Below are 72,089 nucleotides of genomic sequence, written 5' to 3' on the forward strand. Positions count from 1 at the left end.
ACTTCAAATTCAAAGTCTAACTTGACTTTGAAATTCATTTGTATATTCAAGACTCAATTCCTAAATTTCATTTTCCAAATTCAATTCAAATTTGGAAATTTGGATTCATCTTCTAAATTCCAGATTCAAGCTTCAAATTCAAAGTCCAATTTGACTTTGAAATTCATTTGCATATTCAAAATTCAAATTCTCAAATCAATTTTGGAAATTTCAAATCCAAAATCAGGTCAACTTGGATCCAGTTTTCTAAATACAAATTCTACTTTGGATCTCAGACTTCAGATCCAAATTCATTTTAGGATCCAGAATCCAATTCCACTTTGGATCTCAGACTTCAAATCCACTCCATTCTAGGATCCATAACCCAATTCTATATCGGATCTCAGACTTCAGATCCAATTCCACTTTAGGATCTAGAATCCAATTCTACTTTGGATCTCAGACTTCAGATCCAAATCCATCTTAGGATCCAGAACCCAATTCTACATTTGGATCTCAGACTTCAGATCTACTTCATTTTAGGATCCAGAACCCAAGTCCATCTTGATTTCTAAATCTCGGATCCCATTCTGTTTAGGATCCGGAATCCAATTCCAATTCTAGATTTCAATTCCATTTTCGGATCTAATCTGAATCTCTTAAATCCATTTTCTATTCTTAAATACCATTTGATTTTCTCAGTCCATTCCAATTTCAAACTTCAAAATCTAAATTCAATTCCATCTCAAGTATTCATTTCCTTTCCTACATTCAAGTCCAAAATTCAAAGTCCATTTCTGACTTTGAAACTTCATTTCCTCTCATTTCAAAACTTCAAATCATTCTTTCTCAAAATCAAGATTTATTCTCCCAACTCTAAATTACTTCAAAGATTTAGAACTTCTTTGATCTATCTCAAGCTCTAAGTCAAAATCAATCATCTTTTTTTCTTTTACCAAGATCATCTCAGAATACTTGGAAATTTTTAAAACATCTTTTAAAAAGAGCATATATCCTTGCATTGCACAAGTATGATTCTTTGTGCATTTAGAGTTAGAATGAATTCTTAGATAATATTTAGGCAAAGCAAAAGGCATAGATTCGATCCTTGGTTCGATTACCCCTGGTAAAGGCGCCAGGAACGGTCGAACCTCGTACTGACGAGCGAATCCTGTCTCTCCATTTTCCCGCAACATTTTCAAAACAGAGGCGAGTTAAATTTCTAAATATTTTTCAAATCAAGGTCAAGTGAGACCGCGCAAAAGAGTTCATCTTCTCTCTTTTTCTTTCTTTCTTTTCTCTTCTCTTTCTCTTTTCTTTCTTTTATTCATCTCCCTTCAAAAAGGAGGAAAATAGAGGTTAGAAAAGGAAAAGAGAAGGAAGAGAGAGAAACCCCGAAAGAGGAAAAATTTTGTGATGATCACAGCTAGTTACGGTAAACTTCTCTTATCACGTTTGTTAGTCACGGCAAAAGAGGATAACCTATGCCGGTTATGGTAAATCTCTCTTACTACCCTTATAGGTTACGATAAAGGAAGGTAACTGGTATTGATTGCAGTAAATCAATCACTTTAACTCTCAAACATTCACCCATATCGTGACTGATACTCATAAAGTAGGAAGACAATGAGCATGGAGGTGGTTACAAGTACATATGACATCCATCCAGCCAAAACATTATCCATGATGGAATAACTTTCACCATGAGATACTAAACTTAAAAAAAAAAACTCTATAAAAGAGAGAAGCTATGTAAGTTCATGGTGATAGAGAAAAGGAAACAAAAAAAATTGCTAAAGTGATAGTGCATTCAATGGAACCCAAGAAGACATGATGATTCAATCAATTTTCAAGCCCTCATCTTCTTCTCCCTTTATCTCTCTTTCTTTCTCTTCTCAATTGTAATCTGAGCTCTGAGAATCAAAGGCTATTATAAAGGTGAAGAGATCTCAAAATAAAGTTTCAAGTGTTTATATCTCACTTTGAGTGTTAAAAAAAATCAACGCTCTAGTTTGGCACGCCCAGTGAAACCTTCGTTTGCTTCTCATCTCCCTCTAAGAACTGCAACAATGGTGGGAAGAAACAAGTGTCTAAAAACCAAGTTGGTGTTTATGAACCAATTAAATGAAACCAACACTTTATTACATATGCATACAAGGGTCTTTTTACTAGAAGCAAAACCAAAGCCACATCGACATCATTCGATAGCTTAGAAGGCTTAGCCTTAAAATTTGATGTATCACCAAAGAGAAGAATGTTGACAAGTCTCTACTGTAGCAAAAATTAGGAAGCTAAAAGGCTCATCTTTTTCATCAGAAAATGAGATGCTGAAAGACTCTCATGTGCAAAGGATGCTGAAAGGCTGCCATTTTTTACCAAAAAATGAGATGGCAAAAATCTCTCTTATGCAAAAGATGTCAAAATGCGCTCTCTTTTATCAAAAAGTGAGATGTCGAAAGACTCTCCTATAAAGTGGATGCCAAAGGGCTTCTACATGTTTTCAAAGAAAGAGATATCAAAAGTTTTCTCTTATGTTCAAGAAAAGATAAATAAAAGTCCTTTCCTTAACTTAAAAGAAGAAGATGGTTGGACTTTGGTGGTTCAAAAAAATTATGTTCCTTAAGAAAGAGATTTCTAAAAAATACATCTAGTGTTATGTCTCCTACAATGATGCAAGAAGAAAAACCAACATCCACGTTGGTAAAGGTGACATCATCAACCAGCCAAACCTCTTTAAGACTTGTGTCAGCACAACGAGCATCACTGTTTGGAAAGATGATATCACCAATCAACCAGAACTTACCCATATAAAAAAAGATAATATCATGAGCTGGAAAGGTGACATCACCAACCAACCAAACCACTTTCCCAACAAAGGTGACATCACCTATAAGCCAAAGCTTAGAGTCAATGGCAAATGTGACATCACCTACCAAGGAAGGCTCTCCAGTACTTGTGCTAGAAAAAAGTGATATCACCCAAAGCAAATGTGACATCACCAACCAGCCAAGACTAAGGCTCTCTAGAACTTGTCTAGAAAAAGTAACATCACCTAAAGCAAATGTAACATCACATACTAGCCAAAACTCATCAGTACCTGTGCTAACATAAATGATATCATTGATTGAAAAGATGGCATCATCAACCAACCAGAACCTGTGTCAACAAAGGTAATGTCATGGGTAGAAAAGTGATATCACCAACCAACCAAAGCCTAGCAACTCCTATTTGGAGAATGGTGATATCATTAACCAGCTAAAGTGTACCAACACTTACGTACAAAGTTATGACATCACCTACCTGCCAAAGTCTCCCAACGTCTGCACAACTAGAGTTGCCATGCAATGCTGCATTAACTAGCAAAAATTACCATAAGGCAAATCTCATGCCATATTTTACTCCTAAAGTAAAAGAGGATTTTAGAAAAATAGTCTTAGATCTGGATATTCAAACCCAATATTTTAGAAGATTCAATCTCACTTCCAAATAATCCAGTGATTGTCTGTTATAATGGCTGGAGCAAAACAAGTATTGACCCCAGAAGAGCAATTGGCATTACTCAGAAAAAAATTAGAAGAGAAAGAACTTGAATTAAATGCCTTGTTTAGTAAAGTGGTGAAAAAAGAAGGAACATCAAATCTTCCTCATACATCATCATCAATATTACAATCTAGAGGAGGGTCCTTCCTTACAAAGAAAATGTTCTTAAAAGAGCTCAATAAAAAATTTGAGCAATTTAAGGTAATAATGACTTTCAGACCTTCTCGAACTTATTATAAACCGTATCTGGAACATGTGGATAAAATCCATTATCCTCCAAATTATCAACCCACAATCTTTAAGAGATTTAATGGGTTGAGGTGTTCAAGAGAACACTTGGCTCATTTCATATCCCAATGCAGGGACACAAGAAATAACAATGATTATTGCTTAAAGCAATTTGTCTTTTCATTGGAAGGACCTATATTTACTTAGTATAGCCATTTAAATCCACACTCGATAATGCATTGAGAAGAAATGCAGGATAAGTTCTTTACTAGGTTTTATACTCAACAAAAAATCATTATTGTTTCAGACTTAGTGAAAACTAAGCAAAAACCAGATGAACCAGTCATAAACTTTATCTCCAATTGGAGTGATATGGTTGTCTTGTGCTAAAAACAATTGATGGAAGCATGAGTAATAAAGATGTATATGAAAAACTTGAAACCATTTATCTCATGTTACATGATGTCAATAGAACCAAAGACATTCAATTAGCTCTTAGACATTGCTCAGAACGTCGAATGGACCTATGATAGGTCTAAGATAAATTATGATAAAAAGAGAAAAAAACACCTACAATAAGGGTAATGTATATTGCAATGTGGCTTAAACAGTGTCAAGTCCCAAACCAAAGGTTAATAAATCTAAGAATGAAAAAAGTAAAGACACCAAAGATGATGTCAACAAGAAAGGTAGTAAAGAGGGTAAGGCCAAGACTACCTTAGAAGAAAAGTTAAAGAAGAAGTACTCTTTTAGTGATGATGACGTAAAAGAAATTTTTAAATACATGTTAAAAATGAAAAGGTTGAGCTTTCGGAGTGCAAGAGACCAAGGAAAGCGAAACAAATAAACAGTTTTAAGTACTGCAAATATCATTATCTTACCAGTCACAAGACATAAGATTGCTTTGTTCTAAAGAACTTTATTCAAGACAAGATCAATAAAAGGAGCTAAGCTTGGAAAGATGAGCATCATCCAAAGAGAAAGTATCAACAATTATGACCATCATACAATTTGGTTCACTTCCACCAATAGACTTGCCACAAGCTGTATTGGCTCAACCAATTCCTCCTCTTGATGCCCAAATGGCTCCCCTATATGAATCTTAAATAATAATTGAACTAGATTCTTTACTAACACAAGTTCAAATAAACAGAGATTGTTGTTGGAATTTAAACTCATGCTATGAGAGTTCTGGTACTACTTCATATACATAGGATGAGTTGGCTGATGGGTATGGCGACAATCAAAGGTAAATAACATGTGCCCAAAAGTTACAAGACCAAGAGCATGTCCGTGCTTAGATTGAAGAAAGTCAAAAACAAAAATTTGAACCCATCGTGGGTGAAGAGAAGAATTTAAAGTTGAAATAATACCTCACAATATAAAGATTGAAGAAATTCAAACATAAGATGAAGGATCAAAATATGTCATATTATGCAATCATATTAATGTGGTTGAAGTAGGAGCTATGGAACTGAGGTCAGGCAGGCAATTGCTAGAAAGAGAGACACCTCCTCATCAACCAATTCAAAAAAAAAGGCAAAACCGAAGGGGGTGTCCGCCTATAGTTCATGAAAACATTGAAGCAACTGTCAAGTATAATGTAATTGCTCATCTCAAATAGATACCGGCATTATTAAGTGTATATGATGCCTTCATGTTATCTCTTGAGATGCACTTAGCCAACCAGAGTGCTATATAACAGAAATTAAAGAAAATGACAACAAATTTGTTGGAGAGATATTAAGTTGTTTTGCTTGCCTATCATTTTCTAAAAAAGATTTCCAAAATATTAAGAAGCCCCACAACTGACTTTTGTTTGTCACAGAAACAATTGGATCACAAAGGATTTTTGAATCATGATTGATTATGAATCTGGAGTAAACCTCCTCTCTTTAAAAGCCTTATCAGATCTTGGATTTTTTGTGGGGCAGCTAATGAGATCCAAACTCATGATACAAAGGTTTAATCAAGATGGACAAAAATTCTTTTGGGCTATTGAACTTAAATTAACCATTAAAGAGCGCTCATCAATGGTTAAATTTCATATCATTGATGCTACCATATCATATAATGCACTTTTAGGAAGAACGTGGAAAACAGAGAAGGCTAATCTTAACTCATTTTTTGGAATTCAAGCAGAGTTCACTAATACAAAGTTCTATGAAATTTCTTCACTGTTAAAAGAAACAACATTATCTAAAAATACAAGGAGTACAGATTGTCCATTAACTAATATGAATCAAGAAATAGTCCAGTCTCTAACGATAATGATCCCTTCAAAAAGAAAGAAAGATAAGGTCATTTGCTTCTTCAAAGCAAAAAGTATTATAATAAGGGATATACAACACCCTTAAAAGAAAGAGGAGCCTCAACAAGTGAAAATCCCTACTCAAAAATACAATCAAAATGCTAAAAAGATTATGCAAAAGATAGGATATGACTTTGAGAACCCTCAAGGCTTAAAGGCTTGGGGAATAATTAAGCCTGTAGAACCCTACCTTATGCCTAGAGAAAAAGAGATCCTAGCCAAAGATGAGGTCTTTAATAAAAAAGGTAAAGTGGGAATGAGGTACCAAAAAATCATTATGTTGAGAAAAAAATATAGAGTCCATCACGTCTCTGTAGATGATACAAAGAAAGATGAAGAATTTATTCAAGAATAACTAGCACCTCCTAACATTGAAGATAGAACACAAGCAACAATTGATGAATTACAAGGAAATCTTGGCACAAAAGAAGATCCAAAGATTATCTTTTTAAGCGCATCTCTAACATAAAAACTAGAGCAATACCTTGCACTACAAAAAGAATTTCAAGATATATTTGTGTGGTCTTATCAAGATATGCTAGGATTAGATGCAAATATTATAATGCATCAATTATCAATTTTACCAGGTAAAAATCTTATCAAACAAACTCAACAAAGAATGCGACCAAAGCTCGTTGAGCAAGTAGTATGTCATCGACATATAAAACTAGAAAAATATATTTACCCCCACTGAATTTTTGGTATATGCATTCATCAACCACATTTATCTAAAAACCAAATGAAATGACAACTTGATGAAATTTACGATACCATTGACGAGAAGCATGCTTAAGTCCATAAATGGATTTCTTTAATTTGCAAACCATTTCTTTTCATCATGTGAGACAAAATATTTCAGTTATATCATATATATTGTCTCATCAATGTCATCATTAAGGAATGCATTCTTTACATCCATTTCATGTAGTTCTAAATCAAAATGAGCTACAAGTGCCATCATTATTCTAAAAGAGTCTTTCGTAGAAACTAGAGAGAAAGTCTCTGTATAGTCAATGCTTACCCTTTGAATAAACCATTTTGCAACAAGATGTAGCTTATATCTTTCTATATCACCCTTTGAATTCCTCTTAATTTTAAATATCCATTTATAACCAATGTGTTTCACACCTTCAGGTAATGGAATAAGATCTCATACGTCATTATCTTTCATAGATTTAAACTCTGCATGCATGGCATCAATCCACTTTTGAGAATTAAAACTTTGTATAGCTTGATGAAAGTTGATTGGATCATCTTTCTTTAAGCCAATGTCACTCTCATGTTCTTGGAGAAAAATAATATAATCATCTGAAATTGCCCTTCTTCTCTCTCTAGTGAATTTTCTCAATGACACTTGTTCTTGAGTTTCTTGAGGTGTTTCTTAAGGTTGTTGAGTTTGTACTTTAAGAGTAAACTCTTGATTTTGGATAGGAAGATTTTAAACATTGCATTATTTTGGATTTGTTTGAGCAATGTCAGAAATTGAAATATGATCATTATTAACAACAACTACAGGAAGATAAACAAATTCTTCTTTAAAAGTAATATCTTTTACCTTATTACCTCCTCCAAATTCAGCATCCTCAAATAAACTAGTATTTTTTGTCTCAAAAAATGACTTATTCATAAGGTCATAAAATTTATAACCCCTAGATTATTCAAAATATCCAACAAAATAGCAATTAACCGTTCTTGAATCCAGTTTACTTTCATGTGACCTATATAACCTTGTCTTAGCTAGACATCCTCAAATAAGAAAATGTTTCATACTAGGCCTTTTTTCTGTTTACATTTCATATGGGGTTTTGGTTACTGATTTAGTTGGTACTCTCTTCAGTATATAAATTGCAGTCTTTAGTGACTCTTTCTAAAGGGATTCTGGTAAAGTAGAATGATAAATCATACTTCTTACCATATCCTTTAAAGTCTTGTTTCATCTCTCAGCAACACCATTCATGCTAGAACTGTTTGGCGTGGTGTACTGTAGAACGATACTGTATTCCTTTAGAAATTTAGTAAATGGCTCTAGACGTTGTTCACCTGATCCATCATATCTACCATAGTATTCACCACCATGGTCAGACCTGAACCAACCCAGGTCTGGCTCCGCATAAAATGATAAGGGGGGGAGGGGGGTTGAACCTCGCCTCCTTACCCATCGTCGGGTCCAATCTGCTCGATGGTGGATGGAGTGAAAGGCCGACCCTAATCCACTATCGTCGGATGCTGGCACAATGTCCTGTAAGGGCGACTCGGTGAGAGCCATCCAACCCTCCCTGTCATCTGGTTACAAAGAGGAAGGGTCGATCGACCTTCCTCCGCCCGAGCGTTTCCAGACGATGTGGGGAGGATCGTTTGACTCTCCTCTGCCTGTAAGCTGCCATACGACGTGGGGAGGGTCGTTCAGCCCTCCTCGGCTTGCGCACAGCCACCGAACGGAGAAGGGGGCCATCCAACCCTCCTTCTAAATCTTGTGAGAGGTTGGGGAGGATTGTTCAGTCCTCCCTCTCTTCTCCTCCCTGTGTAGGCACCCGACGGTGCCTGCACATAGCTGGACGACGTCCAACAGTTTGTCTGGCGTTGTCCGGTAGCCTGCGGCTACCGAAAGGGTGTGCCATCCCTTTCTAGTTGGTCGCCGGTCCCAGCAGCCCTCCAAAGACACCGTTGATGTGGCATATTTTTTTTATTAACAACCCTTAATACCGACGGTCAAAGGAGAGAAACTGAATCTGATGGAATTCCAATGAGTCAAAAGAAAATATCAAGACAAAATCAAATATTTCAACGATTTAACAAGAATAAGAGGCTCTGATACCAATTATTGGGTTGATATAGGAAAATCATATTTCTTTACCCTTAGATTTGTTTATGCAAAATCATTGAAAAGATAAAAAATAAATAAAGCATAATGCGAAAGCATTCTCGAATCCATCATTGCACCGATAGATCTTGATAGAGTTTGATATTTCAAAACCTCTATTGGTGGCATTTTTTTTTCTCTAAACCTAATGAGAGGGACAATTTCTTTTTTGATGGGGAGGAAAAAAAAAGTCATTATATATGATTTTGGAGACCATAACCTAACTGTAACCACCCTATTATTTTCTTTCCAATTCAGCCCATCATAAAATCAGAAATTAACATATGAAGGCATATAAGTTATCTACACTTTATTATAACCATACTTTATAAGATGTCATATAACCCAACTATATAAGATCATTTTAAATGGGCTTCTACCTTAGATAGTTTATAATGAGTGATTAATTACATATGTAGACCCGCATAAAATATCTAACAAGCGACCCTAAGTACGATAAGCAGAGCTAGCACAATTAGGTCTTTGATTCTGTGTGTACCGTGTAAATATAAAAAAAAGTGGCAACCTCAAATACATCAAAGATGATGCACCGATGAATGTGGGAAACGGATGAAGAAAGGTCTTTGACCTCCAACACTTACACATGATTTACTTCAGTCCCTGCTTTTATTGAAGCATTCTTGACTTTGGAACCTGTAATAGAATCTTGGCCAGTCCACTAGTGCTAATTAGGTTTCTCTTTTAATTATGATGTTTCTTTTCAATTATGGTGTTTCCTTTTCTAGTATCCAAAAGTTTTAATGTTATTGAGGAACTTTGGATGCACTCTCTCCATTGCAATTCTCCCAAAAAAAACAAAAGAGAAAAGGGTATTGCTGTTCCTTTTTCTTTGCATATGAGATGTTTGCCACTTGATGAAAAGGTGACCACAGTATGCTAAGGCAATCCATGAGCAACCTAAAACAGCAAAATGCAATGTTGTTAAAATCGGTTCACTAAGTCAATTGTTTTTTCAGAAAATGATAGAATCGGTCTGAACAATTGAATAAGATAATGCATAAATCGATTCATTTCAAAGACTGTTTATTAGTTAATCTTATTTGTTAATAGATAATAGATTTTTTTGACATGTGAATGAATTGATTCAGTGTGGAATCGGCCCGAGGCCGATTTGGCAAATATCAGCTAATTTTAAAAGTACTTGGTTTTGCCCATGTTTCATTTTGTTAAGGAACGATTTTCCAGTTTCTGCAAGAGTCCAGACAGAGTTGTCAATGGCTCTGGTTAATGTAGAGTACCAATATTCAGGTATGGCCGTTAGGGCTGTACCCAACCCATCAGGGTATACCTGAACCCGCTCAAAGAACAAAGTGTTGGGTTTGAGTTCTGCCCGATAACGAAAATGAAATTCCAAACCCGGATCCGAATTTAGTTTACTTTTTTGCTTAAAATACATGTAACACCCTCAAGTCGGGTTGTTTATCTGGCAAAAAGGTCGGGTCGGATCGGGTAACCGACAAAAATCATAACACAAACCCAACCCACATATTGCTCGAGATAGGCTTGGGTCAACCTGAATATTATTCGGGTCAGTGATTTTTATCCCCTTACCCTGGAATTCAGGTTCGGGTCAGGTACCCAGTACAAACGCGACCCGATGACAGCCCGGCATAAAAATGCTGACATATTATTGGGGTCAACTCGAACCCAACCACGTGGTTCCAGTCTGAGCTATGATTTTGTGTTGGATATATATCTGACCCAGTGCGACTGATCTAAGATTTTTGTATGCATTTTTAAACATAAATATATCTTTAAATACATTTTTTAAATATGTAGGTCAGGTTTGGGATTCATCATCTTCACCAGCCATAATTCAAACCCATCTGCTTTTTTTTTCAGAGAGAAGAGTGAGATTTTATTCATCATGGGTGCTGAGAAGTCACCCAGGGAAGAAAGAGAAAGCACAGAAATACAAAAGTAACTCAAGGAGAAATTCAGGGATTAACGACACCAATGCGCGGGCCCCCAATCCAACGGACATCAGAGTCCGGCAAAGGTAGCAATGTCACTGGTGCAGTAGAGGTGCCAAGAGCGAACGTCTGATTGGCACCCACCGAAAACCCTTCTGTTCCTCTCCAACCAATTGGACCACCAGGTGGAGAACAACCACCATTTCCAAAATGGCATGCCATTTCTTTTCAGGCAGCATGCCTGGGGGGGTCTAGGATAAGAGATCTGATGCAAGTTATAGGAGGGATACCCCTTGGCACAACCTAATCGAGTAAAGCTTCAGCTAGAGAGGAAGCCCAGTGGAGTTTTCAAAGTGGATCTGAGAACGAAAACCGTTCACCAGCTAGGACTTTGCTGCTTAGCCTTGATGCCCAGCTACCGAGCAAAGACTCGGACAAAGAGTAAGCTGAGTACCAAGACTTATAGTGAGCCTGAGTCCAGTTTGAGCAAGTCGAGTACGCAGCAGACCAAATTTTTGGACTACCTGGATCTCACTTATAACAGGACTTCCTGAAAAGGCTTAAAACACTTTTCTTTTTCAAGACCCACCTGATTAAACTGTGAAATCCAAGGATTTCTGGTCTGTGCATCGAAGGTACTCAGATCTCAAATCAGTAGGCATACGAGGCAATCAAACATGCCCAAGACCGTATTATTAAATGGGCATTTGTGAAACGCTGGGCTTTAAACATGTACAATGTCAAAAACAGCATAGCAGTATCAGCAACTGTGCAGTGAGACTCCTATGCAGCTGTCCAAAACTGTCGGACCATGAGTGAGGTGAAGGGCACGCGTTTATGAGAGAGAGAGATGCAAAGGTCAGATATGATCCAATATCTGACCCAAATCTGACAATATTCAGATCCTTACAGCAAGATCTGAATGCGGGTTAAGATAGGATTATTTGTTAAATCAGATTTCTTTCATGTACAGATAAGATTTGAATGAGTATTTCAAGTATTTTAGGTTAGATCCAACTCAGATCCAGATCAAAATCCAATATAATTTCAAATTTTACATGTAAAAATCTTAGATTTCATTATTTCTTACTAGATCCAATATCACACTGTCAATTTTGGATTCAGAATCAGATTTTAACAAGATCCAGACCATATCCGATCTATTGGAAGCAGAGAGAGAGATCATAAAATCCATAAAAAATGTCAGACCACCAAAATCCAGAAGTTTAAAGTCCACGGTTAAGAACTTTCAGATACATGTCAGACCATGAGGAAAAGCGTTTTAACACTTAGAGCGCAAACACCCGTGCACGTGCACATGCACATGCACATACACATACATACGCACACGCACAAATACACAAAGTTTAAGGCTCTGTTTGGGAGATGGTAGCTGGGATGGGAGTTGAAGATTTGGGTTTGAATTTGGTCAAACTACCAAGGTGGTGGTCGTTCGGGAGAATGACGTGCAAAGATAGTTTATGGAAATGACAATTCTGTATTTTGTGGTCAAAACTGGAATTGTCAACTAGTCATAGTGATTGATGGCTTCCACTTTTCCAAATCCATAAACCCCATCCGTCTCCCAGCTCCAAAACAAAGCCCAAGTATACAGTGAACTCGAGAACATTCAGATACATGTACTCATGCCTTACCAGCATGCAATGCAATCTTTCTTTCAAGCTCTCGCTTATCAGCACCCACAACTTTGTCTAGCTCCCCACCATTTCTTAACAAGAAGAAAGTAGGAACACTGCTTATATTATACTGCGCAGCTGCTTCTCGGAGCTGATCGATGTCAACCTTGAGAAAAACCACTTCAGGATATTTCTTGGCTAGCTCAGCATAAACGGGTGATATAACACGGCAAGGACCGCACCATGCAGCAGTAAAGTATAGAACTACCATGCGTGACAAAACTTTGGCAGCACTGAACTTGGTCGCCAATTCATTAACAGAATGGATGCCAATAACACTCCCTGCCGATCACCAAACTATTCAATCAGCATCAAGTAATAAGCGACACTGTTTTCTAACTATATATGCATCCAATATTCACAGGAAACAACTGCGTTATAGAAGTAATATATCTGAATGTCTAATAAAAAATAATCTTCAAATTTAGTTGGTCTGAAATCTATTAATGCCATAATGTGTGTGGCTTAGCTGAGGCACGGAGGAAACATCAAATTTCTCGGGCTTTCACATGTAGAACATGTTGCAGCCATCCATATGGTCTAATTTTAGGGATTCTCTTACAAAGAAGTACTAAGTTTCTGGTTCCAAAGCATGCTTAGTTCCTTCACTATGTGTAAACTTTCAATTGGACAAATTACTCAAGCTAATTGCATTGCCTTCATCTCTGCTGGTCATCGTATGCAGGATCAACCCCCAGGAAATAGAATTGAAACTGATCTATCTACCCAACGGATATGCTGGACTGAGTTTTACATGCTTGTGTTGGATATATTTTGATTTACATTTTGTCATTAAGAGTCCTAGGTTCAATCAGTCATAACATCCTTATACATAATCGTTCAATCTTAAGTTGTAGGTTATCACATGTTTTGCCATGTAGTCATAGTGATACATTTTCACACACAATTTTTTATCTAATACAAATGAGACCAAAACCCCTCCTGGCAAAAGGTGGATCTCAGTATTTTTAACTTTTAGTATGATGATACAATGTATACGTGATTAAAAATCTGACTTTTTATTGGTCTTAAGACATCTATTCAGACATAGTTCACAAAGAACAACAAAGCCATGGTTATACATTTAGTTTCTAGAAGGGAATAAGTAAGTCAAAATTTTAGGATCTTATGGCCCAAAGGCATGGAACATCAAAATTCATCCAAACATACTAAACAAACGTATATCTAAGAGAACAAGCGGCCATTTTCTTGAAACAGCTAGACCAGTTGTTTTGGGGAAAGTTGGTTCCTAAAGAGTTACGGGCAAAATCTGTTAAAACAACAGTATACCAAATATACTTGACTCTTATTTGTGTTATCTAGAAAAACTGCTTATGAAAGGCTATTTGGTAGTCCACTTGATTATTCATCACTTCATGTGTTCGGACATGCCTGCTTTGTTTTCCTTACAAAACATGAACATGCTAATACATCTAAAACAAGTGTTGTTTTCTTGGGTACCAAGATTTTTAGAAAGGACAGTGTTGTTATGAACCTGTTCAATAAGAATCTTACAGCTTTAACTCATGTTGTCTTTACTGAGCATCTTCCCTTCTACAGTATCCTTTCTTGTCCCATATTTTCAGAAAAAATAACACATGGAGATTCAAGTTAAAGATAAACACACTATACAAATGAATGAAAGAAAGAAACAAGGAAAAAGATTTATCCTTTTCATGAACATGCTCAAGAGATTATCAATGAAAATGCAACTCTGCCCAATCCAAAACTTGAGAACATCTAGTGCAATATAAGGACATAGTTTTACAATTTCAATCCTTCATGCTTCACTTCTTATGATAGTTTTACTGCAAAATATTGTGCCTTTCTTGCTCTTGTCCATTCATATGTGGAACCACATAAGTATGAAGAAGCCATGCACAAACCTGAGTGAAAACACGCCATGGTAAAAGAAGATACTTTTGAAAGAATGGATAATGGAATCTTACAGCATTGCCACTTGGAAAAACAACCATGGTGTACAAGGAATGAAAAGGGCCAAATAGCTCAAAAAAGGAAATTTTAAATGAACTTTATGAAATCAAGGATCTAGGCAACCTCAAGTATTTTCTTGGGGTAGAAGTTGCATTACTCAAGAACAGGGCATGGTGGCACCTAATATCCCCACACAAGCATGTTGCCTAGCTTATGACCAAGACAGGATTAACATGTGAGGAAAAGAAATTTCATATACCAACTAACCAAATTTTAATCTCGGGAAGAATGAAAGGAAAAGAATTAGCAGATCTTGTGTGGTATAGACAACTAGGGGGTAGTCTCACACATCTTACCATTTCTCGTCTTGATCTCACATATGCAGTACATCTAGTAAGGCAATTTATGAGAGCACCTTTCTCTCAGCTGGAGCTTCAAGCATATTCAGATGCTGATTATACAGGATCTCCAGGTGTTCTACTAAAGGATTTTGTGCATTCTATAATGATTTTCTTATCTCAAATGCAACAAGATGCAACATAAGGTTTCTAAATCAATTGAAACTGCATACAAGGCAATGCTGCGGAAAATATAAAAACAGTAATGGTTCAAGGATTACTGCTTGATATGGGTGTAGAGTTGAAGAATCCAACTCCACCACCATGTCAATGCAGGTGCTGTCATATTGCAAAGAATACCATGTTTAGTGCATGAGCCAAGCACATAAAAATACAAGTGGATTGTCATTATACAAGACGAGGATACTTGATTGGATTGGTACAATTGCTATATGTGTCATGTCAAAATCAAATAGCTGGTTTCTTCACAAAGGCACATCCATATCCCAAATTCAAGTTCCTATTCTCCAGACTATCCATGTCCTCACCTAATGCATGTAGAGTTCAAAGAGAGGTGTGAAAAAATAAGTTATGGTGCATAGAAGTGTAAAATAGTCAACAAGAGCATTACTTTCCATATAGGTGTGACCAGGGTTATTTTATGCTTTTCACCATAAGGCTTTATGTATATTTAATCATTCATCTTGTGGTTATTTAAACCTTCTTATCAACATATTCTTTACTAATCTCTTATTCTTTTTCAGCAAATAACTTTTCGTAAAAAACAACTAATTAAGTATATAAGTAAAGACCACAAAAAGGTAAGCATGAAACAATTTGGAACTCGCAGACCCATATAGATGCTTTTCAACATTAAAGAGAAAAAAAATTAGCTGAACCACAAAATATATAATTATCGATGCATATCTTGAAGGGAAAGGATAACCATTATTTGAATTGAATGTTGATAACTCCAAACAAAGCCTTATAGATACTGAAGATCTACACAATACAACTAAGTTGGAGATAAAACTGCTTAGGGGAGAGAACCTTTTTCCTTTTTTTCAGTGAAGCTGAAAGAAAAGAATAGAGAAAGGGGTTCAAAGACAAATATGCAGCCATATTTCTGTGGTCAAAACAAATGTTTAAAAGTTACTGGAAGCAGAAAATATGTACCATCTTGTAATGCAGCCAAGGCTTCCTTTCTTGATGCATCTTTCAGGTCCTAAGATGAAAGATAAATAAATAAAAAAAATCAAACATATTGTATGTACCTCACACGGCTGAACTGCAGATAGAATATTATCATTGATTTCAAACATTTTCAAGAGTGTGAGCTAAAGAAGGATAATAACCATAATCTAAAACCAAGTACAAAATTCTCCTTCAAATTCTCAGGAAGTTTGTATTATCCAGACATATTTGAAGCCTGTTTAGCAGTACTTTCCTTAAATAAGCAGATCTCTTGACAACAGAAAGGGAAAAAAAAGTGAATGGAAGGATAAAAGAAAACTGAATGGTAAAAGAACCACAAGGCTTTCTCTGCGAAATCTCCCCAACAAGTACCACAAAAGGTCCAGGTACATGTTTATTGGTGGACACAAATGGCTACACGGGCTTCATTTGGGTCTAATAGTTTGGACCCTGGGCTCAAACCAATTAACATGGGCCTTGGTGTGACCCTAGATATACAATCTAGACTCAAGCTTCGCATGCAAAACCTTTCATAGACATAGCCTGGCCCAGTGTCATTTAGAACCAAGTCTGAGGGCAAACTTTTAGCAAGCCCGGACTTATTTTTTCCACCCCAGTAGGCACATCTTGGTCCTAGGGATCAAAACCAAGCAACCAAGCGCCATGTCAAACCCTACCACTTCAGCTTGTTAAATATTGTATTTTTCATATATATATATATATATATATATACATATTATATGTATATATGTATGTATGAATATACATAACTATAGTAGACTGTACTTAGGGTTGAATGTATTTTTCATTTTCTTTTTGTTCTCATTTTATTTGTTTTTTTTATTATTTTTTGTATTTCAAAGTAGCTAGGATTGACTAGTCGTTAGATTAGTCTAACAGCTAGTCTTTGTTCCCCTTTGTATAAATAATAGGATCTCCCCATTCTATCCTGTAAGCATTCTTCTTGATGCTTTTTCATGTTAATAAAATATTGTTTTTTACATTGTGACTGTGTGCCCTTGTGAGTGCTTTGTTGCACTTGTGCTCTTGCCCATAACTGACATGTGTTCTTTTTTATTAAAAACCACTTCATTACATGGTATCAGAGCCTTGGGCTCTTGATCCTTGAAGACATTGATTGTAGTGCTCAAAGTGCTCGTGTGTTTGTAAGCTCGTTGTGATCGTGTTACTCACCCTCTCCCTCCTTCATATTCTCTTTCTCTCTTTTCTCTCATGGCCATGGATGACAAAGTTCTCAACTTTCTTCCTTATAAAGTCAATTCATCCAGCTATGTGGTGTGATCTAATTCTATGAAACACCATATACATGGAAGAGGTTTGTGGGGATTAGTTGATGGTTTCGAAAAGGAACCTCAACTGATTCTCACAAAAATTGAGAAAGAAAGATAAAACTTCAAATAGATGAGGAGACTACAGCCAATTGATAATGAGAAGATAGTAGAACTCCAAAGAGATGAGAAGACTAGAGTCATTGAGGATTATGAGAAGTGGAAGGAGTGGAAGATGGGCCACCCAAAAGTTATGTTGTGGCTCATTAATAGTGTGGATGTTTTGGTGTGTTCGAATCTTTCTAAATTCGAATATGCCAACCAAGGATGTTCTCCATGAGAAATATTTCCCATATATGTCACCTTCAAAATGAGGTTCGGACTGTTAACATGTGTGTGTATATATATATATATATATATATATAAAGTATGTGCCTATGTCTATGTATAGAGCATACTATATGTACATTTTTGTAAAATATTAAATATTTTTTCTGTATTTTTCTTTTTCTTTTTTGTATTTTCTGCTGGCTGTTAACCAACTTTGACTAGCCATTAGCTAGCTAGGGCTCTTCTTTGTGTATATAAAGGGGATCTCCCCCTATTGTAGTTATAATTTGTTTGTGCATTTGAACATTAATAAAATATTTATTTTTTAAAGTGTTCTTATGTGCTCTCTTTGGCTCTTAGTAGTTCTTGTGTTTGTGCTCATAGTGGCATGTACTTGCGCCCATTGTGGGTTGCGTGGGCTCTTTCTCTACTTTGTTACATGGTATCAGATCCTTGAGTTCTTGATTCTTGGGATACTAGTGATCTAAGTGCTTGTGTGGACGTGGGCTCGTGGATCGTGAGCTCGTGGTGTCTGAGGAGCATTACTGCCCACCATTCATTTTCTCATTCGTACATTCTCTTTTCGTTCTTATATCCTTTACATCACTATGGAGGATCACAATGGGTCTATCACCGCTATTCTTATGAAGCTCAATGACACCAACTACGTGATGTGAGATTCCATTAGAAGCACCACCTTTGGGGCAAAGCACTATGGGGATTAGTTGATGGCATTGAGAAGAAACCAAAGCTAGTCATCACCAATAATGATAATGGAGAGGAGGTTGCACTTCAAGGAGACAACATGAATAAGGTTGTTGCCGACTATGAAAAGAAGTAGAAAGAATGGAAGATGGGTCACTCAAAAATCATGTCATGACTCATAAATAATGTGGATATCAACAAGTGCGCAAGTTTGGTGAAATTTGACTATACAAATGACGTATCAAGCATTTTTAAGACATGTACTCTCTAAAGGATATTTTACATGTGTGCAACTTTCAAAAAAGACTATGACCCAAGGGGATATGAGCATACACAAATACTACAATGCTTTATCGGTCCTTTGGGGTGAGCTAGCCCTACTTGAGCTCAAGTGGTAATATCCTACGGACATTGAGCTTCGTGAGAAACAAGTGAAGGCGAAGCACTTCTACCAATTCATCAATGGACTTAGACCTGAGTTTGAAGGCATAAAGTTCGCTCTTCTCCATAGAGGTGGTATTCTCTCTATTGTACAGACACTAGAAGAGTTGACCATAGAGGATAATAGAATAAAAAACATGCTATTAAAGATGAAGACTCCGTGTTGGCTATGGCTAGGCTCGAAGCCAACACGCGTAGATACAAGCCTCTTCATTTTGGGAGGTTCTCCAATGAAACATGAGACCAAAAGAAGATCATTTTTCATTTTCGCAACAAACCAGGTCATATCAAACTATTTTGCCTAAAGAGAAGAAGAGATGAAAAAAGAAGAAAAGATAGCGGCATCTATGGGATCTTCACTTGAGAAAGGTAATGTTGATGAAGGCTCCAAGAGCATTGGATCAATGTCACTTTCCCAATTAATGGAGGCCCTAAACCACTTCTCAAGAACCAATCATCTTCACTCTCTTGTGTTACAGTGTCTACATGCATTTACCCTGGTAAGTCTTCTTAGAATCTTGATCCTGGCTCGTCATTCCATGACTCCTAATGAGTTCATTCTATCTGAATGTCATGTAAATCCAAATGATTTTTTTGTGTCCACCACCGCTGGAACCTTTTAAAAATAGCCAAAACTTTTATGTACTAAATGTTAGAGTAGTGCCTAATTTGAATTTAAATTGCCTTTCAGTTTTTCAAATCTCCGACCATGGATGTAAGATCACCTTTTTACCTAGTGTTTGTTGGGTGTAGGATCTCTAGTCAGGGAGGCCAATTGGCAAGGCCATAGAAGAGGGAATGTCTACTTCATGGACTACTTATGTTTATCAAATTGAACTTTTTGTAACTATGTTGAAAAGAAAGATTTAGAACATTGACATAGGATATTAAGACACCCTAGTATGTCAAAATTGTATTTATTCCCATTTCTTGAAAAATGTAATCAAAAGGATTTGGTTTGTAAAGATAGAATCGTTGAAAAAAATTAAATTATTACCGTTTGGATCTAGCAATTTTGTCTCTAAGGAACCATTTGAATTGGTACATTCGGATGTATGGGGTCTCACACCAATAATGTATAAATAAGTTTTTTATTATGTTATATTTGTTGATGATTATAGTAGGCATATTTGGATATACTTTCTTAAACTCAAATCCAAAGTATTTACTTGTTTTCAAAAATTTCACAATCTAATTCAAAACCAACATCAAAATTTTTTGATTCAATTCTGGGGCCGGGGGGGGAGATTTTTATATAATGACTTTAAAAACTACCTTGACCATTATGGGATTGTGCATCAAAGATCTTGTTCTAATACCCCTCAATAAAATAGCCAAAAGAAAACATCGATATATTATTGAAATCGCAAGAACCTTGCTCGTTTAAAAAAAAATTCTTAAAAAGTTTTGTGTTGAAGTCACTCTTATAACGGTTTATTTAATCAATAGAATGCCTTCATTTTCGTTAAAAAATATTTAAAATCTCTCACAATTACAAAAGACTAAGAGTTTTTTGTTGTAAATGTTTTGTCATCACTAACAAAAATGAAAACTTTCCCCATAAGCAATCCCATGTGTTTTCTTAGGATATGCCGAAAAATAAAAAAAGATATAGATGTTCTAAAAATGATAAGCTATATGTTTCAAGAAATGTTACTTTTCTTAAAAATGAAAATGGATTTGATAAGATTGAGTCTAAGGAAGAATATGAATATTTTTTTTTTATTTGATTTAGTTAATGAACACAACTTTTGTGATAAAATTAAATGTGATGATGTTATTGTTAATGATATTGATGTGTGATAGTGAATTGCATGATAATGATGTGCATGAAGATGGAGTACATGATAGTGATTCTCCATCTATTAATGAAAATGTTGGTGAATCCCATCAAGACACTCAAGTTTATACACGTCGTACTATTGATCACCATCCATGTGCCCTAGAAAAGTATTCTCAAAATCAAGACTTAGAACATAAAATTAGAAGATCCTCTAGGATTTCTAAAGTACCTAGTAGATTTGTATCCTATGAATCCTTTAGTCCAAACTATATCATGTTTCATGGTCATTCACTTTTACTTTGAACCCACTATATATAGTGAGGCTAAGGATGATCATGAATGGATAAAAGCAATGAAGAACAAATTAGATGCATTAGAAAAGGCTAGAACCTGGGAATCTCAATATTTTCCCTTAGAAAAGAAACCTGCAAGATATAGGTAAGTTTATAAAGTCAAAATTGACTGACGGGTCTTTAGAAAGATACACGACTAGATTAATTGCCAAAGGATATAACTAGGAATATGGTATAGACCATGGTTGCCAGTTGAGGAAGCGGGAGCGGGAAGCGATACGAGAAGCGGGAGAAGGAAGCGAGGCACTTTCAAAATTTTAGGAAGCGGGGAAGCGTGGGACCACTTAGGAGCGATTCGGGAAGTGTCTCGGAAGCGACCTAGGAAGCGTCTCGGAAGCGACCTAGGAAGCGTCTCGGAAGCGAGGGGGAAGTGAAAAAAATAAAAATAAAAAATAAAAAATAAAAAAAAATTGAAAAAAACAAGGGAAGTGTGGGGGAAGCGAGGGGGAAGCGTGATGGGAAGCGTGCTTCCCATTAAAGGGAAGTGTGTCCCCCATTAAAGGGAAACGCGTCCCCCATTAAAGGGAAGCGCACTTCCTAAAAAAGGGGGACGCTTCCCCCCCACGCTTCGGAAGCGCGGCGTTTCGCGCTTCCGAAGCGTGCTTCGGGGAAGCGCACTTCCCCTTTTAGCTAGGCGCTTCCGGTAACCCTGATATAGACTACAATGAAACCTTTACCCATGTTGCTAGAATGAGTACTATTAGGACTCTTATAACAATTGCATCTATTAGAAAATGACTTATTTACCAAATAGACGTAAAAAAATGCTTTTCTTAATAAGAACCTTAATGAAGTTTATATGGAACCCCCTTCAGGATTCATTTTGTCACATGTAAAAGTCCTTCACTTGCGTAAAACCTTGTATGGCTTGAAACAAGTTCCCAAGGCTTGGTACAATCAATTAAATAGTACGATGATTGAATTGGGATTTAAATCATGTTATATGTATTGTTTGTCAAGTCTTCTTATGCATGTATGATGATCTTACTGCTTTATGTTGATCATATGATCATCATGGGAGACGACAAGCGAGTTAGTCAGATTTTGGTTTTCTTCATTATTTTCTTGGTATAGAAGTTGCATACTCATTTCATGGTTATTTTTTTTTACAAATTATGTATGCAACTGAAATAATAGCTCGACCTGAGATTATTGATGAGAAGAGAGTTGATATCTCTTAGATCATAAATGCTAAGATGAAGAAAGACGATGGAGAAACATTTAGATGATCCAACTCTCTAGAGACAGATGATTGGAGATTTAACTTATCTCTTTATCACTAGACCTGATATTTCATATATTATTTGTTCTGTTAGTTAATTTTCAACAATCCCCCAACACAGTACATATGAGTGTTGTGATGAGGATTGTTCGATATATCAAAAATACTATTAATAATGGATTGATTTTATCTTTTCTCCTCATTGGAAATGATTGCTTATTCTGATTTTAATTGAGGGGGAGATGTAAATGATTGTCACTCAACTATGAGTTTTTGCATTTTTGTAGGCGACTTATTGGTGTCTTGAAAGTGCAACAAGTAGCATAAGGTGACTCTCTCATCTACCGAAACAGAGTATAGGGCTATGGCTACTACAATTTCGGAGATAGTATGGTTGAAGCAACTACTTGAAGATTTGGGTGTTCACATAGCTCATTCCTCCAAACTATATAGTGACAACAAAAGTGTTATTTACATTGCAAACAATCATACTTTTCACAAACAAACGAAGTATATTGAGATGGATTACCACTATGTGCATGAAGAGTATCTCAGAGGAACCATTATGCTTCTATATGTCTCTTCAGAGTATCAGTTGGCTGATTTCTTCACCAAAGCTCTACTGTCACCACGGTTCCAATTTCTTTTAGGCAAACTTTTGATGTCATCTCCATAAGTTTAAGGGAGTATGTTAACATATACATATATATGTATGTATGTACAATTGTATATACATATGCATGTATATGCTTATATATATCTATATATGTATAAGTATGTGCCTATGTCAATATATATAGTATACTATATATATAATGTGTATATTTTTTGTAAAATATTAAATATTATTTTTTTGTATTTTTCTTTTCATTTTTTATTGGCTGGTGACTAGCTTTGACTAGCCGTTGGACTAGTCTAGCGGCTAGCTAGGGCTCTTCTTTATGTATATAAAGGGGATCTCCCCCTATTGTAGTTATGCATTCTTTGTGCATTTGAATATTAATAAAATAATTTATTTTTTAAAGTATTCTTGTATGCTCTCTTTGGCCCTTAGTGGCTCTTGTGCTTGTGCCTTTGGCGGGTTGTGTGGGTTCTTTTTCTACTTCATTACGTGGACCATGCAACAAGAGAAAATGACCGTTAGAGAATACTACGGTGTTTTTCCTCAACTTTAAGATGAACTTGTTAAAATATATTACATATATTTATATATATATATTGTAATACCTAGTAGGGGTAAAATACTCTTTTCACATGTACCATGCATATTCATTTGGAATATGTTTTTTCTTTTTCTTCCTTTTTCTTGTTCTTTTTTTCTTTTCCTTTATTACATCATAGGAGGGGCCCACCATAGGGACGTTGGACACCTCCAACGATCATAAATATGACTGTTGGAGGGGCTCCAACGATCCTATGGGAGCCCCTCCTTGGGTCCCCTTTGTGTATAAATAAGGGGCTTTGCCCCATGTAATTCTCAAGCTTCTTGAAGCTTTTCTCAATAACATCTTTTATATTTTTAGCTCTCTTTCTCATTTTATCTTTGTCAATTGCCACTTTGTGGCTTATTGTATTATTGCCCATTAGTGGCCTATTGCTTGTGTGCTTGTGCATTTTCTAGTCACTTAATGACATTATCTTTTCTCTTTAGTGTTTTATGACAGAACTTTCAATGTTGGAGCCTCAATGGCATTGCTTACTTGATATAGAGTTTCGTCGAAGGCAAATTAAGGCAGAGCAATTTATCAATTGACTTCAACTGAAATTTGATCAAGTGAAGGCATCCCTGTTACATAGAGAAGGCATTCTATCCATCAATGAGATGGCAGAGGAGTTAACCATCAAGAAGAATATATTAAAGAATTTTGCACAACCAAAGAATGGAGGAGATTTCGTTCTAATTGTATCTAGACCAGGTTCTAACACTAAGACTTGCAAGCCCCCTCAGATCCTCACTTCTATAAACAAATCAATGAGTATGAGGGCAAAAAGATCATGTCATTATTACAATAAACCGGGTCACATTAAACCCTATCGTCCTAAGTTGAAAATGAAGAGAAGAAGGTCGAGAAAGTTGCTATGGTTGGAACTGTTAAAAAGTTGTACATGTGTACATATATATAAATATGTAAAAAAAGTGGTAGGTGCGCAGCTACTTACGGGATCACGCTGGCAGTCCATCGCAGGGCATGATGAAAGGCTAGCGCAAAAAACGTGTAAAAAATGCTGAAAAGTGGGTTTTCCACTTTTTAGGAATTACCGGCACTCAAAAAGTGCTGCTAAAAGCCTATAAAGGACACCCCCGTCCTGTTTAAAAAAAATAGTGGCGGTTTTGAGTGCTACTAAAGCCAATTTTTGGTGTTTTTTTACGTTGTTTCAGTATTTTTTCTGCAAAAAAACGTGAAGTGTCCATCATGCCCGTGATGGTCCCATAGGTAGGTAGCTGTGCACCTAAGGGTTGTGCAGCTACCACTCACTCTAAATATGTATACACATATGTATATATATATACATATATATGTATTTTGTATTTATATATATATATATATATATATTTATTTATTTATTTATTTATTTATTTATTTATTTATTTATTTATTTATTTTTAGAATATATCTAGGTCATTTTTGTAGCTTTTTATTTTTCATTTTTGTCATGGGCAAATTCGTCCCATGACCAACCAGCTGTTGGGAGCTCCCCAACAGCTAGTAGGCCTCTCTCTAGCCCTTCCCACTTGTATATATATGGGACTTTGATGTCCCTATTCCTCATGCATTATGTTATATATATTCCATAATAAAATATTTTTTTTTTAGTGCGTACCTTTGTGCATATTGAGAGTTTTCCCTTTGTGGATTGTGTTGTGATATTGCCGATGTAGGCATCCTCTTTGATCTTTTGAAGTATCATTCCATGGTATCAGAGCCATTGGCTCTTGGGATTGTCACTCAAGAATCGGTGGCATTTACTCTTTCAAAGCGAACGTGGTGCTCATGTGTTCGTGGTGCCACTCTTGCTCATGCATCCTTCATCATTTATCTTCCATTTCTCTCTTTCTTTATTCTTTCTCATCCCTATGGCCGACAAGGTGGTTGTTACCATCATCCCCATCAAGTTCGATGAGAACAACTATAATAGATGGGTCACGATGATAAAGAGGTTCCTTGTTGGAAAGGAACTATGACACTTAGTTGATGATTCTGCACCACAACCCCAACTTGTCCTTACCAAGAATGTAAATGGAGTGGAGAAAGCTAAAAATGGTAAAAAAGAGAAGGCTATGTCTGATTACCGGAAAGACTTAAAAGATTGGGAAGTGAGTCGTGCTAAGGTTCTTTCATGGTTCATGAGTAACACGGACTAATATCCATATGACATCTTGAGCTTTGAAAGGGTCGATGAAGCATGGACATTTCTAAAGGACACGTATACTCAAAAGGATATTGCCTACTTGTGGGAACTTAAAGATAGGATCCATTCATGCAAGCAAGGTGACCAATTCGCGAGAGAATATTATGGCAAATTAAAAAGATTATGGGATGAGATGACTAGGCATGATTCCATATGGGATACACCTAACGATGCTAAGCAATTGAAAAAGTGTGTTTAAGAAGAGTAATTCTTTCAATTTATGAAAGGGTTGAGACCCAAATATGAGCAAGGATGTATTGCTATTATGCATAGGGGAGAGACTCATGAGACTCTCACTACATGAGATTTTGGTGGAAGTATGTAGGAGGAAACAAGGCTCAAGTATTCTATTGAGCCAAAAGAACCCAAAGAAACCGTGTTGGTGGTATCTAGGCCCGGTTCAAATGTTAGAACTTACAAACTTCTACACTTCAACAAATTCCAACAAGATGGTGAAGGGAAGAAAAAAAGCATTCATCATTTTTGTAGAGAACCAAGGCACATCAAACCTTATAGCCCCAAAGTTGAATAAGGTGAACGAGAAGGGGGTGGCTTTGGTTCCTTCTCAAGGACAAACGAGAGGATTCGATGATGGTTCCAAAACCATTGGATCTCTCTTTTTGTCTCAATTGATAGAGCACCTTCAACTATTACTCAAAGCTCATTCCATCACCGCCAGTGTCACGGTCTCCACTTCTTCCCCTCCCGGTATGAACTCTTGGCTCTTGGATTCGAGAGCATCTTTTCATATGACACCAAATGTTGATATTCTTTCCGATTGTCACATCAATTTAAATGACTTTTTTGTCTCCACAGACGATGAAACTTCTTTACATATAAAAGGCATGGAAATATTGCTAGAACACTTGAAAACTCAAAAAAAAAATGTTTCAAATGTCAGGCATATTCCAAAATTAAGCTCAAATCTTCATGTTTCTCAAATATTTGTCCATGGGTGCAATGTTTTCTTCTCATCAAATGGTTGTTGGGTGCAGGATCGTTGATCAAGGAAGTTGATTGGGCAACGCCATATAGAATGAAGTCTCTACTACATGGACTTTATTGAATTATCCACAAAAAATTGTAATATTGCCAAAAAATAGTGATTATGAACTTTGGCATAAACGTTTAGGTCATCCTTGTGTATCCAAAGTTCCATATTTTCCTTGTTTGGAAAAAATTTGTAATGAAGAAAATTTTTGTAATGAAGAAAAATCTTGCATACTTGAAAAAATGAAGTCGCTTCTTTTTGCTAAACGCAATTTTATTTCTTCTTGTTCTTTTGAATTGTTGCACTTGGATGTTTGGGTCCGGCTCCCATTGCCTCAAAGGGTGGTTTCTCTTATTATGTTGTGTTTGTAGATAATTTCTCTAGATATGCTTAGATTTGTTTTCTTAAGCATAAGTAAAAGTTTTTCATTATTTTAAATTTTTTCTTGCTATAATAAAAAAACAATTTAATTATAAAATATCTATTTTTTTAACCGATTCAGGGGGAGAGTATGTTTCGAATAATTTTAAAAATTATCTCAATTTAAATGACATTATTCACCAAAGGTCTTCTCCTAATACACCTCAACAAAATAGTTCAGCATAAAGAAAACATAGATGCATTATAGAAACAGTTAAAACTCTCTCGATTTCAAACAATGTTCCAAAATGTTTGTGAGCCGAAGCGGCCCTTGTAATGAAACAAGAACAAGAATAATGTAGTGCTTCTTAAGGGCTTACAAGAACACAACCAAATTACAAATGACCACTTATGGATCAATCACGTAAACACGTACAATCAACCCACTACAAGGCAAGAACACACATAAAATATAAATCTTTGTATTGAGAAAATGCTTGAAAAAGCATACTTTTACAAGAGAGAGAGCTCTCGTATTTATACACACAATGAGGCTCATAGGGCCATTGGGATACTCCCCAACAGCTACAAATAGAGTCGTTGGGGAGGTCCCAATGATTCTATGGGATGCATTACATTTAATACCTCAAACAAAAATATAAAAACCTATTCTAAAAAAAATAAAAAATAATAATTGTTGACTATTACATGATTGTGAAAAGACAAAAAATACCCCTAATGGGTATTTGCCTATTACAATGAACCAACCACATATTAATATATATATATATATATGATGTATATATTAATATGTATGTATATACATATATATATATATATGTATAAATATAGATATGCATATCTTAACACCCCCCCCCCTCAAACTCACGGTGCCACAACCGAGAGTTTGCCAAGGAGGAAAATGAAACCTAGGTGACGGAAGTGCTTTGACGAAGAAGTTCACCAATTGATACTCGGATGATACATATAGCAAAGTAATGTTCTTCTTCAACATTTCTTCTTTGACGTAATGGCAATCTATTTCGATGTTTTTGGTTCTCTTATGAAAAGTATGATTGCCAACAATGTAAATTGCACTTTTGTTGTCACAACATAATTTTGAGAGTTCTGCTATGTGAACACCCAAGTCTTCTACTAATTGCTTCAGCCAAACCAACTCAGAAGTAGTCGTTGTCATAACTTGGTATTATGCTTCTGTAGAGGACAAGGACACATTTTATTGCTTCTTGCATTTCTATGAAATCAATGAATCCCCTACAAAAACACAAAAACTCGTAGTTGAGTGATGATCATTCACATCCCCCCCCGAATTAGAGTCATAATATGCAATAACTTCTAATGGGGAAGAAGATGACAAAAATAAACTATAATTAACAGTATTTTTGATATATCTAATAATCTTCATTACGACACTCATATATATTATAGTAGGAGCATGTTAAAATTGACTAGCAGAGTGAATAACAATTGCAATATCAAGACGAATAATAAAAATATAAGACAAAGCTTCAATCATTTGTTTGTAAGGAGTTGGATCCTTGAGAAGTTCTCTATCATCCTTCTTCATCTTTGCATTGAAGACCTCTGGAGTATTAACTTATTTTTTATCTGAGTCATGATCGTTCTATGATCTTTTTTGCATACTTAGTCTATGACAACAAATAACCACGAGATGAGTAGGTCACTTCTATTCCAAGAAAGTATCGTAAAAAACCAAGATCAGTCATATCAAAGTTGGCTTTGAAGACATCTTTTATATGACTAACTCCTTGCTTATCACCTCTTGTGATAATTATGTCATCAATATAGAGAAGTACTATCACAATACCTGCATTAGAAGACTTAACAAACAATGCAATGTCAGTATAACAAGATTTAAAACAAACATGTGTCATTACACTACTGAATCGATCATACCAAGTTTTAGAAGCTTGTTTTAGACCATACAAAGTTTTTCGTAACCGAAGAATTTTTTCATATGCTAACCCTAATCCTCGTGGAGGATTCATGTAAACTTCCTTATTGAGGTTACCATTTAAAAAAATATTTTTTACATCCATTTAAAAAATGGGTCATTTTTTAATTAATGCTATAAAAATAAGAGTTCTAACAATGGTTATTCGAGCAACCGAAGAAAAAGTTTTATCATAGTCTATTCCTTACTCTTGACTATATCCTTTGGCTACTAGTCTTGCTTTATATCTTTCTAATGTCCCATTACTTTTGGTTTTAATCGTATAAACCCATTTGCATCCTATAGTTTTCTTTCTTTTGGATAATGTTTGAATTTTTTAAGTTTTTATTTTTTTAATGCTTTTAATTCATCATTCATTGCTTTAATCCATTTTTGGTGATTTTTAGCATCGTCGTAAGATGATGGTTCTATATATGAGTGTATAGACATTAGACACGCTCTATATTTGAGTTCAAAATAATCGTAAGATACAAATCTACTAAGAGCTTTTAAAATTTTCATGGATCTTCTAGTACTAGAAGAGTTTATATCTTGATTTTGAGAGTATCTTTCTAAAGCACAAGGATGATGGTTTTCGATACGTCGAGTATAGGTTTATAGATTTGAATTTCACTATGAGGTTGGTATATATTATCAAGACCCTCATTTTCATTCTCATGTGCATCATGAGTGTCTTCATTATCACTCTCATGCATATCATGAATGTTATCATAACTCAAAACTTTATCATGCTCATTGGCATGGTCAAAAAGAAAAGAATAATCACAATGCTCTTGGATTTTGTCTTTACCAAATTCATTTTCATTTTCAAGAAAAGTAACATTTCTTGAGACATATAGCTTGTCTTTTTTAATTTCATAACATCTATATCCCTTTGGTTTTCGGTATAACCTAAGAAAACACAAGGAATAACTTTTGCAGAAATTTTGTCATTTTTATTGGTAAGGACAGCATCTACAACCAAAGACTCTTAACCTTTTGTAATCAAGAGATGTTTTAAATAATTTTTCAATGGAAGAAATGTTTTCGATAGGTTTTGAAAGTATTCTATTTATTATATAAACCACTGTAAGGGCAGCTTTGACCCAAAAAATTTTGGGAACATTTATTGATATAAGGAGTGTTCTAGTAGTCTCAACAATATGTTTATGCTTCATTTCGGCTAGTCCATTTTGTTGAGGAGTATAATGACAAATTTTTTTATGAATAATCTCATGCAAATCAAGATAGTTTTTAAAGTCCTTTGATACACATTCTCTCCTGGAATCTATGTTACACGGACTAGGCTAGGGGGTCGACGCACCTGCGTCAACACGCCCCAACACGGGTGCGAACACGGGTACGGCTTCGAACACGAGGCGGACACGGTCAACGAAGTGTCGGACTCAATCAACGCACCGGGGCCGAGTCCATCCACATTTTGGACTCGGTCAACTTTGATTGAGTCTATTTTTGTCCATTCTTTAGGGGAAAAAACTAAAAAATATCGATTTTTTTATATATATATTTATATATATAGCTGAGTCTTATTATTGTTATATATATATATATAGTTGTGTCCCCTAATGGGCACAACTTTGATCGAGTCTTATTATTGTTATATATATATATAGCCGAGTCCCCGTGTCCAAAAAATTTTAAATTGTGCCGCACTCGTGTCACACCCATACTTGCACCCGCACCCACACCCATGTGACATAGCCTGGAATCAGTTCTAATAAAGATCTTAATGTTAGCTTTAAATTGAGTTTTTGTATAACAAAGAAATTTTTTAAAACAATCAAATACTACAGATTTGTGTTTAAGAAAGTATATCCAAGAGTGTATTATAATCATTCACAAAAATACCATAATATGATACTCCTTTGGATACAACTGGATTCAGTCTTCATATATCCAAATGCACTAAGTCAAATGGTTTCTTTGATATAAAATGACTAGGTCCAAAAGGTTAAGATTTTATTTTACCAAGGATGCAATTTTCACAAACAAAATCCCTTTCTTTGTAATTTACGAGAAATGAAAACAAATATAATTTTGACACACTAGGATGTCCTAGTCTCTTGTGTCAATTTTTTATATTTTTTTCACAAAATTACAAAAAGTATATTTTAATAATTCAAGATTGTCCATAACATAAAGATTTTCTCTGCTATGGCCTCGCCCAATCGGCTTCCCGCACTAGAGATCCTATATCAAACAATCATTAGATGAAAAAAGGATTTTGCACCCATGATCCACAATTTAGGAAACGGATAAGAGGTTTAAATTTAATTTTGGTACTATTCTAACATTGGGTACATAAAATGTTTGATGTTTTTGCAAAGTTCCAAAACTTTTGATTAAAAAATATTTGGGTTAATATCACATTCAGATAGCGTAGATTCATTTGGGATCATATAAAAAGAAGCGTCGGAATCAAGAATCTAAGAAGTCTTACCGGGATCAATACATGTGGATATGGACGTGCCCGAGAGAGAGGAAACTTGATTATTGAATATTGGTTGGAGTGCCTCCATGAGTTGTGCCTACAACAATGAGCTCACATTTTTTGAGTTATCATCTACACCATTTTTTTCAATAGATGGTCTCATGGAAGCCATCTTCTTTTCATCTCTTTGATCTTCTCTCCTTTTACGACAAAAGAGCTTGATATGACCTGGCTCAACAAAAATGACATTAATTTGCCACTCTTCTTGTATGCATGGTCACCTCTTCTAGCATTTGGGCTCATTCCATAATCATTAGAATTTCTTTCATTCTCGTTACTTCTTCCAAAGTGAGGGGGGCTAATGAGCCCTTGTGTGATTTTTGGGCCTTAACATAACAAGCACGGATTCTTCATCTTTAGTGGAAATATTTTCTTTAACCTAATTTTCTCCATAGTCAATTCTTCAAGAGTTTCTATTATGGTAGGTACTCCTCTATGAAGAAGGGTCGATTTGGTCCTTTCAAATTCGGGTCTAAGCCCATTTACAAATTGGTAAAAATGTTTCGTTCTAATTTGTTTTTCATGGAGTTCCACATCTTGAGAGCAATGTCACTTTGGCTCTAAAAGAGCCAATTCATCCCATAAAAGAGAGAGGCCATTATAATATTTCCTAATACTCATCTCTCCTTGGGTCATGGTTCTCACCTTGTTTTGTACATTACATATGTAAATTATGTCCTTTATACTATACATATTTTTAAGATATTTTCATGCATCACTAGTAAAATCAAATTTTGCTAAGCTTGAGCATTTTTTGATGTCAACATTATTGATGAGTCATCCGATGATCTTAGAATGGCCCATCCTCCATTCTTTCCATTTTTTCCCGTATTTGATGATGGCCTTAGACATCTCTTCTCCTTGGAGAGCCACTTCCTTTTCATTTTTCATCTTGGTGAGAATAAGTTCAAGCTCTCTTTCGATGCCATCAACCAAACCCCATAAACCCTTTTTAAGATTCACTATGGATGCCCACATCACATAGTAACATTGAGTCTCACAGGAATGGAGACAACTTCTCTTTCATCCTCCATTATTACAATAAGGAGAGAGAGAGAGAGAAGAGGAAGAGGAGAAGGTGGCAAGAATATTGTCGAAGAAGCTTTGATGGTGCGCTTCTTAATGCAACGATCTCACAAATCGATGCTCCACCAATCTCTCAATCCTCATTTTAGCCTTTACGAATGAATCACAACCCAAGAGCACCAAAGCTCTGATACCATGTAATGTCTCTCAATCCTCCTTTTGGCCTTTACGAATGAATCACAACCCAAGAGCACCAAAGTTATGATACCACGTACCAAAACAAGAACAAGAATAACATAGTGCCTCTTATGGGCTTACAAGAACACAACCAAATTACAAAGGACCACTTATGGGTCAATCACATAAACACATACAATCAACCCACTAAGGGGCAAGAACACACATAAAATCTAAATCTTTGTATTGAGAAAATGTTTGAGAAAGCATACTTTTACAAGGGGGAGAGCTCCCCTATTTATACACTTAATGAGGACCATAGGGCCATTGGGATACTCCCCAATGGCTATTACATTTAAGAACTCAAACAAAAATATAAAAACCTATTCTAAAAAGAATAATAAAAAGATTGTTGTGCCGCTAATGGACACAACCCATTACATGACTATGAAAAGACAAAAATGCCCCTAATGGGTATTTTCCTATTACAATGAGCCAACCATACATATATATATATATATATATATATATATATATATATATATAATACATCTATATCATACATACGTACAAATATAGATATGCATACATGCATATCTTAATAGCCCTCACTGTTGTTTATCTCATAAATAGAATGTCATCATCTTCCTTAAAGAATATTACCCTTGTTGAAAAACTTTTTGGTGTTCAACAATATTATAGTAGGTTGAGAATTTTTTGTTGTAAATATTTTGTTTTAAATGAAAAACGAGACAAACTCTCTCCAAAATCCATTCCTTCTATTTTTATTGGTTATGCTAAAAAAAATTGATTTAGAAGATATGATGTTAAAAATAATAAATTATATGTGTCAAGAAATGTTTACTTTGTTAAAAAGAAAAGGTATTTTGACTCTAGTATGCCTAAGAAAGACAATGCATGTTAATTTTTATTGGATTTATTACCTAAAGTAAATATTGATAATGATGTTGATGTACTTGATCAAGAAGAGGATGTTACCAATGTGGAACCCCACGTAGATGCTAATAATAACCTCAATGAGAATGTCACTTCAACTATTGAGAACCAACCTAGTGCTTTAAAAAGGTGCACTCAAATAGAACAAGATGAATCTTCCAACCCTAGGAGATCTGGAATTTTGAAACCCCCTGATTGGTTTGCATCCTATGAGTCTTTCTCCCCTCAACATAGAACATGTTTAGCTCACATTTACTCTTATTTTGAACCCAAGACTTATGGTCAAGTAAAAGATCTTCCTAAGTAGATCAGAGCCATTAAAATAGAACCTGTTATGTTTTGAGTGGGCCTAGGGTGAAACTGAATTTGAAACTAGGCTCGGTTAAGTCAAAAACAGGGTCAAAGTCAAAAATAGGTTATGTTCGGTTCTGATAAACTTTAGGAAAATGATGATTTCTCCCAAATGGCTGAACGGAAATGGCTGAATTTTGGAGGGTAGCTAGAGGACATGTGGGGGAAGACACTACAACAAACCATAGGGTCACCACTCAGTTGAAAATTTACAACCTTAGGATCAGACCGCAGGAAATCTGCCTGGGTCTGGTTTTCTGTTTTGACATATTTCTATAAACAAAGTGATTCTCCTAATTGGTTGGGAGTTTATGGCTGATTTTTGAATAGTAGGATGGGGACATATGGATTGAGTTGGGGTTTAAATTTGACAACCAAATTTGTTTTGGTTAGGGAGATATGACCTAAAGAAGTCAGGCTAAATTCTGCAAATCTCAACAATCAGAATGAATTGGGTTAACTATATCTGGTTTAGGTCAAGAAGGTCTAGAAGTAGGTTTGAGCCTAGGTGAAGGTGGGTTCAACTTACTAGGGCTTAGGGGAGATGTCTTAGAGTACTGAGAAAGGTCTTGTATGCACGACTAGGGCTAAAGATGGCTTGGAACACCGGCACGAGCACGACGCTTACGTGGGCCTTAGTAGCACCTTGGTCTACTAAGTGGGCTAAACCACAAGGATCGAGCACACCCAAAAGTTGAGCCAAGAGAGAGACTTAGCTAGAAGAAAGAGAAGCCTAGGGGATCAAGGAGATAAGGGCCTAGGGGCCAAGAGAGAGAGAATAGACGAAAGCCTAGGGGCTCAAAAGAGAGAGGCGATTTTCCAAAAAGAAACCTTTTTCAATTTAAAATGCTTAGCTACTTTTCCAATACAAGGGAACATCTATATATAGGCTCAAGGGGGCTCATTAAGCCAAATACAAATAACAAAAAATATTAAAGCAATATTAAAACTACTTAAAATTCCTAAGAGCCTTGTGAAACCCAAAGAAGCTCCTTGGAGTCTTCACTCTATTCTTAAATAAAACCTTCCTAGTGTTAGGATAACACCTAGGGTCTTATTAAATACCTTTGCATACCCATCTAGGCCACATTCAAGATGGTTGGGTGCCCTCTAAGGTAGACCTACAAATTTTCATTAACTCTTTTTTATTCTCTATCTCTTCTTTGAATTTAATAGCATATACTGACTCTTTGGGGAAGGGACTGTTAAAACATATGTAATCTATATATTTATATATATATATATATATATATAAATATATTTATCATACACTACCCGATAAGGGGTAGTTCTGTAAACTCGCCCAATAGGGGCATTGTAGACTTTTTCTTTTTCTTTTTCTTCTTTTTTCCTTTTTTCTTTTCCTATTTTTTCTTATTTCTTTTTTGTTTTTCTTGTACCTTTTGTGCATTAAATGCACAGCCATTGGGGGCCCCAACAAAGAGTCGTTGGGCCCCCAACGGTCACAATTGTGACCGTTGGGAGCCCAATGACTCCTTGTTGGGACTCCCAATGGTCCCTCTCTCTTTCTTTTCTCTAACTCTCTCTCACTCCTCTCTTTCCTATAAATAAGTGGGGTCTCCCCCTTTGTAAGTGTGGCTTCTTCAAGCCTTTTAGTGCCTTTATAAGATTTTATGCTTTCTAGCCATTATTGGCTTTTGTGTATGTCCTCTTTTGGACTTGTTCTTTGATTTATATGTGTGAATGTCCATTGTAGGACATACATTTCTTTTCCGCATATTTCATTACATGGTATCAGAGCCTTGGTTGTGCTCTTGAATCATATAGCTAGTTGTCTAGTTTTACCTCTCTCTTGGTGTGTCCTCCATTCTTGATTATATGATGGAAGGAGAACAAAAGATTGATCTCTCCTTCAAGCTTAATGGTACTAACTACATGATGTGGGCCGCCGCCATGGAGAACAACCTCAAAGGTAAAAAGCTTTGGGGATATATTATGGGCACCATTAGGGAACCTCAACTTCAACTTACGAAAATGGATGGTGATCAAGAAAAAGCTCTAGAAGGAAATGCTCGCATGAAGGCTATTGAAGATCACCAATCCAAGGTAGAAGATTGGGAAAGTAAGCATGCAAAAATTCTTGCATGGTTCATGAACAACGTGGAGCTAAAGATTTGCACCAACATTGCTAAATTCCGCCTAACAAATGAAGCATGGTTCTTTATGAAATATATGTATACCCAAAAAGACCTTGCTCGTCAATTCTTTATCCAAGAAAAAATCCGTACCATTAAGCAAGGTGAAATGAGTGTAAGAGATTACTATAGCACTCTTAGACCTTTATGGGATGAGCTATCCCTTCTTGAACCCAAATGGGTATCTAGTGAAGATGTGGAAATGCGAAGAGAACAAATGGAAAAAGAACACTTTTTCCAATTTTTACATGGGCTTAGGCCCGAATATGAACAAGTTAGGTCCTCCCTTCTTCATAGATCAAAACCGCTTCCATTGGAAGATGCTATAGCCGAAATATGCCAAGAAGAAACGTGTCTTGGCATGATTAAAGGAGGAGATGAAGTTCTTGCCGTGTCTAAACCCGGCAATCATATGAAAGCTTATAAGCCTCCACACTTTGGGATGCAAAATAACTATAATGGCAATTATAGGAAAGCCATTTGCCATCATTGTCAAGAACCGGGTCATATAAGACCTAATTGTCCAAAGATAAATGAATCTCCAAAAGGTAAAGTTGCTATTATTGAAGAAATCCCACAAAAGAAGGAGGAGCCAATGAAAGGGAAAGAGTCTTTTTCCCTTGCTCAACTATCCCAAGCACTTCAAATTCTACTCAAATTGTCGTCAACTTCGGGAGCCGCCATTGCCTCTTCTTCTCCTCCAGGTACGCCTTCTTGGATTCTTGATTCTGGAGCATCTTTTCATATTACCCCTATTGAAAATGGACTATCCAATGTATGTAGCAACTCCAAAAATTCTTTTGTTTCCACCGCCAATGGTACCTCTTTACAAGTTAAAAGTTTTGGAACCTTAGACTTTTCAAAAGATTTTTTTGTGCCAAATGTAAGAGTAGTACCTCAACTTAATTTAAATTTTTTATTTGTCTCTCAAATATGTGATCATGGATGTGAAATCTCCTTCTCAACCAAGGATTGCTCTATACAGGATCTCCAGTCCGAGAAGCGGATTGGGCAAGGCCATAGGAGGAGAGATCTCTACTACATGAACAATTTGAAACTTCCCACTAACTCATTTTGTAATCATGTCCAAGATAAAAATATTGAAACTTGGCATCAAAGACTTGGACATCCAAGCTTCTCAAAAATGTACTCTTTTCCTTTTGGAAAGAAATTTTGTAATGAGAAACATTTTGTTTGCAAGAGTTGTATTTTTGGAAAAATGAAATCCACCCCTTTTCCAAAGAGAACATTTGTGTCCAAAAGACCCTTTGAATTAGTCCATTCGGATGTTTGGGGTCCTTCTCCGGTCATATCAAAAGGAGGATACTCATATTATGTTACTTTCATTAATGATTTCACTCGATATGTGTGGATCTATTTTCTCAATCTAAAATCCGAAGTTTTTAATTTCTTTAAAAAATTTCATATGATTGTCAAAAATCAATTTTCAACTAATATCTCCATTCTTCGATCCGATTCCGGTGGAGAATATCTATCTAATGAATTTCAAGAATACTTGAAAACCAATGGCATTTGTCATCAAAGGTCATGTCCTAGGACTCCCCAACAAAACGGTCTAGCTGAAAGAAAGCATAGACACATCTTGGAAACCACTAGGACTCTTCTCATTTCCAAAGAAATTCCAAAATGCTATTGGGCCGAAGCCGCCTTAACTTCCACTTATTTGATAAATAGAATGATATCCGCATCCCTACAAAATATATCTCCATATGAAAAACTCTTTGAAAGAACACCCGATTTTAATAAATTAAGAATTTTTGGGTGTAAGTGTTTTGTTCTTACACATAAAAGAGATAAGTTATCTCCCAAAGCTATCGAATGTGTGTTTTTAGGATACGGAGAAAATCAAAAAGGTTTTAGGTGCTTCAACCCCAAAAGCAACAAACTATATGTATCCAAAGATGTTACCTTTTTAGAAAATGAGAACGGCTTTGAGAAAAATAAAGATATTGATGAAAGCGAATATGCTTTCTTATTTGATCTTCTCTCTCAAGAAGATGTGACTCCTCATGAAGAGGATGTTCCTAATGATTTAGAGGATACTCCTCTTAGTAATGTTGAAAATGGAAGTAATGATTTTGAAAATAGGTCAATTCAAACCTATGCTAGGCGTGGTCAAGAAACTCCCATACGCGCTTTAGAAAAATATTCTCAAAATTCCAACATAGAAAAAACCTCTTTAAGGAGATCTAGCCGAATCTCCAATCCTCCTAATAGGTTTGTTTCCTATGAGCCCCTAAGACCTAAATATAGGGCATACCTAATTGCATTACACTCTTATCATGAACCATCACACTATAATGAAGCCAAAAACATTCCTCAATGGGTTGAAGCCATGAAACTAGAACTTAGTGCCCTTGAAAAGGCTAAAACTTGGGAAATAACTTTATTACCCACTGGAAAGAAGTCTATTGGATGTAGATGGGTCTTCAAAATTCAAACTAAAAGTGATGGGTCATTAGAACGTTATAAAGCTAGGTTGGTAGCCAAAGAATATGCTCAAGAGTACGGAATAGACTATGAAGAAACCTTCTCTCCCATAGCTAGAATGACTAGTGTTAGGACTCTTATTGCGGTTGCATCCGTTAAAAAATGGCCTATCTATCAATTGGATGTTAAGAACGCATTTCTTAATGGCGAACTAAGTGAAGAGGTCTATATGGATCCTCCACCAGGAGTATCTATTGGTGAAAATAAAATTCTTAAACTAAAAAAGGCACTATATGGTTAAAACAAGCTCCAAAGGATTGGCATGACAGATTTAGCAATGTAATGACTAGCTTAAATTTTCGTTCATGTTATACTGACACTGCGTTATTTGTGAAAAGTGCAGGGTCCTCTGTAGTTATTCTACTACTATATGTTGATGATATGATCATCACTGGAAGTGATGAGCAAGGAATCCGTGATATTAAAAAAAATTTAAAAGAAAATTTTGACATGTCTGACCTTGGTTTCTTAAGATATTTTCTAGGTATTGAAGTTGCATATTCTCCCCAAGGGTATATTCTCTCTCAGATGAAACTTGTTGCTGACATTTGTTCCAAGTCTGGAATTTCGGATGATAAGAAGACAGAAACCCCTAAGGTTATCAATGCAAAGCTAAGGCTGGAAGATGGGACACTTCTCGAGAATCCTACTCCCTACCGTCAACTTGTTGGGTCTCTGACATACTTATCCATCACTCGGTCAGACATAGCTCATGCAGATCACTCCGTCAGTCAGTTTCAACATGCACCTACAACTGTGCACATGAGTGCAGTCTTAAGGATTGTCAGATATATTAAAAACACCATAACTAAGGGAGTTTTTTTTTTCTCTTCATCATCCCTTGATTTAATTGCTTATACAGATGCTGATTGGGGAGGAAATCCCAATGATAGAGTCTCAACCACTGGTTTTTGTGTTTTCTTAGGTGACTATGATTTCTTGGAGATGCAAGAAGCAGCATAAAGTATCATTATACTCAACTGAAGCGGAATATCGTGCAATGGCCACTACAACCATGGAGCTTGTGTGGCTTAGAAGTCTCCTCTGTGATATGGGCATCGTCATCTCAATTCCTTCGAAGATGTGTTGCGATAACAAGAGTGCTATCTATATTGCAAGCAACCACACCTTCCATGAGCGTACTAAACACATTGAGATGGATTGCCACTATGTTCGAGATGAATACCTAAAAGGAACCATAGCACTGCCCTACGTCACATCCGAGTACCAGTTGGCGGACTTCTTCACCAAAGCTCTTGCTGCTCCTCGTTTCATGTTTCTTCTCAACAAATTTTCCGTTGTATCCCCGTAAAGCTTGAGGGAGGGTGTTAAAACATATGTAATCTATATATTTATATATATATAAATATATTTATCATACACTACCCGATAAGGGGTAGTTCTGTAAACTCGCCCAATAGGGGCATTGTAGACTTTTTCTTTTTCTTCTTTTCTCTTTCTTTCTTTTCCTATTTTTTCTTATTTCTTTTTTGTTTTTTTGTACCTTTTGTGCATTAAATGCACAGTCATTGGGGGGCCCAACAAAGAGTCGTTGGGCCCCCAACGGTCACAATTGTGACCGTTGGGAGCCCAACGACTCCTTGTTGGGACTCCCAATGGTCCCTCTTTCTTTTCTCTAACTCTCCCTCACTCCTCTCTTGCCTATAAATAAGTGGGGTCTCCCCCTTTGTAAGTGTGGCTTCTTCAAGCTTTTTAGTGCCTTTATAAGATTTTATGCTTTCTAGCCATTATTGGCTTTTGTGTATGTCCTCTTTTGGACTTGTTCTTTGATTTCTATGTGTGAATGTCCATTGTAGGACATACATTTCTTTTCTGCATATTTCATTACAAGGACCCAAATAATCGTCGCACAACTACTGGTTCATGTGTGTTTGTAAGAGATTCATTAATTTCGTGAAAAAGCAAAAGGTGTCCCTATCGTCAACCAAAGCGGAATATCGTATCATGGCATCTACCAGTTTGGAGCTCGTGCATTTGAGATAACTATTAGAGGACATGAGAGTTCGCTTGATGGAGCCATCTAAGTTGTGTTGTGACAACAAGAGTGCTATTTACATAGCAGGAAACCATAAATTTTATGAGAGAACCAAAGATATAGAGATGAATTTTCACTATGCTCATGAAGAGTTCTTGAAGAAGATTATTTCTCTACCCTACATGAATTTGAAACATCAATTAGCGGATTTCTTCACCAAGACTCTTCCTTCACCTGGATTCAATTTTTTTCCTTAGCAAACTTTCGGTTGTGACACCGTAAGTTTGAGGGGGAGTGTTAAATATGTATTTTTTCATCTATGCATATATATGTCATATATGTATATACATATTATATGTAAATATGTACATTAGATATGTATATACATATAACTATAGTAGACTGTACTTAGGGCTGAATGTATATTTCATTTTCTTTTTGTTCTCATTTTTATTTTTTTATTATTTTCTGTATTTCAAAGTAACTAGGATTGACTAGCCCTCACACTAGTCTAATGGTTAGTCAAACTAACTGTTAGACTGGTCTAACAACTAGTCTTTGTTCCTCTTTGCATATATATAATGAGATCTCCCCATTCTATCTTTTAAGCATTCCTGATGCTTTTTCAAGTTAATAAAATATTATTTTCTACATTGTGAGTGTGTGCTCTTGTGCCCTTGTGAGTGCTTTATTGCACTTGTGTTCTTGCCCATAAGTGACATTTGTGCTCTTTTTTATTGAGAACCATTTCATTACACTGGTTGCTGACGTTGACTTACCTGCTCAGCCTTCTTCTGGTCCCTTTCTTTTCGCAGGCGTTCATATTTTCTTTTATGTTCTTCAATCTTGTGGGCATTAGTTACAACCTGATTAAGTTTAGAAGATACATAAGTTCTTTGTAAGCTCTTCTATTGCAACCACCATAGAGAATATAAACTTACAAACCCACCTTTTTAAGGACTGAATCTATCTCTTCGTCATGATCCAAATTTGATGCAAGGTGCAGATCTTTTGCAGCTTCTTGCCACTGACCAAGCATGGCCCTAGCCATGCCTCGAGATTTATACCCTTTTGCTAGATCAGGATTTATCTAAAAAAAATTCAGGTAACTAAGGCAGAGTCAGTTGGCTGATGACAAATAAAAGCAGACTATACTCATACTAAGGCTCAAGTAATAGTATGAAGCAAAACCTGCAAAGCTGCATCAGCATCTCGGATTGCAGCATTCGGTTTGCTCATTTTTACAAAAACACTAGCTGCAAAGAAGTTGCAACCCCAGAGTTACCAGATGTGTCAAGCTATGTAAGAGAGAATAAATGTGAAAGGGGAGAGAATCAGAAAGACAAATTTTACCTCTAGTAGCATACAAGATAGCTGAACCTGGATTCAGTGTTACGGCTTCTGTAAGATGGTCAATGGCCTCATGTAACCTACCTGAAATATGATGTTTACTTCTTTATCACAAAATATAAAAAATAAATAGTAACCAAATATGGAAATAACAGGCCCAAGGTTGGCTTGCCTTCTGAAATTGCATCCATGGCTCTGGCCTTGGCTATTTGAGCAGCATCACGGCGTTCTTCTGTTACCTCTATGGAAAGATCCTCCATCTAGATGACCAGATCCAGTTACTAATTAATACTTTGAGAAACTTTTGCAAAGTTTCATACCAAATGAATGTTCTAACGCAGAGTTCACCTTTTGTGGGGGATCGTTGTCGGGTTCAACAATATCACCATCAAACTCAATGTCTGACTCAACTATATCAGCATCAAGCTCATCTACAGGACTTCTTTTAGGTACATGTGCATCAGAATGCTGTTGTTTGAAGTCCTGGATGCATAATTGGATTTTTCAAACACGAATAGTTTCTGAACAGAAGATGATCACAAAAAAAGGCTAGATAACATGACAAAAAAAAATGAAGAGACAAAAATAGTAAGAAAAAATAAATGATCATGTAGACAACAATCCGAAGAAACTGCAAAGTATATGAATATATTAGAGTCCAGTGATAAGAATTTGGAAACAGGAAGCTCACTGAAGCAATAGCCCAGATGTAACAAATTCCAACACGAATCATGTGTTCCTGATTTCTAACCACTATATCTATACAACCATTCCAACACACAATTGCAGGCCCGTTTGGCAAGAGGGGCGTTCCTAGTGTCCTGCTGTCAACTAAAGAGCATGAAAGAGATTCAATAGAATGGCCCTGATGAGAAGATTGAGCTATCCATGCGGCTGGGAGCCAGATCTGACTGATCCCAGACTTACAGTTATTCCCGCAATTGATTTCATGATGAAATGTCTTATTACCTGGTTACTTTATGATTGATTCAGTCATTTCAATTCCTTATTGTAGGTAAAGGAACCAGAGACACCCTTTTAAAAGTTTAGGTTCTTCTTTTGGTGCAAGACATTTCCAATTAAGCAATCTTCATCCCATGAATACTGAATGTATTGAAAAGAAAAAAGCAAAAAAGTACACATGCAAGAGCAATATCTTATATCCTATTGTTGTATTTGTGCGACACAGATGGTACAATCATTGCAATGGCATGGAGATACTCCAGTTTTACTATCTAAAACAAGAATTCCAGGAAAAATAATCATCCAGTTACTTATGGAAAATTGGACATTCCGTGTGCAAGATTTCCAGTTATTGTGTTTACTTGATCAACCATAAATACTAGTGGATTTCATGCATTACAGGCATCTCTGATGCTTGCTTCTTCAGCAAAAGCAGCATACATAAACACAAAAAAATTCAGATTATCAGGAAGTAGCTGAATTCATGTATTATATAACTCATGTTGATGCGAAAAGAATTTTACGCCAAGTTCAAACAATTGCCCAAAGAATTCTACTTGCCATGATTCTTCAGAGTAGATGGAGATATCATAATAATATCACAGCACATTCAACTTATTGACAAACTATAGTCCGATTTTTCCCGCCACTTTTCACGTATATTCCCCGTTGCCCATTTTCCCGAAGCCTTTTCTTTCCCCGGGAAAACACCAGAGCAGAGAAAATAAAAATGATGCATAAAAGTATTTCCACCGCGATGATACATAAAAGTAAATAAATAAATAAATAAAACGTTAACCAATTAATTCTCAGCAATCACAGCCCGATTATTTTCCCTTCTAATCACATGCCCTAAAAAACCCTAATTACAATTCTGAAAATAAAGAAAGAAAATATCGTCCGGTTCCGACTAAAAAATCCACTCAAAATACAACAAACAAACAAACAAAAAGGAAACTTAGAAAAATCTTACCGATTTAGAGGCGTCCGGTGGAAGCTGAGCTCCCAAACTAACAAATTCCCAGAAATCAAGCGAACCGGAGAAGCGAAAAAACAGAAAAGTCAAGGACCGAAAATCCTTCGCAAAATTTCAAAAGAGAGCGAAAAAAAAAACAGAAAGCAAATCAGGATTACCTTTCGAGATAATCCCGGAAAAACCAAAGCGAAGAGTCTCGGAGAACCGAAGGGTCGGACTCGCAGAGGGCAATGAACTCCCTCAGCTGCTCGATTTTCGCCGATTCCATCGTCGGAACGAACCGCAAAGAAGGCGCGAGAACTCGTCCGGAAATTTTCACGCTAAAACTCTTAAAATGAACCGGTTCGTATCGGGACTCCAAACTCGAGAGACGAGGCGATACGGTCGTCTCGCTACCAGGCTCGGCTAGTCTGGTCGTCGAGTCAATGACCTGGTTTCCATAGCGATCCATGTTTGGGTGAACCAGAGTTACCAAACTCGTTCTTAGGAAAATCCGTGAATGTGTAGGTTTCAGATCATTTATTTTTATTTTTTTCGACATTGAAAGCTGCGATTAGGCAGACCCCTATAAGTCACATAACTATGACATAAGGATTTGAACTTGCAACGTCCCAACACAAGGTGACGTGCACTAACTGCTCCTGCCACACAAGCATTTTAAACTTTTGAAATCATTTTTATACTTTCATTTGTTCTCTTCTTAATTTAAACTCATAGATCTAGGCTTAATTTAGTAGAAAATATATAATAGTTTAAACATTTTTTTTAGATATGTTTCTCACCAAAAAGTTTTGGGGGTTCCGGATGCACCAAAAACTTGATTAACTAAAAATCAATAATTAGTGTTGAATTGATTCATTCCAAACGATGATTTTTAGTGAATAAACATTGATAAACACATTGATAGGTTTGGATGAAGCTAATAACACATACAAGTATGTTTTTTAAAGAGATCTAGAACTGTCACGGGCCGATCTTTCGGAATGGAGCATGTGCAGTGCGGAGCTCTACTGAGTGAAAAATGCATCAAGTGTAGAAATGTGCGGTATGCGTTCACTTGATCGGTGGCGTGCGGTAGTAGCATAGCATGCGATAGGCATCAGTATCGTCGTTAGTGCATCGTTGTGTGGCAGCACAGACGTGAAGCGTTGTTCGGTTAGGCAGTGTCAGCGGATAAGAGGATGTTATCTTTGGAGATTTGGTTAAGGACCTCTCGGCTTGCAAGATTTGTCTCACGCGTAGTGCTTGGACGCACGGGGGTGCATGTGGGTTAGGGTTAATTCTCTCAGGGATCACATTAGGTAGTTTCAACCGAGTATGGTGACCCAGGGCTAGGCAAGTGAATGCCTAGGCGCTGACGAATGAGTCTGAGTGGTTCTCTTCACTATGGTGTTCAATCATCAACTGGTCTTCGGACTGGGGGACACAAGATCTTATTTCTTAAGTGGTGAGGTTTTGCTATGTCATGCACATGGAGCTGCAATACGCTTCATGGCACACAAGGCTAAGCAAAGTTTGTGCCTCTTTCGGAAGTGATAGATGGTATGGGACGGTTATGCACTAAGCGGCATGGACAAAATGGAATGCGCATTTGGAAATGTGCTTGATCAGCTTCCGCTAGGCAGCTGCACACGGGGTGGTGCGTAGGGTCAATGAAAATGATTCAGCACATGGAAAGGTGTTGGTACTCGACCTTTGGCCATTAAGCTAGGCAGCTTGGCGCATCACGGGTTTGCGAAGCATTCTACACTCATGATAGAGCAATAGAAAGGCTTACGACGGTAAGGAAGGACCGTCGCGCTGCACTGGCTTGTTGGGAAAAATAAGCTCGTGATAAATTGGTATCAGAACAGAAAGATTTGTGGAGGCCTTGTTCTTCATTGTGTACGACACTGTAGAGGATAATGATGGTTTATCTTGGTTACGCAAATTTTCGCAGCTGAAGTATGATTGACTTAGCACAGAAGCAAGATGTTGGTAGGATGGTATGAGACATCTTATCGATAAAAAGCAGAAGTGTAAGGTTGTTATTCAGTTGGCTAAGAGAACGTAGATAAGCCAAATATTTCTACCACTTGTGCATTAAGATCACGGGTGGTGTGTGATGTTTGCCTTGTGCATGCAGAGAATGCACGTTAGATTCGGCTGGATGGATTTGCACCTTTAAGTATGAGAGACTCAATTAACTTCTAGATACTCTCCCAAGATTGTAGGTTAGTGGAGTACTCACGTTGAGCAGAATGCTCATTGTTTTGATCCCTTAAGTTGGCAAATTTTCAATGGATTATGTGTGCAGAAAAAGTTGTTGTTCGTGGTTCGTTGGTTCCTGTAGGAACGTTTTGCTGACTCTAAGAAAGAATTACAACATGCTGGCTTTGGGACGGGACTTCCAGTGTTGGGTCAAATGTGCCCATGTGAGGACGAGTACCCAAGAAAATGCTTTGAAGGACAACTTTAGGGTGATACACAAAAAATCATCCTCCACTTGAGGACTAGTTTGGACCATTGGAAAATCGCAAGTTGGTGCTTAAGGGAGTTGATATCCCTGTGGCATGCATTGGTGGTCGTATTTCTCTGTGAGGACCACGAAGGACTTGGACTTGCCCTTGCTGGGGTTGTAAGGCACCCCAGCCATGAGCATGAAGATGACAAGTTTATAATGCTAGCAAGGATGACCCGTTTGTGTTTGAGACTGCACTGGGGTCTCACGAGCAGAGAATGCTCAATGTTAATAATGTAGAAGATTGATGTCTAAGTGATCGGAGATGCATTAAGGAATGAGACTTGACGTGTTAAAGGCTGCGGTGATGGTGGATGTAATCCAGAACAAGTTGAGTAGGATGAAGAAAAAGAGTAAATCAAAGATAAGTACAAAGGAAAACTGACATATCAGTGAAGACTATGTTCTTACATGCACCAACATTATCGAGGACGACAATGGTTTTGGATGGGGGAGAATGTCCCTGGCCGATCTTTCGGAATAGGCATGTGCAGTGCGAAACTCTATTGAGTGGAAAATGCATCGAGTATAGGAATGCATGGTATGCGTTCGCTTGATCGATGACGTACGATGGTAACATGACATACGATAGGCATCAGTATCGTCATTAGTGCATCATTGTGTGGTGGCACAAACGTAGAGTGTTGTTCGGTTAAACAGTGCCAGCGGATCAGATAATGTTACCTTTGAAAATTTGGTTAAGGACCTCTTGGCTTGCAAGATTTGTCCCATGCATAGCGGTTGGATGCACGGAGGTGCATGTGGGTTATGGTTAATTCTCCCAAGGATCACATTAGGTGGTTCCAACCGACTATGGTGACTCAAGGATAGGCAAGCGAATGCCTAGGCACTGGCGAATGAGTCTGGGTGGTGCTCTTCGCTATGGTGTTCAATCATCAACTGGTCATTGGACTGGGAGCCACAATGTCATGTTCCTTGTGTGGTAAGGTTTTGCTATGTCGTGTGCATGGAGCTGCAATACGCTTCATGGCACACAAGGCTAAGACAAAGTTTGTGCCTCTTTCAGAAGTAATAGTTGGTATGGGATGGCTATGCACTAAACAACATAGACAAAATGGAATGCGCATTTGGAAATACGCTTGATCAGCTTTCGCTTGGCAGCTACGCACGGGGTGGTGCACAGGGCTAATGAAAATGATTCAGCACATGGAAAGGTATTGGTACGCGGCCTTTGGCCGTTAGGCTGGCCAGCTTGAGCAGCTTGGCATATCGCAGGTTTGCGAAGCATTCTATGCCCATGACGGAGCCATAGAAAGGCTTGCGACGGTAAGGAAGGATCGTCGCGCTGCACTGACTTATTGAAAAAAGTAAGCTTGTGACAAGAACAGTATAACAGATAAATAGTCTGAAAGCTACACATTACTCAGGAAAATCTTGAAAAGAAAAATTATCATGATAAGTTACAAAGCATTATTTTTTAAGAAAAAATATTTGCTACCCTCTCAATTCCAAACCTCTTATTGAGATTCATATGATGCCAATTGACCAAATCTGACTACATGGATTTTTTTTCTTTCAAATATAAAAATGATTTTTAAAAGTTGAAAATTCAAAACATTATAGGTCACTAATTTTTAATTCCAAAAGAAATCTAAATACACGTCGAGAAAAATGAAACAAAGGTCAATTTTTACTAAACCAAACATGTAAATCACATCCATGTTGTCAAATATGCAAAAAAAAATAGTGTTTTTTTACTGGGGGTTTGGGAACCCACGAGGGTAGCAAAGTATTCTCTTTTTTAAAAACCTAATCTGCGACGAATTTATTTACCAAATTATAACCTGAATCTAACTGACCACACTTGTTTTGAATCTGATAATAGGAATCAGGTCTAGTTTGAAACTAGATCAAGACTCCAACCCACTAAAAGTGTTTGCTTAGCTGAAGTGAGAAAAAAAATGCCCATATTCATTTTAAAATAGGTCATTTTTCTCTATTTAGGTTGAAACAAACTGGCCTAAATTAAGGGCATGCAAATGAGAAATTGAATTAAAAAATTGAATGAAACCAACTTTGGCATGCGGAGGAGGAAAATGGAATATTTGCTTACACATGACAAGACTTTGCATGTCTTCAACAAAGTAAAACCCATACTCTCAGAAAATTGGGTGAGAAAATTAAGAAAAAACTTTAATAAATTTGTTAAAGATGAGCACAAAGACAACACTCTTAACATTTATACAAGACGACTTAATAAATCTTCAAGGATTTTGACAATGCCAAAAAAATGATGAAGGTAATAAAAAAGAAGTATGACATGACTCCACAAAAACATATACAACCATATCTTATATACAATAACATACTGATATGGTAGAGAAAAAAATATGATCCTAATGGATATGACTAGATCAATCTTGACACATGCAATCCTTTCAATTTTTTTTTAAGAAGAAGCTATAAACATTGCCATATATATTCTTAATATGGTCACACCTAAGTTTATAAAACTTACACCTTATGAGTTATGAATTGGCATGAACTCGGATCTTAGTCATCTACGAAAGTAGGGGTCTCCAGTGTGTGTGTTAATTCCTAGTCAATTAAAAGACAAGTTAGATAATAGAATTATCAAGTATATTTTTATGAGGTACCCAAAAAGATCAAATGATTATAGGTTATATAATCATGATAAAGGATTTATAGATAGAAGAGAAGTTGTTTTTTTTTTAAATAAAGAATATGGCTTTGATCTGGAAAATGATGATGTCCCTCTCGATATTTTAAATGATTTTGGGGTACCAACTCGAGAACACAAACATCATGATGAAGTTGTGAATGATGAGCAGTCTCCACAACTTGTAGTTGGTTAGAAAAGATTAAGAGCTCCTCTATCTTATTTAAATGATTAATACTTTTACTTGAGTAAAAAGTTATGTTATTTTATGGATATAAATGAAACTCTTGATAATTTAAGTTTTTATGATGTTATTGCCTCAAATGAAATATTCAATAGATGCAATGAAAAATGAATTAGCTTCCATACAAATAAATGGAGTTTGAAAATTAATTGCATTGTCTGAGGATTGCGAGGTAATTGGTAGTAAGTGGTTTTTTTAAAAAAAAACTTAATGCTAATAGAACTATTGATAAATTCATGGCAAGATTGGTTGCAAAAGGTTGCTCTTAATGCGAGAGAATAGATTATGAAGAAACTTATTCTCCTGTAGCAAAATTGACTTTAATTCATATAATATTGACATTGGTGGTTTATTTTGATTATGAAATTTATCAAATAGATTTAAAAACAACTTTCTTAAATGGTGAACTGAAAGAGATAATATATATGCAACAATGAGAAGACTTTGAAATTGAAGGTCAAGAAAATAAAGTATACAAGTTGAATAAATCATTGTATGAGCTTAAACTTTCACTTAGGCACTGATATTTGATTTTTCATAAGGTTATAATCAAATTGGGTTATAAAATAAATAATTTAGACCACCATGTATATGCTAAGAAAAGTGAGATTAAATTTATAATTTTGTCTCTACATGTTGATTATATATTAACTGCATAAAATAACATAAAAATGATAAAATGAAACTAAGTCTTGGTTGAATTCTCAATTCGAGATGAAAGATATGGGTGAAATATCATATATCATTGGAATTAAAATCCAAAGAGATAGAAAATCAAAATTATGAAGCTTAATTTAAAAACCATATCTTGACCACATTCTAAGAAAAATTAAAATTAATAATACCAAGGCAAAGTCAACTCATGTAATTAAAGGATTGAGATTGAACAAAAATGATTTTCCAAAAGCAGGATAAGAGAAGTTAAATATTCCCTATACACGAGCAATTGAAGGCCTAATGTATGTTATCTTATGTGTTAGACTAGATTTAAGCTTTGCAATAAGTCTACTAAGTAGATACTAGAGCAATCCTGGTCTTTTTCCATTAAGTAGTAAAAAAAATATTTTGGTATCTAAAAGAAACTAAAAAACTTGAGCTATACTATCAAGTATGCAGGCCAAAGCTCATAGGTTATTCAGATGCAAATTTTGTTGGTAATAGAGATAAAATAAAATCCACTTCTAACTATTGTTTATTTGAGGAGGTGAGGTAGTTGCATGGACATGCAAAAAGTAAAAGTGTGTAATGCAACATATTCAGGAAGCTGAATATATATGTTTAAATAAATCACTTCTTGAATGATTTGAAATTAGATATTCCAAGAGATTCAGTTCAAATTTATTATGATAACAAAGTTGTCATACATCTAATATGAGCAAATCACTTTAAAAGTAAACATATTGAGGTCAAATATCAATATGCGCATGATATGGTTATGAAGAATGAAATAATAGTAAATTATGTTACATCAAGTGACATGGTAGCCGATCCTTTAACAAAGACAAACACTAATGATGTTTACTCTAGACATGTGAGTTAAATGAGACTCAGCTATGTTTGATTTATATATTTGGATATAAGTTTAAAATAATAATTGTATAAAGTCCACAATATTTGTGTGAAAAAAATACAACTCAAGAAAGTGTACCAATGCAAAACTCAAAAGTGAAAGAGAAGCAAGATTGGTATTTATTGCTAATTGAGAGATCTTGAGGTCATGTAACCATAAAATAACCTTTGGGAAGGAGCGACCTCCAACTATTACATGTCTCCCAAAAGTCATATTGAGGCTATTTAATAGAAAGCATCAAATCAAATTAAATATAAGATAATGACACAAGTTAATATATAGTTATGTACCCTCTTGAATCCAATGGATGCAATCTTTAAAGTTGAGGGGCACTTATCCATTGCCAATCCAGCAGCCTTTCAAGTGTTACAAAAAGGGCTCTTGAAGCAATGTTTATAATGCATGAAACTCTTATAGAAATTGAAAATCCTAACATATCAAATTAAAGGGCAAGAGATTGTGAATTAGAAAATCTGTCTGTTGCGATTTATTGCATAACTGCATACAGACTTCGACTCCGGCTCACCGGTTTCGTATAACTCAGATCTTACAGCTAACACGTGAAGAGCAAACATTTCAAAAATTTTGAACATGAAAACAGAAGCCTTTGATGTCATTCCCAGTCACGTTCACCCCCTATGTGCATAAGAAAATATATCAACTAATAGTCACGAGATCATAGGTGGTCAATTTTATCAACTTTAGCCAAAGTGAAAATTTTCTATATATTTCTATGGATATTTTTAAACTGTTAAAGTTTTTCAGAGTTGGTACTTTCATTTCCTTTAAATAAATTGCATGTCATTCTCCAAAGGACTATGGAGCAGTCTAGTTGTATATTAATCAAAACTTATATAAATCATTCATGACAGACCATCTTGGTTATTTGAAGTCGAGATACTTGAAACCCCATAAAAAGCTCTCAAATCCGAGTCCGATGAAGCAACTTTGCCATCTAAAAGGCAAAGTAATTCCTATGGCACAATGATTCATGGACTCGAAGACTCAAAAGTTCAAAGAATTTGTCAAAAAATGGGACACGAGAACATGAATTTTTTTAAATTTTAAATAAATAAAAAACTAATTTTAAATATTTTAACATTAAAAACAATTTTTTATTAAAATAAAATTAAAAAATGTTTAAAATTGTTTAAAATAAGTTAGTATGTGTCATTCTCAGAATATGTGTGTCAGTGCATGTCATTAAGGGCACACAGCCAAAATGGCGCGTCCCTGTGACAGAGTAATTCCTATTCATCTTAGATCTGAGTAGGGATGGCAGTGGACCGGGGACAAGGTCTCCACTCACACCCCTTCTCAAAATCTTGCTCTCCATCCCCACCTGCATCTCTGCATAGGTCTTGATTTTAACGTTCATCCCCTTTTCATGTCTTCCATCCCCGGTCTAAATGGGGCAAGGCGGGGTGGAGCCCCGGTTTTCCTCAGTCCCTGTCATCCCTAAAGAAGGATTGGGGACAGGGCGGGGCGGGGCGGGGCAAGGCAAGACGGGAATTGGAGATGGAGGGATCGAGCCGGTGGGGAAAAGCATAAGTCTATCCCTGCCTCCATCCTCGCAAGGGTTTTGATTTTAACCTCCATCCCCATTTCATGTCCTTCATCCCCAGTTCAAAGGGTTGGTACTCGGTCCAATTACTGAATGTCATGCATCTGGCCATCCTATGAGCACGTCTACTTGTGGTAGAACGTTGCAGGTTCAAAACCCAGTGGTAAGTTGAATAATAACTGGTGGGAGTCTGCCTGACTAACCCCAGCTTGCCTTTCAAAAAAAAAAAAAGTAGGTTCCTTTCTATTTTTGAAAAAAAAAGATGATTCCTCTTCAAATTTTATAAAAGATTATTGAAAAAATAAAAATAAAAGTAAAAGATCCAAACAACAAAACATGTCATTTAAAATATGAATAAATGACATGGAACTATTTATAAAGTGATCCAAACTGGGACTCGTGTGTTTGGATTTAGTTAATGGGGGATTTGAAAATTGAAATCCAACTCCTCTCAATTCTTTTTTCTTTTGTTTTGGTTAGCCGTAATGCATGCCAAAATTGGAATCGCATTCCCCTTAATTCCTGAGAACATATTTTAATTAAAGAGAGGAATTGGAATTCCAAGACTGGACCTTACCTGACCCAATTTATATTTTTCTCTTGAGAAACAATACATTTTATCGGTTTTAGCGAATCCCTCACCACAAGGTCTTATCTATTAACTGGATCTAGACCTTTTTTAGATTTCAGTCAAATATGGATCTATAACTATTCCAAACCTGACCCATCTAGAAAAACAATAGATTTATGCAATTTTTTCAATGAATCCAGTACCACCTGTCGTATTTCTCAACCAGATTCAGATTTTTATATTAAATCAACATTAATCTAGATCCAAAACCAGACATAACATGACCCGTTTATTTTCTTCACTTAGAAAACAATATGTTTTCCCTATTTTCAGTGAAGCCGGTACCACAAAATTATATTGATTTCTTTACCGTATCTAGATCCAGAACCAAACCTAATTGTTTTATATTTTTCAATTGAAAAAATAGATTTTAACCTTTTCAGTGGAACCGGTACCACAATGTCCTATTCTTTTATGGATCTGGATCTTTTTCTGACATACAAGTCATGTTAAAAAACAACCGGGTTTTTACCTGAAAAAGGTAGAACTGTCAAAAGGTTGGGTACCTGACCCATCAGCCTGTATGCGAATCTCCCCAAATAACAAAGTGTCAGTTTCGGGTCTGGGTTTTGCCAGGTCATGAAGATGAAATCTCAAACCTGGATCCATATAATTTCAAAAGTTGACTTAAAATACATATAAACACTCCGGTTGGCTCAGGTACCCGGCAAAAAATATAACCCAAACCCAATCTGCATATTGCTCAGGTCGGGTTCGGGTCAACCCCAGTAATACAATCCGACCTGTTTACAGAAATAAAATTGGATTTTCTATGAGTTCTGAGCCAAATTCATATCAAGAACCATGCACAGCCACCCTGTTTTCTGTTTTTCACTTGAAACAAAATTGCCCTTTTTTCAACAGATCCCTATACCACGTAGGTTCATTTCTTAACTGGATCTAGATCTCTTTTTGTGAGATCCCAGCCATATCTGGAATAGTAATTGGATCTAATCTGCCCTGTTTATTTTTTTTCACTTAAAAAGAACAATATGTTTTACCCATTTTGAGTGGATCTATTGCGATAAGGACTCATTTCTTAACCTGATGTGGGTTGCTTTTTGGGTGACCTGAGTTAGATCATGATCCAGGACTAGACCCACTCTTCAAAATGGGATCGTTGGGTCAAGCATGATTCAACCCATATCTAGCCTACCTAGAGGGGGTGAAATGGATCTAGATGGTTTGGATATCTGATCCAAATCTGATTTATTATTTCAGGATATAAATCCTTAAAGTAAGAGCTTAGTGCGCATTCTAATCAGATTCAGATTTCCTTATTTGAGGTTGTTTTTGGATTCAGGTTAGTTGTGTTGGATCTATGTTCAGATTCAGATCAAACAATCCAATTGACTATCCAATTAATATGGCTTGCATACATATTTAGAAATTTGAAATTGGAGCTAGAAACCATTTCCTAATAGTACGCAAATGAATTGAAATCCAATTCCAATTTCATGAAAGAATCCTAACAAAAGAATCGTACTTGGGAGTTCATTTCCCTTAATTCAAATGCAACCCTTGGGCCATGTTTGAATGACTTTATTCTTAAATGTGATATCTTGGGTTTGAGTAGGGATGGCAGTGGACCAGGGGAAAGCGGGGCCCCGCCCCGTTTGGACCGGGGATGAAGGGTATGAAACGGGGATGGAGGCGGGGACGAAGGTTAAAATCCATCCCCGTCCGGGGGTGGAGGCGGGGATGGACGTGCACTTTTCCCCGCCCCGCCACGATCCCCACCTCATCCTCGCCCTGACCACTTTTCCCCGCAATATCCCCGCCCCACCCCGCCCCGCCTCATCCCCGTTTGAATCGGGCGATGGAGGACATGAAACGGGGATGAAGGCGGGGATGGAGGATAAAATCCATTCCCCGTCGGGGATGGAGGCGGGGGTGGAGGATAAAATCTTGAGGCGGGGCGGGGGTGGAGACCTTGTCCCCCACCCCGCCCCGCCCCGCCCCACTGCCATCCCTAGGTTTGAGAATCAAGGATTTCTAACCGACCTTGGGCCAAAGAATTCAGCATTTCTCTTCTTCTTCTTTTGATATTTACAGGGATAAACTGCTCCCAGGATCAGAGGCCTAGCCACATTGGTTTTGCCTGTCGCATTTACGATCGTTGTTGTCCTGACAGCGTAAAACTCTGTGAGCTTACCCTAAAAATAAAGAGATGAGATATCTCATTTCAATGTCTCGGACTTGGGCAGGGTATCATGCCACATCTAATCTTTGAATCTAAGACCCGAGACTCTCAAACTCATTCTTAGTTTCTTGGAAAGACCATCACTACATTAGAACCAAATTGAGTACTAAAGCTCAGTCCACATCATGCAGACTTAGCAAAGCAAAGACCTTATATTGAGCTTTGTCTTGAATAAAAAATGCCCTTAATTGATTGAGACATACTCTTTTTTTTTGGATAACGAGGAGAAAATTGTAGGGACTGGGATACAGTGATCGGATGAGGGTGGATCAAGGTGGAGCACATTGTGACGCTTGTGATCTCCAAGGTCCGGACTAGTCACAGCCTCTCCAGTAATGGAATCTCTCTCTTTTCGTCGTTCAAGAGAGGTCCCCTTTTAATCATCCTGGGGCTAGAGTCGTTTTCCTTCCTTGGTGAAATGCCGCCTCCCCCCCCCCCCCCCCCCCCCTTGATCCTCTCATTTCCAAGTGTTGTTATGCATGGTTAAATTATTTACTTAATTATAATAAATTAAATATCATTTATTTAATTTCATTTCATGCATTATCAGTTTTCATGTTTGTGCATGAGAGGTGGGCCAACCTCTCATGCACGCTTTCAGGACTCAAGATGCCCCCCTCTCAATGGTTCTGAATGCTCTCATTATGGAGGATTTACTCCTTCCTTAATTCAGGATCATGTTTACTTAATGGCCCTATGGCCATAGATCCTTACATCTCTCACTTGGCTATAACGCATTTAGGGGTGTTTAGTGTCACAAAGCCTCTTACCACCTTTTTGGGTTTTTTCATTTGTATACTCACTACATTGTATTGTATTCATGCATATTACGGACTTTAATACGAGCATCATGAGGATTTCTTTCAAACTAAGTAAACTATTCACTCATGGTCATTTACATGTACCTGAGTCCCATTTGATTCACATGTTTTGTAAAGACTGCCTTCGCCAATAAACCAGCTACCATGTTCGATAAATGTAAATAATTAATTATGATTTTATTTTTCTTTATTATATTATGATCATACTGATATTTTGCCTTAATAAGTTTACTCTTAAGGCTATTAGCTACAGAGTTCATCAGGTTTATTGCACCTTTATTATCATAGTATATTTAGACTAGTTCATTTGAGATATTCAATATCAATTTACTCAATAAGCGACAAATTCTAACCTCAAAGGTTGCAACTATGTTACAAGCTAAATATTCAGCTTCTTGAGTATGCAATGCCACACAACCTTGTTTATTGTAAAACTAAAAAACACCACCAACTCCCAAGGTAAAGACATATCTACAAGTGGATTTCTCATTATCAATGCTTTCTGCAAAGTCATCAGAATAACTAATAAGCTTTAGCTTTTTCGCTTGATAACATAACTTAAGTCTCTTAGTTTCCTTAAGATACCTGAAGATTCTTTTTATTGCTTTCAAATGAAGAATGCATGAATTACTTTAATATCTACTTATTAGACTCACAACAAAACTAATGTTTGGTCTAGTGCACAACATAGCATACATCATGCTACCAATCGCGTGAGTATAATGAACTTCAATTTTTTCTTGTCTATCATTTATACAATCATTCTTGCTTTATTTCATTTCTTTCACAATAGGGGTTAACTTGGCTTTACAATTGTCAATGTTGAGTTTCTTTAAAATCTAAGTATCTTTCACTTCGATAACCATTCTCATGTCATTCCCTGTTATGAAAATATCATCAACATATAAGCATAAAATGGTAAACTTAGTCTCACTTTTCCTGACATATGCACAGGAGTCTAACATGTTTGTTACATAACCCAATTTGGTAACTACCTTATAAAAGGTCATATATCATTGTATGGGTGATTGCTTAAGCCCGTACAAGTATTTCTTCAACGTGTACACATTATCTTCTTGACCTTTATAACAAAGCCCTTTGGTTGTTGCACATATATTGCCTCTTTCAGTTAACCATTTAGAAGTGTTGGTTTTTCATCTATTTGATGTAATTCAATGTCAAATAATGCCACTAAAATCAATATAATTTGAATGAAAGCAAATTTAACCACCGAAGAGTAAGTTTATTCAAAATTGATGCCTTCACATTGAGTATATTCTTTTGCAATCAATGTTACTTTAAATTTGTCATTGGTCCCATCAACTTTATATATATTTTTTAAGACCCATTTAGAACTAATTGTCTCATGATCATCAAAAAATGCTACTAGTTCTCATACCTCATCCTTTTCTATTGAATCAATTTTATCTTGCATCGCTTCGATCTATTCTCTGGATTCATGTGAACTAATCACATCCTAAAAGCTAAGATTATCAAAAGCTTCATCTAAAATAATGGAGTAACACAACTCCTCTGACAAGTATACATAATAATCATCCAAATTGGATATTAGAATTTTGGACCTTTTATGTCTAATTATACGCTATAGAGACTGCTTGTCATCCACAGGTGACTCTTGAACCTCTATAAATAGTACAAGGACTTCCGGTTCATTCAGTGACACCATCATCATTTAAGATGTCGAATGGTATATCATTTTCTTGAGGATCAAATCCTCATTCATTTTCTTGTAAGAATTTGATATCCCTACTTTTTATAAAACTTTTTTCAAGGTTATACAATCTATACTCCTTTGAACCTTCAGGATACCCAACAAAAATACACCATAGTGTTTTCTTGTCTAGCTTATCCCTTAGACGTCTAGGAATTAATACATGTGCAATCACCCTTCACTTTCAGAGTGAGTCAAATCTGGTTTCCTACCAGTCCATAACTCATAAGGTGTTAGCTTAATAAATTTTAAGGAAATCATGTTCAAACATACATGACAATGCAAATATCCCCCCTAAAATATCTTTAGAAGGTTCGCATGTGCCAACATAGGCCAAGTCATGCCCACCAGGGTTTAATTTCTGTTGAGGGGTGTTAAGCATTATAGTATTACGAGTAATATGGTTGTCATAACAAAAGGATTTAAACTCATCAGAGTTATACTCACCTCCTTGATCAAATCTAATGACCTTGAACTTTCCATCTAACAACCCTTCTACTTCATATCTATATGCCTTAAATATTTTCAAAGCCTGTGATTTTTTATCAATTAGATAAATATACATGTATCTTAAATAATCATCTATAAAAGTGATAAAATATGATTTTTTTCATGGGTTTCAACAGTTAGAGGGATATAAATATCTGAGTGGACTATAGTCAATAACTCACCAACCTAGTAATCTTTTCAATTATACAAGTTCACATTTGTCAAAATTTATATTTTCAAGAGTAGACAAAATGTATTAACTTATTATGATTTTTATTTTATTAATATCAATATGGCCTAATCTTAAATGCCATATATATGCATCAACATTTAGAGTATGTTTTATCATGTGTCGCGTGCATCGCGCGAGATGCAGCGGTCGATTGAATTATGTTTTTTAACAAATATGGGATGCAACGGACGTGAAACACCGTCCACCACATCCAGCTTTAGGGGTAAACAATGTTCCAACCTCCTGTTACAAAATGAATAAGGATGGGGGAAACACAATAAAAAAAATATGCATCGATGGGGGCACCCTTCCCTCCCATCCTTTCTCTCTCTCTCTCTCTCACCCTGACACTCTCTCACTCTCTCTTCTCTCACCTTGACACTCTCTTGCTCTCTCACCCCTGACCTTGACTCCCATCTTGCCTCTCTCACCCTCGACTCTGAACCTCTCTCTTCAGCTCTGGCGGTCCCTCTTGGGAACCTCCCTCTGTCTGGTCCCTCCAATGAACCTCGCTCTCTGGTGGTTCCTCTGGCAAACCTCTCACATGTATCTCACTCTCTGTTGGTTTTGCATCTAAACCCCATTTTTTCAATCTAGGGTAAGAGACTCAAACCTCTCACAACCTATTGAGTGAATGCATGCTAGGGTTGGTTAGGGTTTGTGCAGGGTTAGGGTTTATGGTTAGGGTTTCTATTGAGAATCAGTAGTCGGCTTAGAGTTAGGAGTTTTGTTTACTCCCTCATCTCCTACATAACAAAGACTCTACCTGTGCATTTTTCTTCAAGTTTTTTGGGGTTAGGGTTAGGAGTTTTGTTTACTCCCTCGTTTATGAGTGATTTTGGAGCTGATATTTGGTCCACACAGTTGTTTGGAGTGTTTAATAAGAATAGTTTGGACCAATGTGACCAGAGTGTTGTGGGGAATCTTTTGCCGTTTTGCTACTCGTATGGGTGATTTTTGGTAGACTGTCCAGTTTTGGAATATAACACAATCATATTTTATGGCATACTTTGCGCAGGTGAAGATAAGGATTAGCTTGTGCATTCTATCTGATTTTTTGTTAGTGTGATCTCTATAGTATAGACTCAGTGTGTACAAATTTTTGCCAAGAGATTCCTTATTTTTTATGCACTTTTGTTATGTCAAAGTCAGGTTCAAAATAAGTATATTTTCTGTTTGTTGCTAAGTTTGTAAAGTGTTCAATCATCTATTTTTGAAAGTTTACAGGTTTCAAAATTGTGAATGGTTTATTCCTATTTTGCTTCTAATTTGTGTGGGTTTTGTTCTAAGTTTTGGTCATTTTTTTTCATCATTTTTCCTTTTCTTGTTAAAAATGATACTTCCTCGTGCCATGATGTACTGCTTGATTGGATTATCACCTATCTGCAATTACATTGAAACTCCTACAAAGAAGCATCTTATTTTCTGTCATTTTGTTAACATGTTGCAAGTATACTTGCATCTTTGTCCATTGTCACTTTGATGGTTGTTATTTGATGTTTGATGGTTGTTGGAATTGAAAATACATTTTATGTTTTGGTGGGTGAGATATATTATAGATGATTTGTTATTTACTTGATATCATTTGGAAGTTCTCATTTTGATTGATAAAAATTACAAATTATTATGGAAGGAAAAAACATTGATCCAAAACAAAGTAATATGACCCATTATCCATGACTATTTAAGTTGTCCACACTTCGTCATCAAACAACAAACATGTGGAACATAGCATCTGAGTACAGTTCAAACAAACATTGGACTTGGTGCAGTTGTTACAGAATGAACATAACCAATGTTTTGTTCCATTTTTTTGTTCATTTTGTCAAACCATCAAACATGCCCTTAAGGCACAATTATAACCGAAAGCATTCATTTTATTCTTAGCATAAGTAGTTACATCAAAGCAAAATAGTCCATGTTGAGGGTCATAGTGTCTATGTCTACTGAGTTTCACTTGTTTACATTTTCCAAAAGTAACCTTATCTAGCCGAAAATGAACTTCGAAATCCTTCTTCATAAAATCAACAACAAATACTAGATTTCTTCTCGTGAAAGACACATACAATACATTAGTCAATAATAGATTATTATCGTCAACAAACAACCTAGACGACCCGATCTCGACCCATGACATCATAATAGGTGTTGTTCCTCATATAGATTATCTGGTTTCCTGCCTTTAATTTCTTCATCTCCATAAGGCCCTCCTTGGTTTTGACTATATGCTGAGTCGATCCATCATCTTGACAAATTTTCATCACTTATCAATGACTTAAAAACTGTGCAGATAATCTCACGACTATCTCCTGGCTTAGCCGTTGTATCCTTCTTTTGCATGTTTAGGCTATTCTTGAAATGCCATGGGTTCCAACAATGAAAACAAATTCCTTAGGTGTAGACCGTGGATTTTTCTTCTGCACAAAATGCCCTTTATCATTTTTCTTAAATTTATTGATTTTCATAAAACTAGGGGCCTTGGGTTGGGTTCCACAGGATGTTGATGGACCAAGGCTTAAAAAATGAATCGACATTGTCTCACTCTTCTTATCTTTCTGCATATACTCCTGCTCCACAGAAAGATGCTAAGAAAGTTTGGGCAAGAGTCAAATTTTTCTAGTTCAGTTTCATGACAATTGCTACCATTCTCCATAAGGGAGGGAGGCTGGACAAAATCATAGACATCTTTATGTGGTCAGGAATGACATTTTCTAGCACCGCTAGATCTTTGGCCATTACAATCATGTGATTAACATGCTCCACTACATCATCTAACTCCTTTATCTTACAAGAGTTGTACTGCTCCAAAAGCAACTGGATATGAGACTCAAAAGTCTTGTTGTACTTCTCCTTCAACGCTTTCATCATGATTTTTGCTGAATCATAATCCTCAAATACATGAATGAGATCGTCTTGCATAAATGTGAAGAGAGTGGTCTTTGCTAGTATGTCATCATCAACAAACAAAACTAGGTTCTTTTTATCATCTTTACTAATATTTTTCCAAGCGTTAGTTTTTTTTTATGCATGACATAAAGCGTTTTGTCGTGAATAAGAAGGTACTCCATCTTGCGCCACTACATTCCGATGTTCGTGCTATTAAGTTTCTCAATTTTAGAAAGCTCAGTCATAATAATGCGGGTTACCATTTTTTAACCATTAAAAAAACAATATTATGATTAATTAAAAATTCTTTCACTAGTATTATTCTTCGAAACTTTAAACTATGCCAAAAGCTACACTTTTAAAAGTTCTGGACCTCTTTTTATAATTTTAAAAAAGTTTTGTCTTTGTTCTGCAATTAATATCCTAAAAGAATTGCTTCAATTTTAATAAAGCTTGAGGTACCAAACAGAAATATTTTGTCTCAAAACTACTAGGTTGAACAAATAGTAAAATTAAGTACTAAATAGTAAATAACAAGCAAATAAGGTACTAAATAGTAAATATCAAGATTTTAATGCCAAACAGGAAATAATAGGAGATTTAAGTATTAAACAAGAAATATATTATAACAAAATTGGTTTTCTGTAAAAACCAGAAATATGGAGATTTCTATAAAAACAGAAAACCAAAGGATCCTATATGAACTATCCAAAAACTTTTAGTGTCGATTCTAAAAAAAATTCTTTTTATATGTAAACCATGTGTAAAAGAGGGTCTGATTAGGGTTTTCTCCTTTACACTTTTTAAAAAACAAGAGAAGAAGAAGTGCGACATCTCTCCGGCGACCGACACCCCTTCGATGGTCGGATCAACAACACTCTGACGACTGACGATTGCGATCGATAGCTTATAGAGGTTGCAAGGATCAACCGGGCCTCCCTTTACCGCTCTGTTTTAATAGGCGGTTCGCCACTGCCTTTAACCAAGAGAAGGAGAGGGATGGCAAAGGGGGATGATGTCTGCTGCTACGTCTCCTCTGCCTGAGACCGACCAGAGAGAGCAGCGGGTCAAATCCCTTCGTTACACCTTTGGCTTGAGATTGGAACAAAGAGCGGGGATTGTGCTCGGTGTCTCCTCCTCTCTCCCTTTGTCTTTGTTTTCTCCTCTCTTCCTCTCTCTCTCTGCCGATAGAGGGCATTTTGTTGACCTCTCAAGGTAGACAAACGACTCTTCTCCTCTACCATTCTTCCTTTGTTCGCCTCTCTTTAGGAGTGTCAACCGTCGGTTGGTGGGGATGGCAATGGACAGGGGTGGGGGTGGAGGGCAAGATCTCTACCCTCGCCCCGCTTCAAAATTTGAACCTTCATCCCTGCTTCCATCCCCGCATGAGGATGGATTTTAACCTCCACCCCTACCTCCATCTCTGTTTCATGTCTTCCATCCCTGGTCCAAACGGGACGAGGGGGCGGGGCCCTGTTTTCCCTTAGTATATAGTCATCCCTTAAAGGATTGGGGACGGAGCGGGGCTAAGCGGGGATTGAGACGGGGACGAGGGGGGGAGCTTAAGTCCATCTCCGCCTCCATCCCTGCACGGGGATAGATTTTAACCTTCATCCCCGCTTCCATCCCTGTTTCATGCCCTTCATCCCCAGTCCAAACGGGCCGAGGCGGAGCGGAGTCCCATTGTCCCCCTCTCCACTGCCATCCCTAATTTTTGACCGACAAATCTAAGTTTATGCAGACAGATCTGACCTGCTGAAGGATAGATCTGCACTCACACCGACTGGATATGCCCTTTGATCGACAGATCCATACCCTAGATGGTGAGATCTGGCCTTTGATCAGCAGATCCGCACCCTATCAGGCAAATCTGAGTTTAGATAAGCAGATCTAAGCACTATCTAGCTAGATCTAGCTTCGTATAGGCAGCTCTGTCCTCTATTAGCCCTCTTCTTCTTCAAAGAAAGGAGATTTTCATAGTAGTCAAGCAAGTATTTTATTATATTTTCTTTAATGAGCTGGTTGTATACCTGCACAAAGGACAAGTACAAACAGGCATGCAAAAGGTCAATCGAACTGTGAAGATCACCAGAGGAGAGTCCCTTATGCGTGATAGCAACTGAGTAGCACAAAAACAACAACAATCTGAGCTTTGATACCAATGTAAGGACTCAAGTGCAGTGAGTGACACTTGTGATCTTTAAGATCAGGACTAGTTACAACCTCTGCAGGTGATGGAATCTCTCTCTTTGTTGTTCTCATTTTTTTTAGTACGTGATAATGAGAGAGATCTCTTTTTAATCATCCTGGGGTAGAGTTGTTTCCCTTAATAAAATGCCCTCAGTGACCCTCTCATTTTCAACTGATATACATGGCTAAATTATTTACTTAATTATAATAAAGTATATATTTTTTATTTAATTTATTTTAAAATTCATTTTTATGCATTATCAGTTTTCATGTGTGGACGCCTTTATGACTCCAGGCTGTTGATATGGCCCCCTCTCAAAGGTCTTGAAACCAAGGTTGTGAAAGGCGTTGAGGCGAGGCTAAGCGTTACAACCTTGATGATGTGAGGCGTAAGCATCAAGGCATTGAAGCGCAAGTATAAAAAAAAATGAGTATTGCAAGATAAGAAAACATGCAACTATATAATAAACTAAAAAATAAGTAATTATGTATTTTACCAACAATGACCTATGAGAACATATATTTTTTTTTTTATGTAAAAAAAAGATCACATTCACACACAAACACGAAGTACATTCAAACACAACATATAATTGTTTGGCCATTCTCTTGTGCATTATCAGAGTAACAGATTAACATTTAAAAAAATACAAGGCAATGACAGATGGCTTACATGAATAACAATCAAAGAGATTGTAGCATGCAATGGGCTGGGCTTAAGGCCTTGATGCATAATACTAGGGTTCTAGGGTTTCTCAGAGCCTGATTGCTGAAGGTATGCAATGGTGGCTGTCACGACATGAAAGACAGCAGCAGATTTACAGCTTTGCATTCAACTAGGACCATGAGAGTAACAGCAAGAATCTCTTTCTTAGAGCTAAACACTGAAACTTGATAATCAACGAGAAAAGTATGAGTTCACATGCATACACATACTTCATGCTTGCGTAGTATTGTGTTCCATGAGCTAGCTGGATGGTTAGTGACAGTATCATAACTAGGTGTCAGATTTGAAACCTACAGACGTTATCACCCAGCTTGCACATCAAAAAGCCAGGGAAAAAAAGCCTCAATAGTTTACTAAACTTGGCAGCACTAAATATATGATATATACAAAAATTATGCAAAATAAAAAGAAACAAACTTTAATAATATAAAGAACTTCAAACATGACAGCATCAACAAAAACCTCTTGCAGGAGAGAGAGAGAGAGAGAGAGAGAGAGAGAGAGAGTTCCTTTATATGTGCATATAGTGAAAAGACCGATGCCATGTGATTGCACGCCATCCCGACTCTCTTGTACCTACCTAAAACAGACAAAGGTGGTCCATCTAAAGGCATCCAACGCCAGATCAATCTATAGCCTTATCCGTGCTTATATATGTGCATATAGTGAAAAGACCTATGCAATATGGGCTCCACAACTGACAGGCCCTGTCCTCAAGATAGAGGGTGATCAGGTGCTTTAATGCACACATATTTGTGCACCCGATCCCGACTGGTGAATATAGTGTGTGTAAGTGGCTGGGTAGGTGTGGGTGTGTTCACGTTGTTTCCCAGCGGCCAAACTTTAAATCATCAGTAAATTAAGAGCAGTAAGTGAGCAACAACAAGTGGACATTGGACCAGCCAGCACATTGGTTAACCTATTGAACCGATTTTAACAATATTGAATGAAACTGACAGTCTAGGTTCAAATCCCATGAGCATCACCCTTGCGTAAGCCAAAGCTTGGCGATTATCTGGGGTCGAGGTGTAAGCCCTCAGAGTTTAATGGCGACATGGACAGCGACCCAAGTATGGCAGGGGTCTCTGCACCGTAAAAAAATTTACAGGCCGTGAAATGAAATTATACCACTAAAATAATCTTGAAATACAGTGGGAACTATGGTGACAACTAATGAGTAATGTACGGGCCAACCACGTGACCCCACACAAGATTGGATCCCTGTATACTGCGTCTGTATCGCTCATGGAAAATATGGCAATATGTCAGCAAGCGAAATAAAGAAACACCACCGTCTGGAAGCCAGCGAGGGGGCTTATTAATTTTACTCAAGAATTCAGGGTAGACCTAATTTTTCCCCTATTGTTTAATATTAAGTCATTGATAGTACCAATTAATATCTACACATACAAATTAAGCTCCTCGTAAATCCGGTTGTCTATTGTTGTTTATAGGAAGTGATCAAGCACCAAATTGTCCACCCCAACCTTAGTCCCTTATAATATTATTTCAGACTCACTCCCCCACCAATGTGGGCCTTCCCTTCCCTCAACCACCATCCCAGGCAGAATTTCAAAGTGCAACCTTTATTTTCACAAACACATGGGGGAACACAACATGAGTTGCCCCTCTGTTTCTTCCTTTTTATTACGAATCGGATTCATCCAAGCAAAAGAGGAGAGATGCATGTAATTGTTCGAATGCAATAACTTTTAAAAACATTAATATTCCTCTTAGCCAAAAATTACAAATATTAACGAGCTGTTCTTATGCGGCCATTGATATATAAATTTCTTACCATGAAACCAATACTCACGAAAGAGATTTCCCGGAGAGAAAAACTTTCCGAGAGAAGGAAAAAAAAAAGAGGGAAGACCAAAAATAAAAATAGATAACCAAAAGCACGTTCATAGACTACAGGTATTTACAGTTGGCTCAACTTCTTCACCTGCTACTTCCCATTCTCCATCTCATTTTTCTGAGGAATAAGGTGCCACACTAGTTTGGCACCGTCGCTCCCTAGCGAGCTTTCTTCGCCTACAGGTGCAGGCGAGTTGGTGCTGGGCCCTGCACAACCGTTTTCCTTACAAGCTTCTGACTGCTTAAGATATGGTGAAGCACTTGACACCCTGCACAAATGAAGCTTGAACTAAGGCTCCCATTGTTGAAGGAAGAGATAAGAGAAGAAGATAATCCCTCATGCCATTACAGCGCCAAAATGGTTTCAAGAATTCACAAGTTTAATGTCAAGTTAAAAAAAAACAGAACCCTATTTTCATAGGAATTTCGAGATGCAGAACCCATATTTTCATAGGCTAACTGGTGTTTCTCACATCTTTATCTGAAAAAAAAAAAAACAGAGAATTGCCATGAACTAATACAAAGTAACCAATTTTTTGTTGAACATCTCAATATCACCTATTATAACATGAAGCAATGTACAGATAACAACATGCCAATTACCTCTCCTTTCGTTTCTCCAAGAACCGAGCCAGCGAGGCCTTCCGTGCCTGAGGTACGGCTCCTGAGACAAAAGACACAATGTTAACATCATAACAGACTTGAGCAAATGACTTTGGTCCACCGGTCGGTCGCCGGAGTTACATGCCAACACAAACAGGCCAAAGTTTGTTCAAGTCACTGAAATTAGTGATTAATGTTCATAGGATCTTTAGACATGGGTTCAAACAATGGTAAACCCCAAAAAAATAAGACTCGCATTCTCCTAGTTGTTACTGCTTTTTAAATTGGGGAGAAGAACTGAAAAGGAAAAAGAAAAAACGAGACGGAGAAACAATAACCTCCTGAAACCAGAGTTGCAGCAGTTGCCCGACAAGTTATATTTGAAGGCTCCTGTTTGGTGTTGTGAGCTAAAGGGCTCATGGTTTTAACTCCCACCAATTCATCGGCACTTGTAGATCCACTAGCAGATTGAGCACCCGATGGCTGTAACTGCAAAGTTCCCGAAACAGGGCTAGGAAGCCCGGAACAAGTTGATGCCAGTGTGTTTCCACGAAACCCATCGTGAACGGCTTTAGCCACAGACGGCACTTGGACCTTAGGATGCTGAGGATTCCCAGGCGTAGAATTCCCATTTCCAGCCAAGAACATGATCGCCTGAGCCTGCAGTTAATTGGGTAGTTACCAACTATAAATCAGCCTAAGCAAACCATAGATTTTACTCATATTTATCATAGAATTCCACTTGTTACGGCGAGAAGCTAAAGTAAATAAGCAATTAGAATTTACAAAAATCACGGAAAAGGGCTAAAAATTAGCAAAACATCAAGCAATCAGATCACTGCATCAGCTTAACTCAACCTGATAGACTGGTTTTAGTCCAACTCTGCCAAAATTGGAACTTCTTTTACTATAATCTTCCTATGAAGAACTACATAATACAATACTGATAGCTGATCTTTTTAGGAAATCCAAGGATCAAGTTGAAACCGCAACATAACCTCACCAAATTGCACTGAACTGAGACTACAGATGACACAACAACAGTGTAAATCCAGCCTATGCTAATCCATTATTCCGCATGTCAACAAAATCCGAGGTTCTATGATGAATTGGAGGAAATTACCTTCTCCAAAGGAACATCGTCAAATACATTCACTGAGCCTGCATAAAATATTGTCAGTTGTGCAGTTATGGGAGTAGGCTTTGCTGAGGCACCATGGACACTCCTGAGGAAAGAAAATTGTCATTAGCATGGGCGCCTGATGTGTATGCATGATAAAAAGGAATCACACAACATGGACTTCCACCATTACCTAGAAGTAAAAGGTGCACCAACAGAACCAACGAAAGGCAAGACAGAGTGATGAGTAGTGACAGGTATCCCTCCAAAGGGCTTTACCGATGCAAGATTGTCGGAAGATGTGCTTGCAGATGCAACGTGTGGCTTAGAATAAGGACTGCTCATTGAAGCTGAAATGGAGTGGTTTGGCCTTAATTCCGGTGAATGCTGATAAGAGGAGGCTCCCTGACCAACAGCTTGGACAGGATAAGTAGCACAAGGCAGCCCAAAATGGCTCCCCTCCAGTGTGAAGCTTTTCTGAAATTAAAAAGATTTACAATAAAAAGCCTAAGTTAGATCTCACATAAAGCTTAGAAAATATGATCCAACTAAGGAATAAGATTCCATTTGAGACTGGTTAGTCCCCAAACCGACCTGAATGGCCAGGGAGATGGGAGAAGCATGCTTTCTCCAACCTACAACCCATGGCCAAAAGTTGAGACAAGGAGGATTGCCAAGTCCAACTCTGTTTATCAAGCCTCCAAAACAGATTCTAAAAAAAAAAATCTTGTATTTATTACATGACAGACCTTAGTTGCAGTTGAAGCTCTATGATGACCATCAAATGCATCTGCTGTTGAAATGGGTTGGAACCCAGATGAAGCAAGTTGATCATATACAGATTTCTTAGGACTGTCCTCCTGAACACCACCCTTAATTGACATGAACTGTTGTAACGGTGGTCTGTTCAAGAAAGGCCACTGAAGTCCAGAGCTCCCCATGAATGCTGCAAGAGAAAAACCAAAAACGGATGGCATAAATCAAATTCAACCCCAACTAAATCAACATTATTTTCAGTCGATCATTCCCTTACCCACCCATTAAGACTCTTTTTCCCATAAAAACCCGCCAATTCAAAATTGCATGTGTTTTAAACAATGGCATAGCGTTAAGTTGTAAACAGGTGAAACATTCCCTATAATCCTGGATATAGCTAACAAGTTAAGCCCAAGTAATACAAAACCCAGAGCACTCTGGATGCAAAGTTCGTGACAATGGATTTTAACCTTGCTGATCACAAAATTGCAATTGATCATAATAAAGATAGAGGTAAGAAGAAGCAAACCTCGATCTGGTTCTAAATTAGTTAAGAACTTAAAAGCAAATAAAAGTACAAACCCATAATCGAAAACAGCAGAACCCAGAAGTCCTTCAAAAGGGTAAGAAAAATAAAATCTAGCTTAACATGTTAGCAAAACAAACCGTATAATCCTTGAAGAGCGTTCGTGGTCGATAAAACAGATCTATATCTTCCATCTCAAAGAAAAAAAAAATCCAGGAAAATAAGAAAACAAAAATTATGTAACTGCCATGTTGACAAACCAATCAACTAAAACCTTGGAGAAAACTATTTAAATCCATGAAAAAGATCCAAAACCAACCCCAAAAAACTTGCAGAGAAGTATAAAAAAGAGCACTAGAGAGAGAAAGGAAAACCAAAGTTGCAGTCGGTGAAGCGAGAGCGGGAAGCATTGAGGAAGTGAGGCACTTAAAAATTTTAGGAAGCTGAAAGCACACAATGACTTAGAAGCGAACCAGAAATCAACTAAGAAGCGAATCAGAATTCAGAAGCGACCTAAGAAGCGAGGGAAAGTGAGAGGGAAGCAAAAAAAAATAATAAAAAAATACAAAATACAAAATAAAATAAAAAAGAAACAAGCTTTCCCTAAATTGGAAAGCGTGCTTCCCCTAAATTTCCAATTTTTTTGCGCTTCTCAACACATTTCGAAAGCACCAATTCCGAAATGCATTTCGGGGAAGCGCGCTTCGCATGTCCTATGACACTTTCGATAACCCTGGGAAAAACACCTACAAATCCAGTACTGAGAACACTAAGATTCATTCCAACAAGGACCAATTGATGAGTGAAATCCAAAAACAATTTCGAAATCTAGAAAATTGTATACAGACGATGAAAAAATCAGAATACCCACAAGACCAAGCCCCAAAAAACTCCATACGATCGCATGTATTTACAAGCAAAATCCAAAATCCAGCAATCAGATACACCGAAGCAAGCAAAAACAGAGAAAATTACAAAACCCACAAAACCTATCCTAGGAAAACTCTACACACACGGGATCATGTAATTGCTGAACAGAATTCTAATCCCAACTCCAATAAAACTCGAAAATAACAAAAAAGAACACCGAACGCCCACAAAGCCTATATAAAGAAACCAAAAAGACGTCTACGAATGCATGCACGAAATCCGAATCCCACTAAGCCTATTAATAGAAACCCCAGCAAACATATACAAAACCCAAATCCCATGCTCCCAGCTTCCAAAACCCCCGAAAAAACAAACAACCGCCCCGAGAGAGAGAGAGAGAGAGAGAGAGGGAGAAGAAGAAAATATCGAAAAGAAAATTATCACCCAGCAGAGAGAGAGAGAAGAAGAAGAAGAAGAAGAAGAAGAAGAAGGAATCCAAAAGTAAATTAACGCCCACCACAAAGAGAGAAAAGAAGAAAAAGAAAATTAGTACCCATCACACAGAAGAATAAGAAGAAGAAGAGGAAAACGAAAAGAAAATCAACACCCACCAGAGAGAGAGAGAGAGAGAAAGAGAGCACTCACGGGAGTCCTTGGAGCGACCTTGGACCGAGTCCTTCACTATGAATTTGCAGAGATCCCTCTCCTCCTCCTCCTTCACCACCACCACCGCCGCCGACTCCCTTCTTGCCTCCTTCACCACAAGGAAATCCCTCTCCATACCACCCTCCTCCTCCCAAAGAATTAAAAAAACAAAAACAAGAAGAAGAAGAATTAAAAAAACAGGCCTCCTTTCCCTCCGCACCGAAAGCAACGTTGTCGTCGGCCACCAGCAAAGAGAGCGCAAGCGACCGGTCCTCTCTCCTCCTCCCTTTAACCGACCCACCGTCTGATTCCCCGACGAACCAGGGCCGTCCGATCGGAATCTCTGCTACGAGCGTTGGAGATACCGACCGAACCGGTCACCTTCCAGTCAACGCCATGTGTGGCGTCACTGACTTTCCCCCACATTCTCCCAAAACCGTTTTCTTTCAATTTTCAAAGCCCCACCTCGCGGGTCCCGCCACGTCACCCCCCGTTGAGAGTCATTTCTCGCACGTGCATGCCATTCTCTCAGCTAGTCAGGTCAGGTGTACTTTTTTTTTTCTTTAACTTATTTTTAACCACAATGCCCTAGGGCGATAATTTCGGCGGCGATGACGGTTACGAAACTACGGGCAAGGTTTGGGGCCTTTGGTCTATGTGACAAGGATTCGTGGACACGAGGACGCGTAATGCGATTTTGACTCCCAAGATCGAAAAAATTTCAAGAAAACACAACAGGATACGAACTCTTTTTTTTTTTAATTAATAAAAAACTAAATTTGTGATATTTTAATAATAAAAATGCACTTTTATTGAAAAAAATAAAACATATTAAAATTTTAAAATATTATCAATACGTGCCGACACTACCGAGCATGTCTTCTGGTATCACCAAGGCCACACACCCAAAACGATGTGTCCCTATGACAAAGCTTGGGGCTGCTCGTGGTTCAGCTCGTACCTGTCTCACAAGCTGAAACTCTCAGGATTATCTTTGCAAGTCAAGCACGAACAATAAGGGCGCGTTTGATGGGCGGAACAGCACGGGACACCGGACAGTTTTTGTGTGGGGGCTCATGCATGTCTGTATGCCTATGGTACCCGGACATTCCATTTTGCCTTTTGTATATATGTGTCAACATGTGCCATTTTACCTTTCGTACATACAAGTTTGTATTTAATTTATAATTATATTTTCAGTTTATAACTTTATTTTTTACTATATAATATATATTTAGATTATATTCAGTTTATTTTGAATTTATTTTATATTTATGTAATATTAAATATATATATATATATATATATAGCAGTGTCCGTGTACCCACATTTTTTGGAATTGTCGTGTCATAGGGTGACAAATTAAGCTGTATGCGAATGCATGATGGACAGTGCGATGCTTATTCAGCGTCCTTCGTTGTTCTCCCT

At 36.9% G+C, this 72,089-nt stretch overlaps 2 protein-coding genes across 2 annotated transcripts; both read right to left on the reverse strand.

The window, feature by feature from the left end:
• Window positions 1-12,039: 12,039 nt before the first annotated feature.
• Window positions 12,040-44,154, reverse strand: TDX (tetraticopeptide domain-containing thioredoxin). Its single transcript, XM_089996373.1, has 10 exons — window positions 44,010-44,154; window positions 43,849-43,885; window positions 42,261-42,395; window positions 42,085-42,172; window positions 41,916-41,996; window positions 41,754-41,818; window positions 41,512-41,652; window positions 41,342-41,428; window positions 15,999-16,047; window positions 12,040-12,831 (listed from the first exon to the last, which is right to left on the reverse strand). Exons 1-10 carry the CDS (start codon window positions 44,117-44,119, stop codon window positions 12,497-12,499), a joined length of 1,128 nt encoding a protein of 375 aa, XP_089852499.1. The 5' UTR covers window positions 44,120-44,154; the 3' UTR covers window positions 12,040-12,496.
• Window positions 44,155-65,964: 21,810 nt separating this feature from the next.
• On the reverse strand, window positions 65,965-71,085 carry LOC149846504 (protein TIFY 6B-like). Its single transcript, XM_089996374.1, has 7 exons — window positions 70,662-71,085; window positions 68,614-68,810; window positions 68,058-68,341; window positions 67,868-67,970; window positions 67,083-67,404; window positions 66,745-66,805; window positions 65,965-66,410 (listed from the first exon to the last, which is right to left on the reverse strand). Exons 1-7 carry the CDS (start codon window positions 70,795-70,797, stop codon window positions 66,233-66,235), a joined length of 1,281 nt encoding a protein of 426 aa, XP_089852500.1. The 5' UTR covers window positions 70,798-71,085; the 3' UTR covers window positions 65,965-66,232.
• Window positions 71,086-72,089: the final 1,004 nt, after the last annotated feature.

This window comes from Nuphar pumila, chromosome 2 (assembly GCF_984573655.1).
Source record: "Nuphar pumila chromosome 2, dmNupPumi1.hap1.1, whole genome shotgun sequence".
NCBI lineage: Eukaryota > Viridiplantae > Streptophyta > Magnoliopsida > Nymphaeales > Nymphaeaceae > Nuphar > Nuphar pumila.

Excerpts from the sequence above, each read along its gene's own strand:
- TDX (XM_089996373.1), bottom strand. The coding sequence starts at position 44,119 with ATGGAATCGGCGAAAATCGAGCAGCTGAGGGAGTTCATTGCCCTCTGC. Across the intron at positions 41,653-41,753 it reads ATGCTGATGCAGCTTTGCAG|ATAAATCCTGATCTAGCAAA; the intron begins GTTTTGCTTCAT and ends AATTTTTTTTAG. Across the intron at positions 16,048-41,341 it reads ACCAGAAGAAGGCTGAGCAG|GACCTGAAAGATGCATCAAG; the intron begins GTAAGTCAACGT and ends CTTTCATCTTAG.
- LOC149846504 (XM_089996374.1), bottom strand. The coding sequence starts at position 70,797 with ATGGAGAGGGATTTCCTTGTGGTGAAGGAGGCAAGAAGGGAGTCGGCG. Across the intron at positions 68,811-70,661 it reads AGGTCGCTCCAAGGACTCCC|CATTCATGGGGAGCTCTGGA; the intron begins GTGAGTGCTCTC and ends TTTCTCTTGCAG. Across the intron at positions 67,405-67,867 it reads ACGATGTTCCTTTGGAGAAG|GCTCAGGCGATCATGTTCTT; the intron begins GTAATTTCCTCC and ends AATTAACTGCAG.